The sequence below is a fragment of the Stegodyphus dumicola genome, chromosome 3 (genome assembly GCF_044657685.1).
Source record: "Stegodyphus dumicola isolate Sdum_Otavi_A_Nest chromosome 3, ASM4465768v1".
In the NCBI taxonomy this organism is placed as follows: domain Eukaryota; kingdom Metazoa; phylum Arthropoda; class Arachnida; order Araneae; family Eresidae; genus Stegodyphus; species Stegodyphus dumicola.
The window spans coordinates 227802097-227874185 of NC_140770.1; the positions used below are offsets into that span (position 1 = coordinate 227802097).

General features: G+C 31.8%; 1 protein-coding gene across 1 annotated transcript; it reads right to left on the reverse strand.

The window, feature by feature from the left end:
- Window positions 1–2158: 2158 nt before the first annotated feature.
- LOC118195972 (uncharacterized) lies at window positions 2159–29106 on the reverse strand. The gene is made up of 7 exons (XM_035367321.2): window positions 28987–29106; window positions 23046–23177; window positions 21359–21559; window positions 17112–17132; window positions 14256–14471; window positions 13217–13264; window positions 2159–2414 (listed from the first exon to the last, which is right to left on the reverse strand). The coding sequence occupies exons 1-7, from the start codon at window positions 29033–29035 to the stop codon at window positions 2263–2265; spliced, it is 819 nt and encodes a 272-aa protein (XP_035223212.1). The 5' UTR covers window positions 29036–29106; the 3' UTR covers window positions 2159–2262.
- Window positions 29107–72089: the final 42983 nt, after the last annotated feature.

Here is a 72089-nt window from a genome sequence, read left to right on the forward strand (position 1 = left end):
TGGGTTTTATGTATCTCAGCAACAAAAGTTTTCATGTCAGGAGAGCGAGAAAAGTGCCTCATATTTTAAGATTTGATACAGCAGAACTTCAATAATAAGTCACTGAACAAAGTATGATTATTAATGTTTTCCAATTTGCTTAGCCAATTCGCTGTTCCAGTATTTCTAGATTTGATTTATAAGAATACGGAAAGACTGTTATCATGGTAAGGTTTAAAATTTGACAGCTTGACTGATTGAACATTACATTCTGTTTTTGAACTCATTATGCGCAGAATAAAATGTTCAGGCCAGAAAAATGGTCATCATACCAAGGCTTTTAATTATTGTTTTCAAGTTCTTGATGTAAAGAATTAAATTTTTTGAATTATTTGTTAATGAAATAATTGAAAGCTATCTTTAATTTCAAAGCAGTTCCTTCCTTACCAATTTTTTTCAGAATTTTAAAGCTATTCATATTTGCAATATGGCATAAATTTCCCCATTACAGACTTCTGAAACTAATTTCTTTCCTTAGTATATGTCAGTTTAAATCTGGTAGAGTTCAGCTGCGAGGCTTTAGAGTAGAAAATTTTATGTTGATCACCTTACAAATTATTCTTTCAACCATACTTGCTTGTTTACATGTACTTACATTACTACATTTACTTTATTACATATATTTGATAGTAATGAAGTTTGAAATAATTTGCTAACTGAGCCACTTTTAGAAAATATTTAAATATTTTCACATCTGTAGGCCAGACTTGTTAGTTTTTTTAACCGATGTTAGTTTAATTTTTCAGCATCTTACCCATAAGTAACCAAAACCACAAAACTTCTGTGTAATTCAGGTGCGTAGGTCACCTGAATTTTATTTCAGATCACTTCATAATGTGCAGGCATTTCAGACAGGACGGAGTTTAAATTCTAGATAATTCAGCAATTTTACAGGAAACTTATTTTATGAAAAATTTAATGGAATAATAAAAATATATGGTTAAGAAAGGAAAGAAGTGAAAGAATGATTTTATATTTAATTTCCTTTAGGACAATGTGCGAGGCGTATTTCTGCAGCGATGCCAATTTTACTTCGCTACAGAAATGCCCAAGTTTCAAGGAAAAGATTTTTCGTTGTTATAGAAATTTATTTCACGCGAAGATATTTTTTTCGGTACTTCGTCATCGTAATCGTCAGATTAAATTGCTAATGAATTCCTCTTAAATTTAAGGAAAGGTTCCCGGAAAAACTAATTGCTATCGATAATCATTTAATGTGAACGATGCTGAAATTTGAAATTCGCGCAGTTCAGAAAAATTCTTTCCTATGAATAACGTATTCATTCGATAGTAAACATGTTTCGATACCTACGGATTAAAACCACCAGCTTTTAATACTGTACTTTTACGAAATAGTATCCTAGGACTTAACCCTCCTTCGTTTCTGGCTTTCTTATGCTCTTTATATATGTTAATTTAGGTTTTCACCTGTTTAGTTAAGGTTTAGTGGTATACTGCCGTTCAGCGTCGACGTGATATGATTTTAATGGTACAGATTATTTTAAACCTTTCCAATACTTATGTTATTTTATATACAATAAACTTTTCATAAAAAATGTAGACTTAAAGAGACCATTCTGTAGTTTGTTGTAATCAGCTTTGCTCACAACACATAACATGATAAACACAACTACACTAACCATGCGATGCTGTTAAAATCAGGTTTTCCTGCATTTTTGACATACTAAATTTACACATAGAAATTATGGATGGCATAAAATAAATTACTTTTTCAGACATAATTTAGTTAAAAAGTTAATGCAATTTAGCGCGGAAAAACTTAACAAATTGGGAATTTGTTACAATTTTTCATTTAGCCATTTAAACCTCCGTTCAAAACACTCAATACCAAATGTAATTTACATGTCTGGATTTCATGAATCAGTAACGTGGAAGTTGTTCAGCGGAAAACATCTGTAAAGTATCTCCACCGTTATTGAAAAACGCCACAGTCACAATGCCAAAAGTAAAAGGTTTTAGTGTCCCTTTCTAGAAATTTAGTTTGATGGAGTTGTAAAGGATGCAATCAAGTAAATACTAATTTCACTTATATATCAAGTTGAATGGTTTAGTTGTGCTTTTAAAAAAGTGAAAATGGTAAATCAGTGTACACAAATACTACAGTTTTGTGAAGCATTTATTGACAGAAGAAATATGCGAAATATCCAATAAACTTAATTTTGAACACAATGGGTATTAGTGTTTTAGATAATGAATTCTAAATTACTTTTGCATGTTTGGATGAGGTGCCATCCTCACACATGTGAAATCTGGAGGGACAGTACATAAACATTCAGTCTCCCGATTCCGATCTTCACTTAGGTAAGTTATAGCTCCACGCTCGTAGTATACTCCTCGATAGAGGCAAAGATCTTCTGTAACAAAAAGGCCAAAATAATTTTAGTCTATGCTTAGACTTGGCAATAAATTTTATTAAAATTATTGTTGAAAGGAAAATAAAAACTTAAGGTTGTCTCAAAGGAAAATTACATAAAATTTGGAATTGCTTATGATTGTGAAGTCAGGTGAAATTTTTCACAAAAGAAAGGTAACCATCGTCATTTTGTTTTTCGCTAATAAAGCTACGAACTTCTAAATGTTAAAGGAATCTAACTCATAGCTTAAAATAGTTGAATTATAACATTACGATACAAAGGTTTCGTGAAATGGTTACAGCAGTTTTATTTCCTCAAGTATTAACCCTATCCAGTTGTTTGCCTCAAAATGAAGCAACTTAAAATAATTCGAAACTATAGAGGCAGATTTTTTAGAAGCTCTTTTGAGAGGAGAAACTTCAGATCAGCAAAATCTTCGCTGTGGATTAAGTTCAACATGGTCCATACTTTTCATGCGAAAAACTCGGATGTGTAATGTGCTCAAGCGGCAGTTACTACTTTAATATGACATCTGCTTAACTCAGTAATGTAAACCATTTATTAAATTCATTTAATTCAGAAACGAAATTTTTATCGTAATAGGCACTGAAGAACCATCCGAGCGTCATATATCCGCGAATTTTGGTTCTTCTACGAAAGTTTTGTATTTTACTTTCGTATTTAAACTGAGCGTAAAAGATTGAAATGTTCCACATGATTCACTACATTGAGATTAATTGGAAGCACATACCTAGAATTATTATTTTAAGGAAATAAAACTTCTTGCAATTAATAACGAAAAGCCAATGCAATAATTACAGTTTATTTAAATCTTTAGATATTTCACAGGAAATGCGAGAGCTAAGGATGAAAAGTGATGAATACTAATTGAAAGCTGTGCTTTAGTTTGCTTAGCTAAGCTTTAACGTAACTGTTACTGGCGACTTCAGATTCTGTTATTTGAATGTAACTTTACCTAGAACTATTTCGCCTATTTATCATTAGAAAATTCTCCAAATTAAAAATCTTTCAAAAATTCTCATTAGAATTCATTGTGAAGTAAATTATATTGAACTAACTGTCTGTATTCCTAGAATAATCCTAACAGCGAAAATACAAGAGCATGCAATTGCGTAATAAAATTAGTGCTCACTGTCTGAAAGCAAGCATGAAACCGAAATCAGGTCGAATCCGAGTATTTAGTTAAGGCTCAGCAGGACTAAAAGGACTAAAGAGTGATGCCTGAAGGAAGGACAAGTTAAGCTGGGTGATATTTACGGTAAGCAGCAAAATTAAGAGTATACAGATCCTGCTGTTTCAATGGCCAATATGATTATGGGCTCGCTATAATGCAGATAGCGCATGATGCCTCGAATGAAAGGAGTCCATGTGTAACCCATCCCGAAGTCTAAATACAAATTATAAGTGCTACAGGAATGAGCATTCCTGTAGCACTTGGGAAAAAACCACGAAAACTCCCATGCAGCTAATGCGTTCCATTTTTGCTAACACTTCCCTTTTTGCAAAAACAGTGGAAAACATCTGTCAATTAACATTGCATTGGATTCACTTGATATTCAAAGATTCGAACACTCTAGAAAATGGAGAGGGAGTTAAACCATGAAAGGTTGTACGATTTTATTAGGAGATGGTAATCTTAACGCAGTAGCTTAACAGAACTAGATAGAATCACGAAGGTAATACTGAACAGAGGTTCTCTCCCCATCTGGAGAAATTTCATAGTTTCAAGGAGAGTGATGGAACCACCCAGACTCGACCAAGGTCATCTTGAGGGGATAATGATAAAATTGAAGATTTGGCATGTAGAGGATATGTCTCAAAAAGTTTCTACCATTCAAATCTTTACGATATCTTCGAATAAAGAAGTTGTTGCAGTGTTTCCTGTCTATAATCCCGAGCCAAACGGTTTAAAAATTCAGTCTTTACAGGCGTTGAATTTTTCCATGATTGGGGCTTCAAGGTTGTTTCCATAATTTTCGATAACTATGTTAATTGTAAAATGCTATGCAATGGTCATATGGTGTCTGCCATTGAAAATGAATTTTATTTGGGGAAAGGATTTTTTTACTATTTGATTCAGTCCATTTACTGAAATGTGCAAGGAATAATTGGTTGAACCAAACTGAAACCAATCAAACCTTTAATATTCCATCTTTAAATGATACAGCTGCATTATGCAAGTCCATTGTATTTGAAAAATTCTATACCATAGAATAGCACCATTCTAGAGAAACAGCTCCAGCACTTTCGAAAAAAGTATTATATTCAACCTCATTAGAACGGCAGAATTTCATTGCCGTTAAATATTTTGATGATAATCGTTTGATGATAATGATCGCTTTAAAAAACAAACAAAACCCCAGAAAAGGAAAAAACAATCTTTATTAGTAATGCATTAATAAGATTAAAATGTATTCTTATAGTTACAACGTTTTTTCATAGCGTGTTACAATAAAAATATTAATTATGTTAGACAAATTATTATTCCTTTACATTAATTTCCGTATGCCTTTATATTAACTCATGTTAAATGCAATTTCTGAAATTTATGAAACAAATGTTTGGTTATGAAAATGAGTATTTCTTAATTACTGCAAATTTTACATTGACCATCTTTCTATGCATGTCTATCAATAACAAATTCATAAAGAATCAATGTCAAAAATCTGTGTGTAAATCAAATAATGAAGAATTGAAATGCATTGCTACGTTCTCAGATTAATTTAAAAGTAACATTTTTATCTTGAAATTATCCGATATAAACAATTAAATATAAATAATGATAAATCTTATCTAAGATGCATAAACTTCTCTTGAATGTCAATCCCTTTGACTAAACGTGAAATAATATCTGCAGTTTTCGAACTTCTGGGTAAGACTTTTTTTTTAATACGAGAAAGCAAAAACAGTTTCTCCTGTTGCTTGGGGATAAGTGAAAATATAGAGTTTTGATTTCATATTGAATGCACTGTAGTTAAAAATTTGATACAATATTCATTTTAATTAGTTTAAAACTATTTGATTTTTCAATGTTTAATGGTATTAAACTACATATAATGGTATGCAACCAAAGATCTAGTATTATAAAGAATGTGATTGATTAGCAAGCAAAAACTAATATTTGAGAAACTCCCCTCAGATACAATCTCGTCATTATTTAATTCGTCAGTTTTTTTAAAAATATTGATTTTAGGAAAAGAAAAATATATTTGTTTCTCATATACTACCAGGAAAAAGAAAGCACGCAGACTCAAGATCATTTTGGCGGTGCTGTCATCAAACGTTAGCTTCGGCCTTCTCTCATCAAGATGGCCTTGACTCGACCGGATTCCTGATGCAGTACAATTTAAGTAAATAGAGAAGAATTTGATTTGCTACCAAAATGGCGACATATTTCGAAACAAATATGTCGCCAAGGCACACATTCAAGTAGAAAGCAAGTTTCCACAAATTCCCACATGCTCATTTTATCCCGTAATGTCCTGCGCATCGATTCTTTTTCATTTTACTTATAATTGTAGACAATGAGTTTTGTTCGCTGACACATTTACCATGCAAGCTTCACATTTTTCGCTAGAACAAAATTAGTGTTAAAGAACATATGATTCATATCAATGATTTTACGTCCGTTACAGTCAATGGAGAAGACCAGTATGTGCTATTCCTAGCGAGCTTTAGTGAAACAATTCCTTGAAAGCAACGAAGCTAAAGCAATATTTGCGAAACAAGGACAAAATGTTTTTGAACGGGATGGAAATGGTCCTAAAATGATAAAATAGATTCAGCAAAGGCATTCCTATAAAATTCACAAAGCTACTGAAGCTTTCTATGTGGTAGCATTAGATAGGTAAGCAGAGAAAGCCGCATATAATTGGGTGAACTTTGCGCTCTCAGAGAATGGTGGAAATTGTGTTTGGAAATGAAATGGAGGGAAAAACTTGCAATTTACAAACAGAAATGTTCAAAGGAGAATCAATGATATGGTAGTTGATCAAAGATTAATAGTTTGTCGCATTTGGCTCATTTTTAGTTCCATTCGATGAATCGCCCGATATGGTATGGTGTTCTCAGTTGCTGTGTTGGCAAGATATACAAACTTAAGTTCATTTAAAGAGGAGTTACTTTTGCGGTCTTCTAGAAACAACCACCACAGCCTCATACTTTGAAAAAGATTTCAGTTCATTCAGTCAAAATCTTTCGCGGGATAATGCATGTGGGTGTTTCACGGATGGAGCACCAGCTATGTTGGGGTCAAAAATGGTTAAATGAAAACTCCATTTCTGGAAGTACACTCTCTGTAAGATCCATAATCGAGCACTGGCATCAGAAATACTCAGCCCCCCCTAGAGATGCGAGCTGTGTTAGTTGTCGCCAATTGCGAGGCGTAACTGGAGTGCAAGCTGAGCTCGTTGATGACTATCAAAAGATTAAAGGGAAAGTGGAAATTTTTTTTCTTGGAGTGAAGATGAGGAACAGGTCTTGCGTCTTGCTTATATGGTGGATAATTTTTTTAGCAGATGAATAAAGTGAATATTCGAATGCATAGAAGAAATACATAAAATTCATCGATTCTTTGAAAGCTTCTATGAGCAAGCTAGAAAACTGAAATAAAACTGACAATTTCTTAAACATTGCAACATTTTTCGTGTTATCTCCAGAATTTTTAACAGGCGAGATTTCTTGGCATTTGACAAAACAAGAAAGCAAATTTAAGGGAAATTTTCCTAAATATTCTAAAGAGGAGTTGGACTTTGGGAGAAATGAATTAAAATTGTTGGTTGAAAATTTTTCACAGCTTTCAAGATTCTGAAGACCTATTCGAGAGCAAAAGACATTTGAAGAGAAGCCAATCAAAATTTGGCTGTTTATGAGCGGGTCTTACCAGAGAACGGTAAAGAGAAGTAACCGTGCATTGCTTCCGATTGGTGCGCTTTTGAGAGTTTCGTTTTTCAAATCTATTGTAAATGAAAACGGCAACGAACTAGATTGGTGGGTAAAGTGGTCCACGTTGTGCCCTTTTAAACACTTATCCGGGTATTCAAAAACTAGTGATAAAGAAACAATCACATGTTTCTAAATAAACGAAAACTAAATTACGACATACAGACATGCTATTAAAACTTACTTTAATTAATAAAGGTTCATTTTATTTATCTGTTAATTATTTAAATTTAGTTTATGAACATAAAAACTACTTTTATATTCAAATTTTGGTATTTATCAACATTTTATAAATTTTTAAAAAGGTATTTTTAAAATTAAAAGACAATCTAAATAAATGTAAGTATTTTTTGAGTTAAGGAGAGAGGGGAGTGATTTTCTAGTATTGAAATAGTGAAAGGGGTGTATGGGGCGAAATGTGGCATAACAATTACAAGAGCCATTTGCAAAAAGGAAAGTGTCTGAAAGCGACCATTGACCCCTCAGACATGGCATAGCCTTTTCAATATTTAAAGGGACAAAGTTTTTCAATTCCCTTTCATAATCTTGAAAATCTATTCCAAAGCAATTTTAATTGAATGCTGTACACTTGCTTTCTTTAGTAAAAACGCATTGCTGTTCAAAATTCTCGGATCTTTTATGAACTATTTTACAAACTGCATTTCATCTAGTTTGAAGACTTACTTGTTATAGTACCCCGGAATGCAGCAGATATTAAAGTTCCTAAAGGTTTCAGTTTGAACATGAGTTACACGAAAGCAAGGTAAATTCTTTATCTGAAGAGGACGATTCTTTGGAGGGCGTTCGAAGAAAAACTGACACATAGTTGCATTACATAGTAGATATGCATTGGTTTATTTGATCTTGGCAGAGTACTTGAGAGGATTATCAGCCTAAGAGAAAAAGTTCCTTCATGGAGGATTTCTTAGACAAACTAGCTCATATCTGCGTTACATAGCGGGAAAACTACGAAAACGCCCATGAAGCCAACCCTTTTTCATGGAACCGAACACTGATTAAACTACCAGCATCCAGCAACTTTCCCATTCAGAGGCTCATTACATATTGGGAAACAACAACAAAAAAAAAAAAAAAAAAAAAAAAAAGCAACTACGCAGTGATCTCACTCATCGAAATTCGAACATAGATTGAACTACTAATATTTATGTGTTGTTTTGCCTGTTGGTGCGCATGAATAAATTCGTCGGCTGCTATTTCAACGGCTGGCGTTGGAAAATTTGAAGGCAAAGTGAACTGCTTACAATATCTGAAGATAATCTAAGGTCTAATTTAAATGTCAATCTTGTAATAAAAGTCACGTATTTAGACTATGGAAAGGCTGCAAAGTACTTTTTTAAGCTAGTCGGTAACTCTAAAAGAAACCTATGAAAAATTTTAAAATTGGTGACGCATATAATCACGAAAGCTTAGTAGCAAATTCTTGAACAATTCCTTCATTTACGCATAGTCTAACGGATTCACGTAGTCAATGAAAGCGATCGATGACTTCCAGTATCGCTTCCTGTGCAATTTTGGGCTTTTTAAATAGAAAGCAGACGCCTTTCAGTTTAACAAAATGACTTTAGTTTGTATTAAATTTTTATTTTCCATAGTTACATTTTTCAAACGCATTCAACTTAAATCGAGTATAACGTAGTACTCTCAAAATAAACCTTGGATCGTGAGACTAAGCAGTTGCAACTAGCGGAAACTTTCGCCGAAAGTCGAAGTTGTAACAAAGCATCAATAACGGCTAACCTATGCTGTTACACGCTGTCTGAAAATGAATAATTCACACTCTGGATCAAACTGATGAAAATAAAGCATAAGCTATAATAAAGCCAAACTAGTAAGGCGACTTAAAACTTACTAAAATATGAGATACAGAAACATTAATTTATATTAGATACAGGGGCGTAGCTAGAGGGGGGCAAGGAGGGGCATCTGTCCCCGGGCGCAGAATCGAAGGGGCGTCAAACTGATGTTACGACATTTTAGAATTAAATGTTTTCCATCCTTGGCAAGCCATGGAGGTAGGAAGTAAGATGGAGTCGCCCTAAACAAGTTTCTCCCGTACCCTGCTCTGAAGCACCGGCGATCCCTACGTGGTGACCAAAACATTGGGTCATTTACCATTGAGTTCTATGGGATTTGACGCGTTCCGGTGTAAATATTTTGTAATTACGTCACAAATATACATATAAATGTATATATTTTCTTTTTCTACAACACTTCAGAGTCCTAAGTATGTGAAAACAACATATTTTTAAACAACATTTCATTCTGAACGGAATTAAATGCTATACTTTTCACAGAACAGTTTTCTCAGAATGGTCTAATTTGAATGAAATATTTTCACAAGTTTTCGTTAATTACATTAGAAAAAAAATTTAAGGTAATTCGATTTGATTCGGTTAAGGTACAAAAATTAAGATCAAAGTTTATTGTATTATTAATATTAAAATTATGCATTATTTCTTTTCTATTTATAGAGCTTCTACCTAAAATACTTTCTTAAATATGATATGATTTTTTGGCTTCTGAGGCATCTTTTAAATCGAAAAATGTAAGTCAATTTTTAATTAACGCTCTATTCGGTTCATTTTAAATTAGAGAATTATTAGGAATTAGCGAAATACTTTAAATAGTACTTGACTTTCTCTGAAGATTTCTGAAAGTTAATAAAATAAGTTTTTTTTTAAAGTATAACTTAAAACTTGTAACTGAGTTATTATAAAATGTAAGGGGAATAATTCTTTTAATTATACTTACCAGATTTTTTTTACCCTTCATTTCAACAATACATATTCCAAAACTCTATTACGTTCTTAAATGCAATGAATATTTAAGTATTTTGTCAAAGGCAGATACATGCTTTTTGCAAGCACATGCATAAATACCCATACATATTTCCTATTTATCATTTCCGGCATGTGCAAATCTTTAATTTCTGTGCATTCACTATATTTTTCGTGTAAAGTAATTTACACTAATTTAGCATACACCCGAAAGTTTTACATAAAAAAATATATATGAATATAATTTGAATGAAAATTATAAGTATTATTTTTAATACCCACCCAAAGGTCAGTTTTTCTTCAAAATTCCTCCACGATGGCATCTCTCTTTTTAGGCAGATAGCCCTTGCATGCGTTACTCTATTTAATAAAAACTTAATCTGACCTATGTGCCTAATTACAAATATTTTAACATACATAATTTTATATTTACTCGTACATTTAGCCATCAAGTTTCAAACTTTTCAAATCTTCAAGAAAATAAATTTTGGCAGATCTCTTTTAGCAATTTTCTTAAAATCTATATTTTTGTAGTGCAACAGCTTAGAATTTTATAAAACAAATTCATAATCAAAATTGCTGTTGTTAGTTATCGAAAAATAACGAAGATGTGATTTTTTGCGTAAATGTCAGTAAACTATACAAATTGCTATTATCTATCACACTATGAATGTTTCTTTCATGCGAGAGTGTCCCTTTTTCGATTTCTATGGAACTGTCGTGTGTCGAAATACTATCAGAATCTTGTCAAGCGAGCTTCTGAATGTAAACAAAGAACACCCCATCTGGTGACCCAAGCTTCAAAGCAGTGCTTCACTTCTAGCGCGGGAGGTAGGAAAGGGAAGAGGGGCCATTCCGCGCTAGAAGTGAGGCACTGCTTTGAAGCTTGGGTCACCAGACGGGGTGTTCTTTGTTTACATTCAGAAGCTCGCTTGACAAGATTCTAGTATTTCGACACACGACAGTTCCATAGAAATCGAAAAAGGGACACTCTCGTATGAAAGAAACATTCATAGTGTGATGGATAATAGCAATTTGTATAGTTTACTGACATTTACGCAAAAATCACATCTTGGTTATTTTTCGATAACTAACAACAGCGATTTTGATTATGAATTTGTTTTATAAAATTCTAAGCTGTTGCACTACAAAAATATAGATTTTAAGAAAATTGCTAAAAGAGATCTGCCAAAATTTATTTTCTAGAAGATTTGAAAAGTTTGAAACTTGATGGCTAAATGTAAATATAAAATTATGTATGTTAAAATATTTGTAATTAGGCACATAGGTCAGATTAAGTTTTTATTAAATAGAGTAACGCATGCAAGGGCTATCTGCCTAAAGAGAGAGATGCTATCGTGGAGGAATTTTGAAGAAAAACTGTCCTTTGGGTGGGTATTAAAAATAATACTTATAATTTTCATTCAAATTATATTCATATATATTTTTTATGTAAAACTTTCGGGTGTATGCTAAATTAGTGTAAATTACTTTACACGAAAAATATAGTGAATGCACAGAAATTAAAGATTTGCACATGCGGGAAATGATAATAGGAAATATGTATGGGTATTTATGCATGTGCTTGCAAAAAGCATGTATCTGCCTTTGACAAAATACTTAAATATTCATTAAATTATTTATAAATGTATTTGAAATGAAGAATTTATTCATTTATAAACAACTGTGAAAGTACTGTGAAGAAATCTAATGATTAAATGTATCTAATTTATAATGATTATAAATGTTATCTAAAAATATAATAACCTTAATATTGAATTGTAAACATAAATTGAAATCCTGTTGACAAATATGTTATAAAACTATTTAAGCAAGAATTGTTCGGATTGGAAAGCAATCTGTTAAAAGGTATTGTAAAGCAAATGCTATGAGATGCGCACTTAAGAACGTAATAAAGAGTTTTGGAATATGTATTGTTGAAATGAAGGGTAAAAAAAAATCTGATAAGTATAATTAAAAGAATTATTCCCTTTACATTTTATAATAACTCAGTTACAAGTTTTAAATAATACTTAAAAAAAAAAAAAAAAAAAAAAAAAAAAAAAACTTATTTCATTCCCTTTCAGAAATGTTCAGAGAAAGTCAAATACTATTTAATACCTATTTAATTATTAGGAATTAGCGAAATACTTATTTAAAGTATTTCGCTAATTCCTAATAATTCTCTAATTTAAAATGAACCGAATAGAGCATTAATTATAAATTGACTTACATTTTTCGATTTAAAAGAAGCCAAAAAATCATGTCATATTTAAGAAAGTATTTTAGGAAGAAGCTCTATAAATAGAAAAGAAATAATGCATAATTTTAATATTAATAATACAATAAACTTTGATCTTAATTTTTGTACCTTAACCGAATCAAATCGAATTACCTTAATTTTTTTTTTCTAATGTAATTAACGAAAACTTGTGAAAATATTTCATTCAAATTAAACCATTCTGAGAAAACTGTCCTGTGAAAAGTATAGCATTTAATTCCGTTCAGAATGAAATGTTGTTTTCACATACTTAGGACTGAAGTGTTGCAGAAAAAGAAAATATATACATTTATATGTATATTTGCGACGTAATTACAAAATATTTACACCCGAACGCGTCAAATCCCATAGAACTCAATGGTAAATGACCCAATGTTTTGGTCACCACGTAGGGATCGCCGGTGCTTCAGAGCAGGATACGGAGAAACTTGTTTAGGGTGACTATCTTACTTCCTACCTCCATGGTGGCAAGCAGTAGGGGGCGCGAAATCTTCAGTTGTCCCTGGGCTCTGAAAACCCTAGCTACGACTCTGATTAGATACACCTATTACTGCTTTACCAAGTTAAATGTCTTAATGATTCTTAGGAAAAGCGGCGAAGTATCAGGAAATGCTAAAATGTTTCTTAATAGTACATGATTTAAAATATATAGAATAAATTGAGAGGGCGTTTCCCTAAATATTTTATTGCTATCTTAAATTAATATTTATCCCTAGTTCAGGTTTGACAGCATATATAATCATGATGCAAAGCAAAATTACCTATATTTGACTTGATGAGGACATCAGGGTCTCTAGTGTAGATTTCACCTGCAAAACGAAATTTAATGAATTATACTTCAGGCATTTATTTAAATCATCTACTGCAATAAATAAATATTTAAGATAAGGATCTTCCGTGAAGATAAATTTTACCATTAACAGAGAGAATGTTCAGAAATTTAAAGTAAAATATTTAAGTAATGGAAAATTACAGCTTTCCACAGAAATCAAACAGGACAAAACCTACAATAGGTAATTAATCGAAGCTCAAAATTTTTACAGACTTGCTAAAGTGACCATGACGATTACACGACTCGATGTTTCTGAATTTAATAACAGTAACTTTATTTAGTATTTCCTAAAATAACGCGAGTGCTATTTAAGTAGCTGTGCCTTTCAGATCAGTGTTTGAAAATTTATCTTATCTGTCCTCCTACCGAATAACTGGCTGAAAATAATTTGCGAAGTAGAATAGCATCCTGCATACAAATTTGAAAAATTTCAAATGTGTATTTCATAACTATACGTTTTGCCTTTGCTAACTGTCCTTATAAATCAGCCCTAGCAGTTTGAAAGTTACCTGAACATTAGTAATTTGACTTAAGTTTGAATTCTAGAGAACGGTCTGACTTCATCGGTATTTTAGAGTTTTTGGCCATGCGTGACACAAAATGAAATAATTTCTCAAAGTATGTCTCAAGACTGTATTTCTTCTCCTCAGGCGGATAATAGTGTGCTTTTCCTTATTCAACTAAGAAAATGACTTTCTACGTATTACAAAATGCTTAAATTTCATTGCAGAGAAATTGGAAAAGAATTCCTTAGTGCATATTGTTTGGATTTAAAGCGATAGAATGCCAAGAAGTTTATTCTGCAAAAATTTAAATGCCTGATCAATTTGTAGAAATTTACTACCAGACAAGTCAAATAATCCTTCCTTTCCTTCAATGTCAGTTTGAATAATTAGTCCCTAGACAGCTTCCCCTTTTATATTTATCAAGATTTTTGCAATGCAGAAATGAATCTAAAAAATTCCTACCACAATACATTTCTCTGAAGCAACATTGAGTCTCTTGAAATATAGGTAAGCATCCATTCCTTATATGATAGCCAAACATGGGCTCGAAGCAGTTGCGATCCCGGCATCCCTCTTCTCCATCGAATTCGGCTGAGCAGACGCAGATTTTGCATGGATCTCTAGTCTTCATAACATCTCCAACTTTATAAATTCTATCGAGATGTGTACAGTATTTGACTGAAATGAAATATGTAATGAGGATTTAAAAAATAGAATCAAATATTCAGAATTTTATAATTATTGATATTTTGATTTATTCAGGACCCATCTTAAAATTACATATTGTATAAATAACTTGCCGATAAAATTATGTATAGTAAAATTTATATATATATATATATACACACACACACATATATATATATATATATATATATAGAGAGAGAGAGAGAGAGAGAGAATAACTCATGCCTCTTATAACCAAAATCTCAACATGCAGAATAGTCGACATCCTTCTAGAATTAAGAAAATTTTAAATATTATTTTACTCATCCACTTTACATTTGGTCTGGTAGCTTATGTAACAAGTCAATGCTTCGCTTCTTGTATTACATAGGTAACATTTCTTCTATGTGATCTAGCTATTGTCAGTGTTAATTACTATATTACTCTTAACATTTGATCTACACTAATCGAGCATATCGACCACATATCTTAATGAAGCCCTTCAGTTATTTTAAATAATTAATGTGAATGTTTGACGATTTAAGCAAATTGAAAAACTTAAATACAGTGAAACCTCAGTCCACGAGTTTGATCAGTTCCTGAAAGCTGTTCATTCATCATATTTATTAGCAAGTCGAAATTCTCCCACACAAATGAATGCTAAAATCATTAATCAGATCCTTGACAATAGACTTGTGTAATTTGTGCAGATTTATTAAGCGAAACCAATGGGAATAATCAAGTCTAAGGCAAAGAATATACACAATATTAAACTGATAAAATAGATTGAAGCTTAATCACTACTCTTGTGTTAGCAAGAGTAAATGGCATACGTGAAAAATGACAAGGAAGAAAAGAAAAAGTCCTTTTTGATGCAGAGTTTTAGGATATTTGCAGTCGCTTTCATAAAAACGAGAATTAATTCTCATTAACCGAGGTATCAGTTTGTGTATCATCTTCACTTGATTCATTTACCGAGCTCCTGCGTCACTCAAAATTAGTCGATTGCCTTTTATCTACGTTTCAGAATGCTTCCAAAGTGAAACATGGTATTGCTTAAAATGCTCCTCTCGTAACATACTACTGCTTGCTGACCGTTACATGAAACGTTTCAGCTTACACCCTTTTACTCAAATTTTATAGACAAAAGAACGAAGTATCTCATTTTCTCTTTAGAAACAGTTCTTTCACAATATATTGCTGCTTTTTGATTTGTTACAATAACGCTGAAGTCTTCACTGCTTTCTAAACAATCTGGTATTAATTTCTTCGAGGCTGAATTTACGGTCCACCAAGTCACCTGCTACCAGGCTTTATTAAAGAATTAAGCAATGGAAAGTATCAAAGCCATGTTTTTAGAAGTCCCTAAGAGTTAAATAAGTGTTAGAGATTACCTCAAAACGCCTTTGAAAAATTATGCTGTTGACTTGAATGTTCAGAATTCGAGACAACTTTTTCCATCCGACGCAGTTTTTGCGTCACGCAATTTGTTCATGAGCCATAATGATGAAAGATGTTTCATGATACGAGGCTCGGTAGTCTTTCGTAATCCACGAATTGAAACACAGCGAAAATACCCTGACGACGTAATTTTTGGCAAGATATAAAATATACAACTGCTCATCTCTATCGCTATTCTGTTCGTTTTCGAACAGTGTTGCATACTTCGCAAGCGCGAAGTTAAAATCAAGTATTAACTTGGTCTATTTCACATGTTTTTCGTAATAAACGCCGTGCTCTATTCTTTAGTGCAATTCATGCATTGTTGCATCTGATCTCAATATTGTCATCTGAATAATTTGAATTTTTGTAATTTGCGGCCTTTTCGAAATTTTACATTCAACAAAAATTTAACTCTTCGCATATTACATGCATCTATTTAAAACTGGTAGTCTTAATACTTAATTTTAAGTACTACATTAACCTATTGTTAATTTCCAATCTGCATTGAATTAATTTCTGCATAATGTAAAATTTATATAAATCGGAGAGTAATTTAATTATTTATATTCCAACTGATAGAATTTTTAACAACTCTCTCATTCAAGTAATACTCTTAAAACTTAATTTCGTACCTTTTCTTATCACGTATTTTTATATTCAGCGTCTGTTTTTAGTTCAGTCACATTTCTAAGAGTAGGAAAAAACTCCAAAAAACGAAATATCAAGAATTCTACTGAGTAGTATATAGTATAATAAGACAAAGAGCAAGAAAGATAAATTGCACTTGCTCTTACGTTACAAGATGATCTACGAGCTTCTACAAAGAAAAGAGAACTTATAATCCTTTTACCCTTTTAAGCGTCATGTATCTGGTTTACAAAATATCCAAGTTAAGGTTGAAAACTCGAAATTATGGTTTCAAAAGACAAGGCATTGAAAAACTTGTGCAACGTATTTTCAAGTTACTGAAATAGGATTTCACGTTACTGAAGAAAGAACCGATTTACTTCATGACTTTACTCGTAGATATCTATTTTTCACAGCTATATGTCAAGATTCTTTTGAAATTCGCGAGACGGAAAACAAACATTTCTTATATTATTTAAATTAAAATGAACACAATTAGAAAATTAAATGACAAATTTAATATCTGATAAGAACTGAAGTGTAGTCAGAAATTTACATAAAAAATTAAAATAAGTTACTTACTTGTGTCTAAATCATAATGAACTGAAAAAGAGGAAAAAGATCAAATATTAGGTCAACAACAAACGCATGCAATGAATAAGTTAAATATTTGAATGGTTATGTAACTAACAGCTTGTAATTTGCTGGCTCTAGTGTAGAATTGGGTGCCCCTTCGATCAGACACAATGCTTTAAAAATTTTGGCGATGAAAACTCACTTCTGGTTACCATAATAGATTTAACTTTGTTTTAGCTTCCCGATTTTATTTAAATGAAAACGGATCGATGTGTACATGGACACAGAGTTTGTGCAATTCTTTGACTTCTCATTTTGGTTTTATGTAGCGGCCATCGTGAAATTGTGCCTTTCTGGCGCCGATCTTGGAGTCAAAAAAGAATTGCCAGAAAACAAGGGACACCCAATTGTAAACTTTTACCAATTTGCTTAATAAAATGAAGTTGATTTTCATGAAAACGAAGGTACATAGTACATTTTGGATCATCCATTACGATCCGTACCTTTTCATTATGGCATATCAGATTTATGATTCATATCTCAATCCACATCACAGTCTTAGAATCATTATGACCTATCTTTTCATGATAATGCAAAGTGTAGGGCCAGTATACATCGTCTTTGCATTTGAACTAGTGTACGAGTGCATTGACATAAATTTCATGTTATTTTAACTCACGACGGTTAGATTGGATTGGATTATTCAATTATGGAAAAGCACACGAGGGCTATCTGCCTAAAGGGAGGGATGTCTTCGTGGAGGACTTTCTAAGCACGACAGTTAGAATTCGTCGAGATTAAACCAAACGTAATCTTAAGATCAAATATAATTAAAATACGAATCGTTTATCATGAACACGAGCTTTTAAGATCTGTTTAAGAATACAAACTCAAAATTCATTTTCTTCATCACATCCATCAGACAGACTGATGTAATATCTTCGCGTTCCTTTAATTATTTAACATCAATTTATCATCATATTTTCCTTAATAAAAATAAAGAACATAATAAACATTTGGATAGTCAAAATCTGTGCAGAACATCTTTCTCCAGATAGCGATTGGCGGAATTAGCTTGCATTCTTGAGGTTTGGGGCGAAATACGAGTGTGTGTTCTTTCCCTGTTTTTAGGCACAGCCCTAGCTGCTTAACCATATTCAAATAAATCAAGCCTCTTTCCCTTTTGCTTACGCACTTAGATTTACTTTCCAAGGCGAGTCTTGGAGTAACAGTGTCGTTGATGAGACGAAATGATTACTGTACTTCTGCTCGGTTATTAAAATGAAGAAAGAAATTTCAATAGATGAGAGATTAATACAGAGTGACAGACACTGATCCCAAGGAAAAGAAGACACAGCCAATTTCTTGATAATATTTGAAAATTTAAAATGAAACTGGTATAAAAAGTTTAGCTATGTGTACTAAAAATTAAACTTTAGCTACAATTTTTTTTTTGCCATATTAACCATGACATATTTTGAATTAAATTTGTTAAGTTTAAGAATAAATTAAACGAGATTTACAAGGGCTTTCTATATTGTCACTTCTATTTTTCCTTACTATTCTCTTAATCTCCCAAAAGAGTTCTGCCGGTTACCTAGTCTACAATATATGAGTAAGAAGATGACAAAAGGGTTTGCTCAGGTTATTTAGCTACAGTGTAATTTACAAAAGGATTTCCGTACGTATATTTTAGTCTTAAATGGCGGAACTAAAGAAAATTGCCTTCGAGAATACGAAAACTACTCCAGTTATACGAAATTCATTTAAATGTTTAATGCAGGATTACACGCAAATAATTTAAATTTATTCTGTTTAGAAATCCGACATCTGAAATTATGGAGATACAAATAAAGAAGGAAATCTTTCTCTTTAAAAATTATTTGCCATTCTAGGACAGCTAAGTGACTTTTTAAAAAGGTCTCCCGAAATTTAGTTACGTTAAAACTCATGATCTGCCCCTAATTATTAAAAAATTTAAATATAGTACCGACATTACAAATATGCGAAGGACGAAAAATGCCAAGAAAATCGGCTTCGTAGCAAAGGCGAAAATTGTCAACATTTGACCGAAATAAAGCAGCCAACAGGGACTAAGCTAATTCTCACAGTGTAATAATGCAGAGTTAAAATAAGCCTAACCAAAATATATACTACCATGCTTAATAAGAAAACTTAATATAGCTTATTGTTAAGTAGCTTGTTTTATGGATGAAACCTGCCAGAATATTTTAGTGGATGTCCTGCTATCTTTTTATACAGCACACGAAAATACCTCTAGGATACAATTTTTATGTTGGTTAGTTTAGTTGCTTCAAATTAAATTTTCGGCATCATTGACTTCTAGATGGATCTAACTTCATATGTACGCTTTTTTTAAGTTGTTCTATTGACCTGATAGGGTACGCGAAATACGAACTGACGTGGCAGATTAGAAAATAGTTCACCTCCGCCTATGGCATGACGGAGAAAATTGTTGGTAAAAACAAAGTGTATATACAGTTTGCTTTGACTATGAGTCTTAGTGCCATTCCGTTAGCATGCGATACCGTAAATTGCAATCGACAGAGTTGCAAAAATGCATTCCGAAGAAATGGTATTGGGACTAAATACAGAAATAAAAAAAAGTAAATACAAAGACTGAATGGATAATCCCGAGATTATACTTTTCTTTCCACTCTCACGATACAGGGCGATTCAAAATGAATATAGCGATAGCAAACCGTTATAACTATTTAATTGAAAAGAATGTATGGATAAGAATTACACAGAATGTAAAGAGAAGTTTAAAATATCGTTTATATACTTCAAAAATGTTCTGAGACTCTCTGGTAGCAATGACAAAATCAAAGCGCTAGCTCATTTCACGCTATGCATTCTGAAGCACATCTGAAACCACCAATGCAAGGGCATTAGAAATGCGCATTTTGAATTCTGGAATTTGTTTGGAAATGGAAGCACATACAGAAGGTCATTCAGAGACCTCCATAAAAAGAAACAGACCCCTTTTGCCGAAAAGTATTCTAGAACTCAAAATGCACTTTTCCAATGCACTTACGTTGATGACACCAGATATGCTTCAAAATGAATGACGTGTACATGTTACCAAGGAGAGTCACATAGAACATTTAAAAAGTATAAAAATTGAACTCGTACATTCTGTGCAATTCTTATCGACAAATTCTTTTCACTTAAATACTTATAGTCGTTTCTAAGCTTTATATTCATCTTTCTGTAAAAATGCCATGGCAATTCCCATAATATTAACCTCTTAACCTACGATTTAGATTCGAAGATGTTGGGCCGAAATTGTATACAAGCTCGCGCAGCGTTCGTGACATTTGCACGACTTGTGTAACACGCTAATCCGGGCAATCGTAAACATGACGAATTATGCAATTTTCGAAGAAAGTATAGGCGAATAATTATTGACGATGCATCCGATGACGATCTACTACCAGAGTCCTGGCTTTGGAGAGAAATAAGAAATAATCCAAAAATCTGGGACTATACGATGACTCCTGGCATAAGAGAGGAAGCCTTATGTCAATTAGGAGGAAGTAGAGGAGAATTTGATATATTTAATCTAATATTTGATGACATATTTTGGAACAATATTGTAACCGAAATGAATCAGTATGCAGATCAAGTAAGAGAAAATCCACATAGAACACGAGTGTAAAAAGTGTCAAGTTCCGTTACATGTACCAGAAATGCTTTGAAATATATCATACCGTTACAGATTACTAATTTTGTATTTTGTAGTTTTGTATAAATAAACATTTTGTAATGCTTTCGTCTACCACAATTATTGCAGACTGTAATTGCGTATCAAATATTCCGCGTAATAATCACTTCTGGCCCGATCACCGTACGCCGGCTATGCCCGTGAAAGTTAGGTTTAGCCCGACCATCGTACGCGGGAAATGCCAGTCATTGTAGATTAAGGGGTTAACTTAGTTTTTAAATTATGCCATGTTACTTAAATGAGCGATCTCAAAGCAATATGGCTTGTTTTTTTAAGAGTTTCCAATATTCCTGGTAACTGATAAACATTATCATCAATATATTATATTTGGCAGTTTTTGAATAATTCATCTCTGACAGAATAATTATTTGCGTGCAATCTAACAAGTATTTGAGTTATTTCGTCGATATGACCTGATAGCTTTGAAGGAAATTCATAATTTATTACTGAAAAGAGACGAATTACATAACAAAAAAAATCCAGTTTTTCCTTGGATAATACTTACGGCATATATTCTCAGGACAACAGCCTTGAGGTTTGTAACCCAAAGTGCAAGAATCATTTTCGACTTCTACCAAATGGCAGAAGTCCGGCCAGCATGTGGCAAAAGCCCCGTTTTCATCATCTTGGCATGGACAGCTAACACACGTCCCAACATTGTCGTAGGTTTCCCCAGGGTAGTAAAATTTGCCGTCATGAAAACACACTATAGAAATAAGTATAAATTAAGAACCAACAAATAAGCTTTTAAAGGCTAGCTAGGGTATGGTTAACCAAAAAAAAAAATGTTTGAGGGCTATTTGCACAAAGGATTAATTTTTCAGATGTCGTTAATATTAGACTCGTTATCATTTGCGTTACACATACGAAAAAATGAAAATTCCATTTTTTAATTTGACGATACGAGTATGGGAAGCGTTGCCGCCCTAACACGCAAAATTCTGAAAATTTACTTTGAGCTCGTATTACTTTGAATTTACCATTTATTAGTTACGCATCTTTGAAGAATTTGATAATTTGGTTCATAATCAAAAAATTCTTTTGAAAATAAAATATTGCGGTAATGAAAGTTTTAGCATGTAGTTAAAATTAAGCTGATATAAGTTTCAAACCAGAAGTTTCGTTGAATGTCCTTTCTCAATAAAATTTTATTGTAGCCTCCTACCAGTGAGAGAAGTTAATACAACCTAAAAAACTGAACATTTAAAACAGCAACAAATTAGAAATTTAATATGCTGTTAATTCATCGTTATCGAGTATTTTTAGGAGATAGAAACTTCTGCAAGCGATTCTTTAAGTTTAGATGGTATTTGTTTAGGTATGCAAAAGGTGCGGCATTAGACAAAATACTGTCTTCTGATCAAGTTGTGATTATTAAGATTTAAACTTATGGAATTTGAACCATTCGATATTTGAATTTATATTCAAAGCAACTCCTTTCAGAAATAGCTTCAAATATTTTAAAATAAAGCAATTTTTATTATTGGGAAAATTAAGCAGATTTTAAGTCGGCTCGTGTAAGAATTACTTTTCTGTAAAAATGCGTTGGTATTATGTCTAAAATAATGAACGGGTAGAGACTAATGGCTTAACAATCTCTACTTGTAGAGCTACCAAGAAAAGCAAATTTGATAATTCACGACAATTACCGAAGTATGAAGAAACTTTTAAAGCGCGTATAAAAGTCTAGGTCTATTTAACCAAGAGTGCTTGTTTTGGAAGTAATGAAAAAGAATCCTCAAGTTTGGTCCGTGAAAGAATTTCAGAATGTAATGTTTTTGTCAGTTGCTTGAAAGTAAAATAACTAGTAATTTTTCTGTACTGAAAAACACAGGAGCTTCAATACACATGACATTTATACTGAAGGGAATGATATCTATCCATAAAAATATCAAGATTAAGGAAGTATTTATTCCGTTGACTTGCGGTTATAGAATTTTGATTCGCTGAAATATTCTAGATATTATTCAATGCACTAGTTCATCCATAATTAAATGCATAAAATAAAATTTTGTACACATATTTTTTATATTCATCTAGCGTTAGAACGCAGAACAAACTGAAAATGAAATAAATATAGAATCATAACTTAAATTATGAAGTTAATGCTATAGAAATGTTACGTAATTTTTTTTCAAATAGAGCTGTGAAAGATATATATATTCTCGAGTTGTAAAACGCCGTTTACATACAATACCAAAATTGCTCGTCTACCGGGCCACACCGGAATTTTTCAGGACACCCATTTGCTCCTAATACAGCTGTGCAATTTTTTTCCTTGTAGTAGTTGTAATAGTTCCAGTTGCAATCGTTTGCAAATATACCTGTGAAACCAAAAATACTTGCATTAATTAAATTAAATCTTGACTTGAAATTTATCAACATTACTCCTTTTATTTGAACGGCTCAATGTTATGCAAATTCAAGTTTTTTTAAGCAGGCTATTGTGAAACTTAAAATGAGACAAACGAAGTAACATCTTTGGCTTAGATTCAGAAGAAAAAAATAATTAAAAATAGTTAATTTCTGAAGAGAGTTCCGATTGTCTTAAAAAACTACGAGAAATTAATGTGGCCTTTTTTGCCGGTTTTTAAAATAGTATTTCTTCTGCTTGCCCAGCAGGCACTTCACACCTGCAATATAAAGAACATATGAAATTCACTATTCTTGAACTTGAAAGACACCAATTATGAGACAATATTTTCAAGGGTATTCTATCAGAGAGTAAATTTTCTCTAATCTACTGCAGGAAGATTGAGCATGTGCTTTACAATTGTTAAATGGCTTTCATTTACCTCAATGCAACCTCTCATCTAACAGACGGTTGATTTGGTTTTGTTCCTTTAATTCAAAACAAGCATTCTAAGACTATCTGCCTAAGAGGAGGGATGCCTTCGTGGAACATTTTCTAAGGGAACGGGATGGTATAACGTTACACATGGAGAAACCCACGAAAGCGCCCATGCAGCTAGCCTTTCGCCGGGATTCGAACCCGGTTCAAACAACCAGTGTTCAGCGATTTTACCCCTCAGCCGCGGGTTGGCTCTGTAACATCTGTTGAGCTGTAACATCCTAGAAAGCCACCTGTTGAGCAGAAGATTGTCAGTTCGCCATTTGGTATATCATACAATGTAAACCGACAAGATATCTTCCGAACAAAGTCTACATCGAACAGAATTAAGCAATTGCAGTCATTCACTGGTTTCGTTCATAAAATAGGCGTTTAACTATTAATAATGAAAATGTTAATTTAAAAATTGGAGGAATTGATTTTTGTACTCATTAATGCAGCTATTTTCACAGTTTTGGGCAAGAGCATTTGGCACTGTTGGCTTTCGGAACAAGCAGCACAAATTTTACGTTGTATAATCTGACGAATTAAACGGGCAATGTGCTCTAGTTTCAATCGTGTCCTATTCTCTATCATACATAATACAATAAATTTTAGCCAAGGCTTACACGTTTCAAAAGAAAACATTTACGATAAGTAACTTAAAGCACTTCGTTCTAAGAAAATTTTGTTGGAAACTACGTATGCTTAGTTCAAGAGCAAACCATTAAACAAAACTGAATATTCTTAAAATAAAAATAGCGTAATCTTAGAAGTTAATAAGTATTATAAATTGTATCTTAAAAAGAAAATATAGCTAGGTAGTTGGATATCATCTACAGAACCCAGTTTTAAAAGAATCTGAATTTACAAAAAAAAAAAAAAAAAAAAAAAAAAAATCTTAATTTTATTTAGGATAAATAAGAAAATGCATTTCGAAGTATTACAAGTTAATCTTTAGTTACTAATTTTCATGTATATTTTTGTGCAATCCGAAATACAAAAGATAGTTGCGATAGAAAAAATAAAGCACACGAAAGCTAGAGCTTGAAAGAGGAATGCCTTTACAGAGGACTGAGGAAAGCATATGTATTCACGTTAAAATTTGGTAAAACTCGTAAATAAACGAGTAAAACCTATTCACATTTAAATATGGTCAAATTATCAGTGCTCAATGGCCTTATTCATGCTGCCATTTGTAGACAAAATGTCGAAGAATCTTCGGGCTTAAATGCTGCTCAAAATTAAACATAGAAAGCAGCAGAATTGGACGAATTCGGCGAATTCGTGTTGGAAGGTTTTAACAAAAAAGTTAACTTTTACGGCCTTACTATTTTACATTCCTGCTTATATAATCAACATTCGAACATTTTCACGAGAAATTTATAAAACATATGGTAGTTTTAATTGTTTTATGTTATTTCCTAGAAAGGTGTCAACGCTAATATTTCATTTACAGTTTTTATAGCAGACGTTTTTAAAAATGGCTGTAGGTTCGTGATTCTCTCGCAAGTATTCACCCCAAAGAAGTACAGACGTATTTAACATTGCAAAATCTGAAGTGAATCAGGGAATTTGAAAATTTTTTATATAGTTTTAGAGGAGAAAACAATCTAAAGCAAGACATGAAAGAAACTAACCACGACGATCAACTGAAAGATATAGCGGCACCATGTAGTGGAAAAAATGCTAGGAATACTGATGGAAAAAGACCAATTTAAATTTCTTTTAAGGTGACTTATTCATCTTATTTTGCTTGACATCGCAAAGGATCTTGCTAGGTTTGCTTATTAAAGTTATGCATTGAATGATTATCTATTAAAGAACGAGGTTTATGTGGAAAATATTTCAAAGAATTGGTTCCTGTTTATATTAAACGCGTGCGTAATAGCATTGACTAAATTAATAAGCTTTTTTTGAAAGGCATACGCTTTAGTAAATTTCTAGCAAAAGACACATTATATGCTTAAAAGTGCAGAAATTTGAATACCTTTACGCAACAGTAAAATACTAAATTAAAACATGTTTATGAAAGAATGTTATTGCAAAATTTTGATAAATTCAGAATGCATGTACGAAAAGAAAAGGTACATTTAACTACCACTTCTCAAAGCTTAACAATAAATTTGTGGCTGTGTCATCGGCACAGCCTACTTGTTAAATTTTAATCTGATTTTAGAATTTATGAAACTTCGAAGAGGAGCTAATTCTGATGTGATAAAATTTGTTTTAAGTTTACTAAACAATGGTAAATTTAAAATTATACGACGAAGTTTCATATGCGTCCAGAATATAATTGGAGAGTACTCAGAGTGGTCCAAAATGAAATTTTAAGGAGGAAGAATGTTGAACGCAGTTGCATAAAGCAAAGTGCTGGTAAATAATAAAGCTGTACCCCGAAGTAAGTGCCTCTAAACGTGTGAAATCTCTGCAAACACCAGGAGACTTATTTGTGCCCAAACCGTACGAAATGTCATCGGAAACGTTGGTTGTGATGGTGGAGTAGGAAGAAACCTTTTCCAAGTTCGTAAAATTAAGAAGTTTAAAGGTTTTTTCTGGGATGAAATCAAATTTAATACTTCGAGAGTGATAGTCATCGCATTGTTTGGAGAATGCAAAACGCTACTCCTAGTCCTTTTCATGTCAGCTGGTAAAACATAGTTTGGAGTTGTATAGTCGCAAAGCGAAGTTGGAAAGCTTGTTTACATTGAACACATGATGTATTGAAATGACTCTGAAAAACATCTAAAGTAAAGTAGTATTAATTTCATATTTCAGGGAGATTAATGTTCCTAAACATGCGATTCATAATGTGAAAATAGTTGTATTTATCGATGTAAGTAGCCAATACATACTCGTCCTTAGTCTCCAGACATCAAAGTCATTAATCTGTGGACAGACGCTGTGCAGCAACATAAAACAAGCACAGATTTGAAGTGTGGTCGGCAAGAAGGGAAAAAGTATTTCGATACAACTAAAAACTTTGTCGAGTCTAGCACGAAGCAATAATAAAGTGTAAAGGACATGCAAATAAACTGACATTTCCAGAATTATTAAAAACACTTTTTTTACTATACTTAATTTGTGAAGCGAAAATGTAATTTTAAATGCTACATTTATTTCAGTATTAATCCCAGAAATAAAAGTATTCAATAAGTATATGAAATAAAAACATCTTTATAATTATTAGGAATTATTTGCTTAAAAAATTACATTATCAATAAAAAATTAAGTGTATTTTTCATTTTTGGAGTCGCTTTGCATGAACATACAAGCAACTCTTCCATTCTTAGGAATATAAAAAGTTAATCTATGACAAGTTGCGAATATTCCATAGCTTTAGGCACTATTTAAATAAAGTATTTTAATCGGTTATAATTTGAAGTAATGAAACTTACTCCAGCAACTACAAGGATGAAGCTGAAATTTCAAACAATTTAAACATTCCGAAATAAATCACTTATAGCTGTCTCAGGTTACGTATTTATTTTAGCGACTACTTAATTGAGGAGTAACTATGGAAAGCGTTGGATGTTCCATGGCTTTCTAGAATCCAGGAACACAAATCAGGTTTCCTTCGATTTTTAAGTATGCTTAGCGAATTATTCCTTAGTATACTTTTCAATCTTTTGTAAGTGATACTCAACTTATTTCGCGCTGATTTCACATTCTTTGTAGAGTTTTAAAATGATTATATTGCAGATTCAATAATTAGGGAGAAAATTTAAATTACATTTGATAGTTTCTGGAAATCGGGATTTTGTTACCAGAGGGTTCAGGCAGTTATTAGTTTCTAAAAGATAATGCAGATATTAAGAACAAATTCCCTTTCCGCTTAGGTGTATTCATCGTTACGGGGATGTTCTTCTAAACATTTTATCTTTAAAACATAATGTAACCTGCCAGAAATTTTTTACTCGCTAGAAAATTAACGGATCTGGAGCTTTTTGCTTTAATATGTAATCCATATTTTACGATATTAACAATTCAAAACATGGCTGAATGATCACCAAGATCGGTAACATAAAACAAACAAAAGATCGATTATTGGTTCACGAGATTAAATGCGAGAATATTCCTCGACAGAGCTATTATTAAACTATTTCTAAGAAAAAACAGTGCATCTTTATGAAAGCATATTGTTTGTGCAAATTTCGAGTGCTTCTAACTTTATATTTCACATTTAAACAAGTATATATTTGGCGATAAAAGTTTTATTTTCTAACTATACTATTTCAGTTAAAGCAGCGATACCACACATTGAAAGCCAAATTATTTCATTGAAATATTCTTATCAGATTTCAAAATGTTTGAAGGCATTTCAGGTAAAAGTGTTCAGAGGGTAATATTTTAATAAACTCTGATTTCGATTAGTATTTTACGGATTACTGATATGTAACCAGTTTTGAACACTATCGAAATGCGTATATGTATTAATTACTTCAGAAACTTCAGCGCATTACGAAAATTAGTATATTCCTTTATTAAAATGGCCACTGAGACTGATAATAGATATTAGAAAATTTAATTACTGAAGGCCAATATGGTTGTTTCTTTCAATTTTAGAACTTTACCTATTACAGGTGGAAAGTGGAAAAACAAAGTCATTTTAAAAACAAAATTAAATTTTACGTTCTTAATACGTTTCGGAAAAAATCTAGCTTAAGCATTCGCTTTAGGAAAAGTCTTTGAGAAAAAGGAATTCATATTGATAGTGGAGACTCTTGAAAGAAAATTACAACGTTGAAACCCAGACTAATTCAACGGCTACAAAAAAGTAAGAAGCCATTTTCTACATTAAAATTGCTTCTCTGTAAAAATGTGTTAAAGTACAACATCTCAAGAACTAGGTAAGGATAATTTTTCTTCTTACAAGATTTGTTTGATTTTCAACAGAAATAATTCTCTCAAATCAAAAGATTAACGTCTAAAACATGGACTAACTTAAAACGTTATTTTATTTTTTAAAAAATTTTTAAGGGTTATATGAAGTCTAGTAGCAATTTTCAAACTGAATGCCTCTTCATTATTTTTAATTATTTAACATTGTCAGCAATATCGAAGAATAGTCATTAATATACTTCGTTAATTAATTAAATTCTGTACGGTAGATACAACATCTTTAAATGACGTTTGTTAACCAGATATATATAATTAAGTCTGCAAGTTCCTGAAATTACTTCTTACACCACAAAGGCAAGCACGCGTAATCTATTTTAATGATCATTAAAAGGTAGAAAAGTATTCGTATTATTATTAAACTATTCATTATATATAAACATCAGAAAATGAAAACTGCTTACATGCAACCAGGAGAAAAGTGAATATCCAGAGACAGCAATACCTATCCATAACTATCTCACATAAAAATGCTTCAACGTAAACTACACTTGTAACTGCTACATTTATATATAGTTCAGAGAAAAATTAAAAACATTACGTCATAGACTACCCTTTTAGGTTTTAAATCCTTGAAAGAAAAATCAAAGAAATGTTTTAAACTCAAAAGATAAAATTCAATTCAAAGTTGCTTAATACAATGAATACTAATGCTCTTATATGTTAGGGTATTATTATTTAAACAGTTGTTACACGTTCTGTGTTTGAGTTTTAATTATTAATTTGAAAAAAGGTTAATTAGGAGAAAATAAGATATACTAGCAAATGCGTATCTACTGCAAGCAAATCTAAATTAAAATTTTTTTTTTAATTTAGATTGCCGGAGACAAAGCTACTTGGATTAAAATGAGGGGGAAAATTAAGTGATACAATAATTTTTTCACAGCGGTTATTCCCATAATTACGAGTCAAATATGGAGGCGGAAAATAGCCTTAAAGTTTCTACTTTAAAGTAACAAACTATAATAGATGTCACTTTTGTCTCTGATGCATTCTTTTGGTTTCTCCTGCACATTGGCTGCAATACTGATATTCTCAATCTCCCGCAGAGTGCACTGTAACAGCCCTAAACTGAATGTAAAAGAAATTTCATTTAGGGAGAATTAAAACAGAAGCAGTGGCAAAAGGTGTGCTATGTATCATAGTTGTATAAAGTGTATTAAAGAGTATATAGGTTAAATAAGGATTTATTATTCCTAAGTGTATTTCGCACATACTAATATCAGAAAAATTATGTACATATTCTCCTATCTCTACATTTTCTTTGTGGATACATGTAAAATAATATTATCGCGTTGAATCTACCTGAATATTATTTCATTAGTCGTTCTCGCCTTTAAATTAAATCTGACTCCATTCCATAACTCTTGAAAAGAAATATTTTAAATAAATAATTACATTTTCTTACTTAAGAAAGCCAAAACTTTATTTGCTTACACACTTAAGGAAATCAAAACATTGTTCTAATCTTTCTTACTGTTGCCAAACTACAAAAACAAAACTAAAAAACCAGTAAAAGGAAAAACACAGCTGCGTTAACAAATATAAATCATGGAGCTCACAACAAATATGTAAACCTAAGCTTGCAATTTTTTAAGCATAAAATTCCGTTTACGTTTCCGGAGTATGTAAGGTTAAAATAGTATTTATAGTAAAACACTCTGCTAATCTCAAGATTAAATTTATGCATAACATAAAATTTATACTGCTGGAATATATACTCAGAGATATATTTTACTTTTCATCACCAGTACTTTACAGCTTGCAAATGTGTTGCACACGAATACATGGATATTTATATGCTGCTTTTCTGTTTAAATGTCTTACTTTACATCGGAGCAGAAGACGTGAAAAATATGCAATGCCCTTGATGGGATTCGAACTTCCGTCCTTTTGATGCTAGCCGGATTTGCTTTCCAGTAATATGGTGGAAGCACGCTGTAAGGACGAAGGAAATATTTCACACTCTAATTCACTTTAAAGGGCAACTGGAAAAGAAGGGACCCAATCGCTAAATCCTGATGGTGACGAATTATCTTCTACCAGATTTTTTAGTTCGGGCGCCAGTTGTAGGGTCTTTAGTTTTTTTTAAGCCAAGAAACCGAAGAAATCAAGTATTGATAAATTTTGAATGCCTCTGTCTAATTAATTTTAAAATACTAAATTTTTAGAATTTTCAAGCGTTCTTTAAAATATGACCAAAATTCAAAATTATTTTTCAAGTGTTTTGACTCTTAAATTTTTAAGATGCCTCAACTTTATTGTAATAAAAATACATCTAAACCAAGAATAAAATACTTTGTTTTCAATCAGTGAATAACAGCGTATATAATTAGATTTAAAAACTGATTGCAAAACTTGTGTTACTTAGAAATAATTACACCACTTGACGTAAGAATTGTTATTTCATTTTCTACTAAAAGCCATCTGTGATAAGGTGAGTGGAAAAAGATTGCGTTGTCACTTTTTTTTAATCTAGAAACCACAAATAAGTATTCAATATACCAAATGAATGGGAGATATCTAAATTGAGTGCCTGATAACTCGCTTACAGTGCTATTATCTTAAAAATTGCCTTGACCTGATGTTATGCTTTGATAAATTAATCGAAGATAAAATTAATTTTATCGAAGATTTATGTCTTATGAAATGGGGTGTTTCATAATTGCTCAATTTATTGAGGTCACTTATTCGGCACGCGAAGGCTAATCTTAAAAAAAATACACACATTTATTTTATTTAAACTGCACACGTGTCACAAATAGACAGAAATTTCTGTAGTCTTACATACATATTTTTCATTCATACATACATATTCATTCATACACATTCAGCGTACATACATGTACATATGTATTCATACATAATCTCAGATTTAAATAACTGAACATAAAAAGAAAAAGATTTAAGTAAATTTACAAGAATTTATAAGAATTAAAAGACAACTTGCAAACGGGTGATTTCTAACTTATTCACTATTTAATCATTAATGGAAGTCTAAATAGGTACAGGTTGCAGCAAGGCTGGAAACTATGCATTCCGAAAGGTATATTAAGTATCGACGAGCCTTGCTAACTGTCAGTTCATCGCCGCTTCTTGACGCACGACTCTTTAAGCTGATTTTCTCTGCCCTTCTGATAAATATTAATTTTTGCTTTTTTCCCTCTTATGGCCAGCAGCTTTCCACCTGATAGGGTTAAGATTCCGTGGCATGCATCGGTTAACGAATTTATAGATATTCAGCCTCCGAATATTCTCCTAAATAGGACATCTCTCAGACTAGTCAAATGAGCGAACAGAATGTTATAATTAGGGCATTTGAATGACGAAAAATAGAAATCAGGCCTATAAACGAACAATTCCTGTGAAAAAACCCTGTTCAATAACAAAACAAAACTAAAAAGCTTAAAGCTTCTCCAACGTCTGTCTCTAAAAATGTAATAGACCGGCACAAAACTATTTTCCTTAATCTTACGGAAGGTTTCTCTTCAGCGAATGAAGCCAGATAACATATCAGTAAACCACAAGAGTCTGCCTCATTTTTAGAAGCAATTCGTTCAGAGAACTGGGTCACCTCCTCGCACACCTACAAACCAGTAGTAACAATTAATAAGAATACTGCAATATCTCAAAACAAGAGATGTGAAATACTTGCACAGCAAAGTAAAGAAAATCTAGAAGAGATGGACACCGAACTCGGAAAATATCCCGCCTATTTTTATGACAGAAGCTAAACCGGACTCATATCTGAGGATAATATGCTTCAAGAGACATGCAAAACAGAATTTTAGACCGAAATGAAAAATAGAGCTATTTATTTACGCACCAACACCGTAGATGACTGCAAAAATACTATGACAAATCTGCAAAAAGCCGATATTAGTTTTTATACATCTTAAACTCAGTTCTGAAGTCATATTTAGAAACATCCTCAGTACAGTCATCGAAGACGAAATCTTCCAAGTTCTAGAGAGACGACTCTTCCTCATCACAAAAGTAAAGTAACTCTCTAAAATACTTAATGATAATAACATATGACTGCCTATTTACTTGTTAGAACTCAAAAGAAATACGAAGAGAGAAGGAATTTACAGACTCAACAAATTTTTCAAATTTCACATCCTTACTGAAAAATATACACCTAAAAAGGGTCCAATTCAATGTTTTAATTGTCAAGAATAAGGACATTTTCAACAAAATTTCTTCAAACAAGTAAGATGCCGTAAATGTACAAAACCTCATCGTAGCAACACATGCAAATTATGTCCTGAAAAAAACCTAAATGTCTCTTTTGCTCAAAAATCACGTAAGCTCTTTCAGAGGTTGCAAGAAAGATTCTAAAATTCAACTAAAACTGCCAACAAACCAGACTCACCTTAAATGGAAGATTTTCCAGTTTTTATTTTAAACAACTCTTCAGACAAACCCAGCCATTCAGGACAAAAATACAGCGATATCCTAAAGAAAAAGCTGTCATCAGCAGAAGATATTACAGATATTCAAAGATCCGAAAGTTTTCAAGTTAATGAATGAAATGACTACTTAAGCTCAAAAAATCATAAACACAAAATCCATAAATAAAAAAAAAATTAATACCTGTCAAGACTGTTAAAATCATGATAAAATTTGCAGAATAAGATTTCCCTCTACATTTACTATGCAGCCGAGTGGGTTTAATTCAACTTCTTTAGACCTCATCATCGTCCGACACACGATTCCTTTTTTTCGTCCTTTGGCTACGAGAATAATCCTCATACACACATTAGCTTTCTCCACTTTTTTATGAGCTAGGGCGCCTGTGTGAATGGATCGTGGAGAAGATCTAATTTAGAGCTATACAAGATCTATAGACAACCTGATGTAGTAAAATATTTCAAATTACAAAGATTTAAATGAGCTGGTCGTCTGGCCAGAATGCATGGAGATCACTGTTGTAAGAAAATCTTTCCGGCGAAGCCCATGGGTAGATTCTTGGTGAGATGGATCAATGGTGTTGAAAATGACCGTAACATTCTAAAGGGCAAAAACTGGAAAACAGTTGCAAAAAACAGAGATGTCTAGAGAAGGCGAACATTTCTATCAAAAAATACATCTCATGGCTCAGTCATTCAATCACTACAAAACCACATCCACGCATTAGAGTCCTGGCTAACAGCCTGGAAGATAAAATAAATATTGAAAAACCTGACGGCATATTATTCACCAAGAAGAGGAAGATGGATTCTTCATTATTTGTCTACAGGTATGGCATCCCTATCCCGTGGGCCAAGAAGGCCCGTTAATTCGGAGTTATTTTAGATTACTAGCTCACATAGTCCCCACACATTACACAGCTCTTAGCCAAGTTCCGAGCGCGTAAACGTACACTAGCCCCTTTTATCGCTCGGAACAGCGATTGAAACTATTGAAATAAAATAATCATTTAAAATTCCCTTTTGCGTCTCATACTCACCTGTGCCTGCCCTGTTTGGGGTTATGCTAGTAGTACCAATAAAAATTGCAAGTTATACAAAATGATGTGTTCAGAGAGTTGGTGAATTGCCGTTGGTTCATTAGGAACTCGGCAATTCACCGTGAACTTAAAATTCCTGAAATTCAAATTTATATTGCCACACTTATCCAAAAATTTTTTATGAAAATCCTTGACGTCCAAAACAGCAGGATTCTTGTATTAAGCTATGATTATGAAAGTAATAACAATCGCAGAAGACCATTTGCGGTTCTTCGCCACCTAAATCAACTATGTTATGACAAATCTCATTGTAACTGTTATGTAAATATTTCTGTCTATGATCTTGTTATCTTTTTGATTTGTATCTGTACTACGTTTGTATTACATAATGTACTATTACTTACACACACTTTCCATCAGAAACTGGTTTTTGCAAATACTGGCAATTCTTTTTATTCTGTCAATAACAGCTATAAAATTGCGCACTTCCTCTTCAACTTCTCCAGCTGAAGTTGTTAGTCTCTTTCATACTCTTTAAGTGTTTCAACGTGATACTAGTATGCTACAAGTGCTGCTTATTTTTAGCAAGAACTGTGCTTTTGTGATCATCCATCTACTAAATATAAGGAACTCACAAAGTGATCGAAAATCGGCTTTGTTATTATCCGGGTTAGCGATTACACGCGGGCACCCACTAGCGAACCATTTAGTTTGCCTGAGCTGGAGAAGGCGAACCCACTCTGGGCTGTCAAGTCAAAGAAGAAGAATCAGTTTGCAGAAGAAGAAGCCATTAACTTTATAAATTGATTAGGGGTGCCCCATGCTTTCATTATTTGTGATATAAAAATCGCCCATGAATTCTGTAAAAAGAATTATTTAATCTCTTGTTCCTATTAAATCGTACATAAAATATTTTTCTCCTTTTAGTCCATATATTATTTTATGAGTTTTAAACAAAAGTTTACTTTATTAAAACTTTTCTTTATTTTATTCTTGAGAATGAAAATATGATATTTTCAGCCAAACGTGTATTTTTTCTTTTTTTAAAACTTAGTTAATTTGCCGTCGAAAAGGAAGAGTGCTGAAGCGCACTGTAAAGGAATCAAGAAAGAGGAATGAAAAATAATTTCTTTGCTTAACATTATTCAAGAAATTATGTTTTATAATTCCTTTTACCAAAATACGAATATATTTAACCTGTCTTTATTGAAGTCAAATATGATAAACTAATCAAAAAAAATTTCCTCAACTGAATTTTAGTTAAAATATATTTGTCTGAATGAAATAATAAAAAAAAAAAAAAAAAAAAAGCATAAGGCAATATCCGATAGCTGTTTCTTTCTTGATATTAAAAATGAGATATCTTATCTTTATATTGTTTATGAGCAGATGAAAAATAAGTTACTCAAAATAACACAGTGTGATGTTAACTAAATCAGCTCGATTAAGAAAATCAGTATAAAAAATACGATTGTAATAAAAGGAAAGAACTCTTCCATTATAAACATTGATTTTTATAGCTACAGTTAAGTAAAAGACGCAATATTTAGAAATACAACGATTTTCTCTTCAAGCGAGAATTGTCATTGAAAAGGGTTGCTATTCGGTGACTTTAATTCAGCAGCAGATGAAAGGAAGTGATATCGTTTAAGTCAAGGCTAATAGAAGTACGCGTCACTTGAAGTCTTTCCCAATGACCTTGCTATATGTATTTCATGCGCACGACTATGACGACTTTTCTTTCGATGATAACAGTTATTATATACAAGCAGCGATTGTATTATAATTAATATAGGTTTGAACTATGTTAATTTTCTAGTTTCCATAAAAAATATATATAATATAAATAATATATAAATATAAAAAATATAAAATTATAAAATGGCCAAGGAGGACTGAATTCTCTAATGTTTTGGACTGCTTTGGTTTGGTTTACTTGATTATGGGAAAGAACTCCAGGGCTACCTGCCTAAGTAAAGGCCTTCTTGGAGGACTTTCTAAATTAATACTGCTAGAAGACTGCGGAAAATCAGACTAAATAAACTAAAATATTCACGGCATATATGGTGAATGTAACTATTTCTATAACTAAAAAATTAATAAACTCCTATTGTTTTCAATACTGGTTGTGCTTTCAATGTTTTCTTATATTTCTTTATGGTTTTCTTGTGATTCTGAACCGTATTCAGAAATGGATTATAATTATTCTCACAGTAAGGTACGGAAAACAATGTCTCATGAAACGCACACTATCGGGGAGCGGACTGTGTTGGCTATGCAAAATTTCACTATATGTGTACCTTTCCAAAACGATTAAATTATATCGAACGTTTGACTCGTTTATCAAAGCTTATAATAAAGAATCAGAAGCAGAAGTTGAAATATTTTGATTACTAGGGCTTGTAGATATTTTGTACACTCGAAAATACATATCCTTTCTTACATATGTATTTACGATAATGGAAGAGAGTTTTTTTTCATTTATTAGACTGTATTTTAAGAAAGATTATGCATTTAATAAAGTACTTTCATTTTTATAAATGCGGGACGCAATTTTTCAGGAAGATGAAAATTATTCTTTATTTATCTGCAGTAAAATGCTAACTGAAAGTAACGTATTGTACTTAAGCTATGTTTCAAATTAAATTCCTTAACATGGAAAGGGAATTGAATATGATCATGTTTGTTATGTCTGTTTTAAGGAAGAACTCGAATTTAAGACATTCTTGATGCAATGATTCAAAAAATGCCAACAAAAAAGTGAGAAAAGACTAACGAAAATAAGGATAAACACCGAGATGTGGTATGATAGGAATCGATGTCAATGCAAAATATCTGTTAAAATATATCAGAAATAAAATGAGCTCGATTTTAATAATATAATTTTGCGCGATGTATGTCATAATGCCCGGAAGACTTTCAGCATTACTGTTTAAGAATGAAATGTAAGAGTCCCCCCCCCCAGAAGAAGGACGAAAAACGTATGTAAGTTTCAATTATTTTAAACAATGCAAATTCGGAAAAGTTAATTTTTTACCTTGTCTGTGCGTCAATTAAGCATTTTTTGGGCTATATTCGGATTATTCGGCATACCTGTGACGTAAATAGCAGCAATCAGTGGTATTGAGTTATAAGGTATTTCTCGTACATTCTTGGTGTAGTGGTTCTGTACTCTAGGCCAGTATTCCAGAGGTCCGTGGTTTGATTCCCGTCGAAGGTGTTGCTAATTTTTCACCTTTCCTGCTTTCAAAAATACCTAATATCTCTACAGTGGCGCCCGAACTAAAAGGATGTTGGATGAGGATTTTCCACACCCAGGAATTAGCGATTGGGTCCCCTAAAAACCACAGTCGCCCTTTAAATGGCGGAGTATATGAGGTATTTCGCCCACCCTCCTAGCGTGCCTTCGTGGTTCTGCACGCTGAGACTGTATTCCAGAGGTCCGTGGTTCGATTCCCGGCGAGGGTGGTTGCTAATTTTTCATCTGACCTGCTTCCAAAATACCTAATGGCTCTACAGAGTGTATTTATCATAACGGAAAAAAGTTTTCATGTACCTGTCATTCTTGAAGTACTACTTGCATTATTTTATACATATGATAGCAAGGGTACATAGAGTTTAATAGGAATGATATGCTTTACATTTATTAACCTCTTGAAATTAATGAAGATTTTCTCCTGCTGTTAAACAGCATTCATTGCGAGAGGAAACATTTGAAAACACTCAAGCAGATAATTACAAGCTCCAGATTCTTGTTATCGCTTACGTCATAACATGACGCAAACATTCTAAGAGAAATATTGAATATTGTAAGAGATAGTATTCGGTAAATATAACCTTCACTATCATTTAACCTTGATAGCTTATGTATGGACTTTGTCTGACAGAGTACTAAGCACATTTCTGAAACGGAAAGAATCTAAAAAGTGATGCCAATGTGCAAAACAACGACTCAGAAGCTTTTCAGGATAAGAATTAAAACAAAACATAACAACAACAACGGGGGAAAAACAACAACAACAACAACAACGAAGCACAAACGCCACAGTGATAAGATATTAAGGGACCAAATTCTAATTATAAAATATACTCTGTTTAATTTATCAGCTTTACTTTGTTACTACTTCAAATTACCAAACACATTTATATTTATAGTTGGTGAATTAAACGATTATTTAAATTAAATTCAAACCTAAACTTCTAAGTTAAACAAATAGAGGTATAAATAAGTTATTAGATTATATTTGGACTTACCAATAAATAGTACGTATTAAAATACTATTAATTAGTAGGCAATTACATACTAGCAAGCTAATTATTTACTCTTATAAGTGTCATACTTTATTAAGGAAAAAAGTCTATCCAAAAGCATTCAGTTGGAACTTGTAAACCAAGCTTAAAAATACCAACTATAAAGCGAAAGCTATTTCCAAACCAAAATGACCAAATTGAAAGTGATGTATCTTATATTCCTGAGAGAAATTTTGTAACAGGAAGAGATAAGGAATGTAACCACGGCGGCAGACGATATTAATTACTTATGCACTTTTTAAAAGAGTACTAGAATAAAGTATTATAACGATGTTGGTTGTGAATTTCTGTTATGTTAAATAATAACGCAAAATCAAAAAGATACGCATAGTGGATGTAAGAGAAAAATCTTGACGCCATCCATTTACCATAAAGGCAATTTCTTGAAGTAGGGCACGGTCAACGGTTTACTTCAAGTTAACTACTAGATCAGTACAGCAATAGATTTCAGCAGTGTATATTTTCACGCATTTCGTTACTCTTTTTCTTTCTCTCGGACCTTTCATCGGCAGAACATTTCCTTCTTTACGATGCTACAGATCATGAATTAACGTTAAGCTTTTAATTTCATTGTGAGCCTTAGAAAATGACATCGCCGTTTTCAATGTTAATAACTGGAATTCTGTTTGGAATGAGCTATCTACTTAGAGGAAATAAACTGATGGGGGGGGAGGGAAGCACGAAAGGATTTCTAACTGTCTGAAAAATAAAAAATCTTTATAGTTCTCCATTTTTACAATTTATGACTTAGGTTATTTGAATATGGCATAGCACACAAGGTTTAACTGACTAAAGAAAGGAATACCTTCGTGGAGGACTTTCTAAGGGAAAATTGCTCGTATTCATAGGTTTAAACCATGAAAATAAACCATACATATCAAGCCCGTTCGTCGGTGTTCGAACTCGGATCAAACTACCACTATTCAGGAGTCTTAACTACTTGGCCAATGGTGGGCCAATTTAGGGCTTAGAAATTTAAGAATATGTTTTTAGCGATTTGACAAACAAGTAGTTTTCCATATAAATCTGATTAAGAGATACTTTATCTAATAACTGGTCAAAATATAGATTTTTGTATTACTTAAATGTTTAATTAATCTAAGAAAATTTGAAAGTTGTACCATCAGTAAATCTAAAAGTTAATCTAAAATTAATTAATTAATTAAAAAATTAATCTAAAAGTTATTAAGTTTTGTATCTTCGATGGCAGAAGTTTAAAAAAAGACAGACTCTTTAAATGGCTGCCGCTTGCTAGCGTCATAACCTAACGGAATATAAAATTATATTATTTCCTTTTTGAAGTGATGGTTAATTTGATGTAAATTTTAGAAATGTTTTCTATTAAATCAGTAAATCTTACACTTGAAACTGAAACTGATTTTACTCGATATTAATTTTTTTCTGATATTCATGCTTAAAAAATATTAAGGCTCCCTTTTTTTGTAATCAAGGTAGTTTAAAAAAATTTTTTTATGCGAGATTGTTATTACATTAAAACTAATGTGCATAGCATTAACATTTGTATCAATTTTCAAAGAAATTCTTTAACGAAGAAACATAGTTTCCTCGTTTGTTCACTACATATAACGGTAATATTTCTTTTCTAAATCTAGCAACAAAAGCATACAAAATTCCATTCAGTTTTGTACAGACCTCTTGAATACGCGAAAGCATGCCAAGACGCATTACACCACGAAAGCATGCCAAGAAGGCGGGAGAAATACCTTATGTACTCCTCCTTTTAAAATGCGACCCAATCGCCAAACCCTGGTGGCGGAGAATCATCATCCACCACCTATTTTTTAGTTGGGCACCACTGTAGAGTCATTAGATATTTTTGAAAGCAGAGGAAATGAAAAATGAGCAGTACCTTCGACAGGACTCGAACGACGGACCTCTCGAATACGAGCCGAGCGTGCTGACAATTACACCACGAAGTCATGCTAAGAAGGCGGGAGAAGTACCTTACAATATCAGTACTCAAAGATGCAGTAAAAAATTTTAAAATAAATGAAATTTCAAATTTTATTTAAAAAAGCTACTTAATACTTTTTTAAAAAATTTTGTTCGTATTTTTTAGTTAAAAATGAATTTAATACAACGAGAAATTTTATACTATAAATTTAAGTGTAAACAAAACGGCACTTTCTGCTATTAGAACAGCACTTACAGTCTAAAAAATTGCTAAAATAATTCATGTTCTGAAACTGATAAAATCAAAATTTAAGCAGATTTGGAAAGATAAAATGTCAGGCTATACATATAACAAAAATGGCAAAATGATATTTTGATAGAAAACCGCATTTTAAAGGTATACGTATACCTTAGATTTTATAATATTAAAAAAATATGTGATATTAAGTTATTAATCTATAAATTATTAATATATTTAATAACAATAAATATAAATAAGATTACATGCTTCTATATTTATCCATTGGTCTTGTATTATGTTAAACATTTTCAGCTATTTTGGATCACATGACTTTTGCTTTAGTTGCTCATTGCTAAGAGCTTTTTATTGCAATTACTTTCACTTCATTTCAAATTAATATAGAGTGCCTTTTATTAAAGATAAATGTATAATATTTTTTTTCATTTAATTAAAATCCTTGACAATTTGAAAACTTTTAGTATAAAATATATGTTATTTTTACCACTAGATGGCAGCACTAATCGCAACTTAAAATTTCCAGATGCTGCTATGAAAACTAATCGGATCAACGTTTTTATTCTTCATTCTAAATTATTTAATTAATCTAAAATTAGTTTTGTTATTTCAGATTACGAGAATACGTTATATATCCAGATCAACCACTAATAGCTGATCTAGATATTTAGAGCACATAAAAAAGTACGTTTTCCCACGTTTTAAAATTTACGGTAAGGTATCCTTGAACAAACGTTTCAACTTAAAGGGAGCCTTGTCATTACTTGCCCTATTCCTATCGAATGCGGCATCAATTTTCGAGCATTACGAACATGGAATTAGGATGTTATATCTTGAAACGAGAAGTAAAAAGCAATATAGGCATTTCCATAGATGGATTTGTATGGTAGAAGTAGAGTAGACGATGTAGTGAGGTGCAGAATGTCTGGCATTGGGGTGGGGGAGGCTTCCAAGAACATCGATTCTGCAATAAATCAAAGATGAGCAGGCGTTTCCCCCCCTTTCTCTCTCACTTTCCCCAATTTATCATATTTTATTAACAGTATTACTGTTGCTAAAGTTGTTTTCTTTCTTTTCCATTCTTTTTTTGAAAAATTATTATGTAAAACATTTATTTCTGTTTAACTAAAATTAAATTATTAACTTTTATTGATTGAAGTAAAATAAGACGTAAAAGAAAATATACAAATTCTTAAATTTACATAGTTTTCTTACTAATAATTTGAATTTAACATTCTCTATTCGCAAAAAGCAAATTTAAAGTTAATTAAATTTTAAATAAAATTGAAATACAAATAAATGATTAATTATTGCTGCGAACTAATCTACAATATCATTTAAATTCTGAGAGCATATGTAAATCAAGTGCAAGTATCAAAATCTATGAATATATAATAAATGTATAATATATAATTCCAATAAATTTTTTAATCCTAAAAATTTATGAAAATGCATAAGTGAATAATTGTTGAGCAGGCAGGAGACAGACTTATCAAGGGAAAGTTGCCTCCAAACCTAACTCTTTTATTCAATTCGTGTTTCGTCATCCATGTAGGCAAGTGTAAAAGGAAAATTCAAAACCAAAAGTAAAACCAAATGTTGTGAATTACTAAAAAGAAATTAAAACAAGTGGAATTTTGAGAAATTAGCAAGCAGAGACTAGAATAATTAAAGTCAATTAAGAATAGAAAACCAAATTTTCTGTCAAAACTCTGTCAGGTGTTTTCAGAGTGAACTTGTGTCCTTAATACAATTTGAGTTTGAGAACACTGGTCTAGGAAATAACCCTAAATTTGAATAAAATGGCAGACTATGTCAGTAGAGATGTTGAACAAGATGTTGAATTTCAGGAACAGTCCTGTAAATCAGGACCTCGGAAAAGAATACAGAAATTTTATTTACTGCTTTCAAAGAACAGGGTGAAAAAGGTAACCGAAATGAGGATTTCGAGTCCTGTAGAAGGCATTGCTTGTTTCATGTTTTCGGCTTCGGAATACATCTAGTGACTCTAATTTAGCTTCCGAACTTGTAAACGATTATTCGTCACAACTGGATTGGTGACTCTAATTTAGCTTTCGAACTTGTAAACGATTATTCGTCACAACTGGATTGGTGACTGGGTTCTATCCTTCTAAGTCACCATTTAAGTGGGAGAGAATGTAAGGAATTATTCTTTACTTAAGGTGTGCCCTCGTGTAAAGAAGCAATTAGTAATATCAATTACCTTCATGTATCAATTATCTTCATGTAACTTCCTACAAAGTAGCAAAATTATTGCATTGCAGTAGCGTTTTATTTTAACGTTAGTATTTACTTCAAACAGAAACCGCAACCATGTTAAAAGAAGTCTTTAAATTTTAGAATGCGAAAAATTTCGATTATCACATTTCAACGAAAATAGCCCTTTTGACCATTCCCGAATTCATTTATGACCTTTTTTTTTGGCTTAACGTCTGCATGTACAGACACAATAAACGACCCTTTATTCCAAAACGGATTGTAAAATAGATACGAAACAAATTTGATCGCGAGGTCTGTACGTATATACGGTATAACTCGAAAACAATATCTCGAATAAAAATAAAAATAATAATTAAAAAAAAAAAAAAAAAAAAAAAAAAAACTGAAAGGTTTTTCGATTTTAAATTACGTCTAAAGGGGCGTTTTTTTAACATTTTGTGTAAAACACCTTTATTTATTAAATATCATGTTCTTCGCACTTAAAATATAAATTTCAGTTCAATATAGCAATGTCGCAAAATAATTTCAAAAGGATCCTATTTTAGAATTTCCGATACACAGTTCCGCGCGCTGGAGATAAAGGTTCCCTTCCCCCCGTAGATTGTTGCTATTGCTCGCTTTCAAATCGTTGAGTTTGTTACTCAAAAATTTGTTGAAGTTTTACAAAATATGAAATCGATCATAAAACAAATTCCAAATTTCAAATTTGGGCTTCCACATGCCCATATTCACAGTAGGATTACGTCATCCAAAATTCGATGGTACCGTTGTTTTATAACAATGCGAGAAATATGCATACATTTATGCAGATTTATCATTATATAATTTCTTCAAATATAATGCAGGACTCTAACATTTGGTGGCAACAATTTGAAAAATGAAACGAACATTGAAACAGACAACACAACGCAAAATCGCAAAAAGAAAACAATAGTTCTTCAGGGACAAAGCCACTTTGAACTAAATAGATTAGCTGTAGAAGGTTGCATTGTAACCCAACTGCGCGAATCAAAGCCCCCTTTCTGCTTACACCCCAACTGAGCGAATAAAGCTTTTAGATAAATTTAAATCATACAAATTATTTTTCTCTTAAATTACATCTGTTAATGCTATTATTCATTTAATATCTTTCTTTGAAAAAAATAGTCATGGTTTCTAAACTATTTTAATATAGTTAACTGGCGTTCGAAGGATTATTTGGTACTAAAGCACAGTTTCGGAATAAATATATTAAAAGGATAGTACTTTCTGTTTACTTTCCGGAAAATTCCAGAATAAACGTGTTACGCAAATTAGATGGAGAAATAATCCAGACTGCAAGCAGGCAATCTGTGTATATGTACTTCAAGGGCTCTGTAACCGTTCCCATGTAATATAGTGTGTATAGCGTATATGAATTAAATAAATGCATCTGTTGAGTTAGCATTAAATTCCGTATGGATAAACACATATTTATCTGTGGCAGAAGCCAACTCAACAGTTTAAACTATATGCACATATAATAAATATTTTTTTGCAAGCAAACATTAAGACATCGTTTTCTTGCTTTTCCTGTAAAAAAATCGCCATACTGCGCCAACGTGTTTGCTCTGAAAATATGTAAGTACCAAATTGCATACATTTTATCACAGCTCTTGAGTTATTTCTTTATTTTTTACATCAAGTCATTTGTTTTGTATAGATGATTCATATATAAAATCGCTGTTTTTAAATACAAGGGCTTTTTTCTGAATATAAATATTTAAATATAAATAGAATCGATTTTTCAAATAGATGTGCTTTATAACGTAATAACAGACGTGTGTTTTATTTTATGTATTACTAAGCTCGTTCTTTTGTAAGTATAATAGAAGTGCAGTAACCGTAACTACAATAAGCAGCAAAAAAGGGGAATATGGGATTTATTATTATTATTTTCAAACTCATTTTTTGTTTTCTTTGGACATTCAAAATAACAAATATAAATTTTTGTTACATTTTTGTAAAACTGATGTTGATTGTTTTCAAAATGGAGGGAAGGGGAGATATTATCAGAAAATGTTTAATCGTGACTGAAAATTGGCTATTTATATTTTTCCATCGTTTAACAGCTAAATTTATTTATACAAAATTAATTTTATAGTTAAAATTAATTTTTTATTATTATTATCAAATTTATAGAATGCAATAATACCCCCCTCCCAGCGTAGCTATATACATGTGCTTTTTAATCCTCGAATTTCTTTTAGCTCCTCAGAAATGTAATACTCCGCTTAGTTTCCTCTCGGATTTCAAGAGGTAATACTAGCAATATTAGGAAGTAAAATAAGAGAATGCGAGATCTTTATACTAAAGCTTTTAATGGCAAATTAACAACTAGCCTAAGACAGTTTTTGTTATTTGAGGTTTATGTGATTGCAAAGCAATACTTGAAAAAATTTACTTTGCGAAATGTAATTAATCTGTCATTCCAATAGCTACATAAACAGAAATACAAGTGAATCGAGCGCTAACTGCAATGAGTTAATAGGTTTTTCTTCTTTTCTCAGACGAATTAATTTATTTATTTATGCTATATGTTAAAGGTATATTTCAGTATTTGTACAGTATTTGCAAATAAATTTTCGATCCTGCCAGAGATAGTTTTAAAAAGGCTCTTTAAACATTCCTTACCCTAATTTGTTATCCCATGACTTTACTGACTTTACTTTCTTTTACTGACGAAATTTTTTCAGTATAATATTTTTAAGCCAGATGTCTTGCTGCATTATAATTATTATTGTTTCCATTCCTGCATTAAAATTTCTTAATGCATTATTACTAGGAGAATTAATTATGCAAAGAAAACGAAAAGTCACTACTGTTTCTAATAATAAGAAACAAAGAGATGTAAACTCTTAATATTCCGAAACACTAATTGATATTTTTAATTAATTCGCAAAATTACATTAAATACCTTGACATTAGCAAAGTTTCAAATAAGTTCGTTAGATGGCAGCACTAGTATTTACACGAACTTGTCTCCTTTCTTCCCTAACGATTATAAGATGTTTGTCATTAATATAATGATTCTGTGACTTATTTATCTGCGTGAAGCAAAATCATATTAATAGTTACACATAACTTACACTGTTTAGTAAAATAAGTTAGTCATGATTAAAAATGACCAACTTCATGTATTAATAATGAAAATTACACAGGGGATATAGGAAAACCAGAACCGTGCTAGTAGCTCCTAGAAAAATCTAAGTACTCTTTTTCAGCATGTTGAAAATAATATTTCATTGTTTATTTGCGCTTTTATTTATAATCCGATACAAATGATTCATATTCAGTGTCTGGTAAATACTAGATTTACCCACAATAAATTAAGTACATTAGTGTTAGTATATATAAAACAGCAATAAAGTTAAGCTCACAAATAGACATTTCATGAAAATTATTACCTCATCAACTTTCGGCAAGTGACGGAAATCAGTACCTGCCAAGCAAGATATATTCATGTGGATATTTTTAGGTCGGGTAAGTATGTGATTCGGATTACTAATTAGCAGCGATTATATTATGTGATATAATAGCGATGATAGCAATGATGATATGGTGATCAGGACCGGCTAACTTTTTCTCACAAGCGACAGCTGTATGTTTAGAGGTATATTTCACTTTGAATTTTTAACATGTTTAATATGTAATTGTATATGTATGGCTTAAGGCGCCAAAAATGCTGTAGGTTACTGGAATATGGTAAATCTCAGCAGGAATATCTGCCTAAAGGGATGAACTTTTTCGAGTATGATCTTCTAAGGAAAACTGTCTTCCAGTCCGTTCGCCTGAGTTTAAACCTTGGTTGAACTACCATCTACACGGGCGTCTTTACCGCTGCTCAAACACCAGTGGATCCTGATATTACTGTTGGAGGAGGCTATTGATTTGATTTTGTTACAATATGATGAAGATTTGTTCTGTTGCTCACCAGCGGACGAGCGGTAAAGTCCCAGAACACTGGTAGTTCGGTCCGAGGTTCGAGTCCCGCGAACGGGCTGACCGAATGGGCGTTTTCATGGTTTCCCCATATGCAAAATGTTAATACGAGTCAGTTTCCCTTAGAAAGTCCTCCACGAAGGCAATCCTCTCTTCCGTGTATTGCCTTAGGGAAGAACACGTAAATAGTAATAATTTGTTCTCTTGCTGAAGCCACTGGGAAGAATCTGCAAGTCAGCTTCTGATTCACCGAGATTGTTCTCGGATAACTCAAAATTCCGGTTGACCAGAGGACATTTCAAAATACAAGGAAGAGGAATAATCCATTTTATAATTAACGGAAAAATGCTGTTAAGAATTCGTTTGCATTTTCGAATCGTTTAATTTGGAGAATAAATCCATTTGGTTGCGTAAATTAAGTCAATACTCAAAACAAAAAGAACACACTGTAAATAGCGAAAAAATAAACATAAATGGAAATGGTGTATTTAATTATGGCAAAGCGGGATTCGAACCTCGGACCGAACTACCAGTGTTCAGCGACTTTACCGCTCGGCCGCTGGTGGGCTAAATGGAAATGAAGAAACTAAGTTGTAAATGGCATTACAGAATAAAATTCGCAAAAGTATTTCAACAATTTAATTGAGTCCGAACTCGTATCAAAAACACCGGTTAGAGTTGACTGTTTTTTTATAATACAATGTTTATATATTCAGGATTATGCGCATTTAAAAAAAATTAAGTGCTGTTGCCACTAAATTACGTACTTTTATACAACAGTACGTAATTTAAGTATAAATGACACTTAAATTACTTACTTTTGCGACAAAAAATAACCTCCAAACACTATGACATCATCTGCTATCACTGCTATTTTCTCGCTGTTGGTGTTTGCTTTGGTTTTATTTACACACGGCAGAGCAGTGAGTAAATAAAACCAGAGCAAACACCAAACGACAAGGCTATCTGGCTAAGGAGAGTGATGCCTTTGTGAAAGCCTTTTTAAAGGAAACTGCCTCACAAATACGTTACACAGGGAAAAACCACAGATAGCCCGCACACCGGGATGTGAATTTCGGAATGAACGACTTTACCGCTCCACCGTTAATAGGCCTACTTTCCAAAGGACTGTGCTTTTTTCTTTTGGATTTCTTATGGATTGATTTGTTTTACCTTGCTGCTCTGAGATAGTTTTTTTTTTTTTTTTTTTTTTTTAAATCTTTCTATAATAAACGAACTTAACTGTTTTTTCTTAGACAGCACACAGTTAATCTGCTTCCAGGTAATCGAGAGCTGGCTGTAGTTCTTGAATTATTAATTTGGTTATTTAATTAAAAATATCATTATGGAGACCTTTAGAGGCGCTTGTATAAATGAAGACGTCTTAAGTATAAAGAGTCATTCATCCGGTAACCTAGGTAATTTTCGCATTCAAAATCTGCAGTCTGGTGAATACTGCACAGTTATTACTATCATGTGCTTTTTCGAAGTGTTTATTGAATTTATTAAAAATGTCATCATCTTTAAATGCACCATCCATGATATGTAAGATCTGGACAAACCATTTCTAAGGAAATCATCGACTGAAACTATGACGAAAGACATTTTAAAAACAAAAGTGAACTGCACTTAAATCTAAATCAGTTAACTTAATTTCTGCTTAAAAGAACCTCTCCGAAATTACATTAAATCTCACTTATCGAATTATCACCAACTCAAATCGAGATTTCCAAAGGAGTTCTATTCGTAAATAATTTTAACTTCATACAGCCACAACTAAGCAATATATCTGAGAACTTAAGCAATACGCCTATATTATACATTCCATTTTCTGTGTCTATTACAATATTTTACTTATTGCATCATATCAGGAAATATCAAGGCAATAACAGACTTAAGCAAATTACCGTTGCTGAGCGATGCTATCGTTTGACACGGCATAAAATCTTTTAGTTTGTAATGTCCCTCGTTATTTTGTCTATGATAAAATGTCAAAGAACCTAGTGAACTAAGCAGCGACTTATCGCTGAGTTCAAGTTCTTACAACATAGACTCGAGAAAGATTAAAATACCCTTTTATTCACTCAAAAGAAATAGTAACGGTTGGCCCCTTTTCGGACTTGCACGAAAGCCTCCACACGGACTTTTAAATCGGGATAAGAAAATAAGAAACTAATCTAATACTAAACTAAAACAGACTTAGACGAATCTAGACTTTGAATAACGTACGTTTCCAATCGAATATGGGCATCTGGAAGTCCAAATTTGGATTTGTTTCATTATCTATTTAATATTTTGTAAAACTTTAACGAATTTTTGATTAACAAACTCAACGATTTCAAACCGAGCAATGGCAAAACTGTTCGGGGGAAAAAGAAAAGGAAAAAAAAAAAAAAAAAGAAAAAAAAAAAAGAAAAAAGAAAAAGAGAGAGAGAGGGGGACACTTCTGTATTTCCCGTTCTACTGGGCCGATTGACAAAATTCAAATTGCGTTTTTCATGTCTCGAAAGCGCGACTTTGGATATATTAGATTCATATATAGCATTCTTCTAACATAGGTATTTTGACACAAAATCGGACTTTTTCTGAAATAATATACCAATTTTTTTCCATATTTGGATTCTACAACTCAAACTATGCCTAGATAGTAAATTCTGTAAAATTTGGTGCGAAATTTAAGAAGAAATTCAAAAATTTACCCTGGCGCAAATAATTCAGTTTGCGCCAAGAATAATTCACTTGGTGAACTTTTAAATATACAACAACCTATTTTCCTTTCCCTTCTATTATGCGGGAGCGGGAAAAATGCACCTCTTTCATACCTTTTTACATTGTGCATGAGCGGACAAAAATGCCATATCGTTTTTGCTTTCAAAAAGTTTCAAAAGTGCCTAAACCCCATTTGATGTTTAATCGCTTTCAACAAATATGCCAAATTTCAAAACGCGCCAATATATAAATTCACGTACATCTTCGGAAAATTTAAATAAAAAACTGTAATTTTTTGCAGGTATGCTTAGAAATACGTCTATTTTATGATGATGCCAAAAATTTTATAGATTATAATTCAAATTGTTTTTGAAAAATTTGTAAAAATTATTTTAAAATACAAATTCTAAAAATAAATCGTAAAAAATGGGCGAATTATTTTTGGAATGAACCTGAATTTCGAAATATGAAAGGAAGAATCAAATGAGTTTAATAAAAAAAAGAGATATTAATAAATAGATACCAAACTTAAATAACATTGAGGAGCTAACGTTTTGAGAGCTAATTTTTTAAAAACTACTCGTGTGATTTTTACAAAACTTGGTAGTTTGGTATAATTTGAGTCGTAGAATCGAAATATGGAAAAAAAAAAAAAAAAAAAATTGGCATGTCATTTCATTAAAAAGTTCGATTTTGTGTCAAAATAACTATATTAGAACAATGCTGTATATAACTCTAATACATATTGTAAGTCGCGTTTTCGAGACATGAAAAACGCAAGTTGAATTTCGTCAATCGGCACAACAGAACGGTTGATACAGAAATGTACCCCCTTTTTTTTTCCCTCAGTGTACGTGGGACTAACGATTATCGATGTATCGTTTTTAAATGTTTATGTAAGTTTACTGTGTTCGTTTTAAATTTTACGTTGATAATACTAAACTTCACTCGAACTGATTGGGTAACAGTCTCACGCTGACACTTTTAAGTTTTTAAAGTTAACTGTTACATCATTTAATTTAAAATTGTATTTTGTTTTATTGCTAACAAAGATAAGCATTTTAGATATTAATGATTGCATACATTTTTGCTTATCCAGATATTCCATGTAGGTAAACTTCTATCCATTTTTGCAACGAGTTTATTCACTACCATAACTGATCATAAAGTTATAAATTCTTAATCATGTGCATCATTTTATAGTCTGAGTTAATTCTTTGATGATTTATTTCAAAACGTTTCTGAGTGAAAAGCCACTCTTTTACTATAATGCTTTTATCAGATTTTAAACTTTGAAGTATTTATAATAATTTAAAGAATTATATTTTGTTGCTCTTGCATGTTGGCTCTATACGTAGTTTTGTGGATCTTGATGTAGTGGTTTAGCAGACACCAGTTGTTCTTAGAGACCAGTTGTTCTTTAGTGGAGACCAATTGTTCTTAGATTAGTAGAGAATAGTTGTTCTGAGCAGATAACCTTGCGAGGTTTTACACCAGAAATACACTATAGCTAACCAACCTTAAAATTTTCCAAAATTTAGGAAAAACAGAAAAGCAAAAAGTTACGCTTTCGCAGTTGCAAATAACGTGTTCTGCAAAACGTACTAATTACTAAATTTGTTGCTAGTATAAAAAATTAATTGAGAAAAACGTTCGCATATTTCGGGTGCAAGGATAAAAAGTGTCTTGTATTCAACCCAGAGGAGCATAATGGATATTTTATTGCTTGCATTTTTTATTATATTATTTTATAGAGGTAATCATGTGGATCGTCGAGCACATAAATGACAGTATGATTCTAAATTGTCGTATGGAATTAAATCGAGAAAAAAAAGTTTTTACTCTAGATGAAATATTCAGAGAAATCACCCTAAGATTGCAACACTACATACCCTTGTTGTAACGTTTTTGTTCCTACGAAACGTTTAAATTAAAATTACGAATATCAACCGATTTTATGATTGCAGTGACTATTTCAATCACATAAGTACTTATGATTACTCAAACCCCAGTTCGAAAACTATTCCCGTAGAACTTTCGTTTTCACTTTGAAAAGCTTTGTAGTTAGCAGTACTAATTTTAAAATTATTCAAGACAGAAAGAATCTAGAATATTTCAAGTATATTAAGCCTGTAACCAAATTTTCTAAACAATGCTGGCTTAATCAAGTCTACCCAAGTTTAACCAATCTGAAACAAAAATAGACTGTGCTTTGAAAATTCACACTCGAAATGGAAGAAATATTTTCACAACTGTATTTCGCAGAGAACCAAAAATATGACTGATCGCTTATGCATGAAAGAAAGCAAGAAATAGAAAAAAAGAACTAAAATTTAACACCAGAACTACGACATTAGCCTCGAAACTAGATGTGGCTACTGATACTCTGCCAAGAATAAAAAATGGCGGAAATATCAAACTGCCCGAAAGCATCGCAGTCCTTGTCATAAACTGATATTGGCAAGATGTCAGAAAACAACCAGGAACACACACAAAAAAAGGCCATAACGACGTAAATTTTGCAGTCATTACTGAAAGGGCGAAGAAAGAAAGGCTAATTTGTTGGCAGTTAGACGTGACATCAAACCTGATAGCCATCGACGAAAAGAGAGTTCGCCAGATCGAGCATTCAAATCAGGTATCTGGACTGCGTCCCTAAGCTTCATTTATTGTTCTTTTTGATGTTCTTGAATGACTAGAAGGTGGAATTTCTCTCATTTTTTGAGAGTATTTGTTGTTTGCAGTTTTGGCAGGGAAATATGTTTGGACTTGTATGATATTTCGCAGATAATTTTGCCATTAGAAATTTGACCATTGATAGAGCTCGTTTTATATTTCTCATGAAGAATATAAATAGTTTAGTGATATGAAATCCAACTCTCCTCGAGCATAAAAGTACGTGATCACATGGAACGCAAATGTATGGACCATTTGATATAAAATCAGATGTTCAGAGAACGGAAAACAGTGAATGGATTAAATCCATGAATGATTCTGAAATGCATTCTGTTTTCATGCAAAATTACATCACTGCACAGAAATTCTGCTGGTATTATTCTAAAGTATATATGTACACCGTTTTCTTGTGGATAATACAAATGGGAGCAGCGAACTATTAGATGGATCTTTCACAACTCTGTTGTTAAGGATACTAATACTGTTCGACTAAGCAATGGAGATACAATTAAAAAAAAGTTGAATTATTACAACAGAAGTAATTTTATTTGCATGCTCAGAATAAAAATTAGAAAAGGGTTTTTCTAGTTACCTCTGCAAAATTTAATACACAATTATTTTATACTGAGATAAATTCGTTCAATAAAGGGGGATAAAAGGTGCTGGATTATCAGAACAGAAGTAATTCTGCTTGGACTCTTGGAATAAATGTTGAGCCTAAGTCTTTAGAAGAATATTATTAATAAACATTCTGTAATCTTAAGTCCTAAATTAAGGTAATTTTCCTTTTATTCCTATAAAAGTAATATATTCGACTAACGGCAGGATAAATAAGCCAATGGCGTAGTCAGACGGGGGTTATGGGGCACTCCGTCCTGGGCGGTACATCTTTGGGAGCGGCATTTTTCATCTGAAATATTATTTTATAGGGAGTAATCATGCGGATCGTCGAGCACATAAATAACAGTATGATTCTGAATTGTCGTATGGAATTAAATCGGGAGAAATTTTTTTTTTTTACTCTAGATGAAATATTTAGAGAAATTACCATAAGATTTCAACTCTACATATCCTTGTTGTAACTTTTTTGTTCTGACGAAACGTTTGAATTAAAATTACGAATATCAACTGAATTATGATTACAGTGACTTAAATGAAAGATAATTCCTCGTTAAAAGAGAACTATTTGAGAGTTTTATTTTTGTTATTTCTAGGGAAAACGAAATAGGAAAGTAAAAGGCCGGTCCTTTCGAATTTTTGCAATTTGTTTCTAAAATACAATCCATACAATTTGCAAAACAAATTTCCAAATAGTGTGATACTAGTGTGAACTTTCCTCATTCCTGTAAATGCTGATAATTGTGACATTCTAAATAAAAACAATTTAAGGAGTATTTAATAGCTATAGAAGTTTATTTTACATTTAAGAAATCTTTCTACACTATTTACATTACTACAACTGGAGCCATCAAATAGACCTCTACAATGTCATCGATGGTGTTTCGAACAAAAAAATAAGCAAAATATATTGAAATGTTGGAACTATAAAATTTTAACTATAAAATACTATAAATTACTATAAATATTATAATATACTATTATATAGTATATTATAGTATTATTATATAGCATTTTATACTATATAGTACATTGTAGTATTACTATATAGTATATTATAGTATTACTTATGTAGTATATTATAGTAATATTATAATATACTATATAAAATTCTATAAAATAATATTATTAAACTATAAAATACTATAAATACGAGAACTATAAAAAACTATGAAATCTATAAATTTAATTGCATTGTCAAATGTACAAACCATTATCTTTTAAAATTTTTTATTAATTTATTTGTACTGTAAATGCATAAGCAAGTACCTTTTTAAACTTATTATGGGCGCCCCACGCTTTTATTATTCACGATATAAAATTGTAGATGAATTGCATAAATTGAATCATTTAATCGATTATTCTCATTAAAGCAGATAATAAATTATTTTTCTCCTTTTAGTGCATTAATTACCATATACATTTTAAACAAAAGTTGACTGTATAAAAATCGTTTTATAATTGGAATTTTTATCAATAAATTTATTTTCCTAACCAATAAACCATTTTAGTTTTCTTTTTTTTTTATGCCCTGCGAACCTCGCTTTGTTTTGCACGTGTTCACTCATGAAAAACATTAAGGATTAATTCATGTTCACTCATGAAAAACATTAATGATTAAATAAAAGGAACAAAGAAGAGTCACTAGTACGATGTGACTGGATTAAATTTTTTCGAGCTATCCCTTTGCTGTTTGAACTTGTAGAGAGACTGCTAAACTCAACTGCTGCAAGAAATTACACTGGTGTGCAAAACTTAAGCAACAGGTGTTCTTTTTTGCATAACTCCACGAGAAATCAATTGGGAGACATGAAATTCAGAATTAAGAGACAGCATTTTGTATTTAAACAATGACGAAAGCATAATTGCTCTAAAAATGCATACAGTATGAAATCAAACAAAAATAGGCTTTATTGAACTCATAGTATCATTATACATGATTGTCTGTACAAGAGGAAGAACAACAAGCAGATGTTCCATACTATGTCCTCCCCTTACTGCAATGGTTGCTTCGAACGGTCTCTCCATACTCAGCACCAGATTGTCCAACAGATCTTGAGGTAAGAGTACCCATTCCTCAATCAGCATCTATTTCAGTTGTTCGGTGTTTCCCGGAGGATGTAATCGTGTCACAAGCGTCTTCCCAAAGCATCCCACACATGTTCTATGGGGTTTAAATCAAGGGAGCACGCTGGCCAATCCATTCGAGTGATATCTTCACTTTTCATTAGCTTCTGCACAGCAAGAGTCCAGTGGGGCCATACATTGTCATCCATAAAAACGATGTCTGCTCCAATGGAAACTCGGAACAGACGCACATGGGGAAGGATCACCTCCTGACGATAGCGATCTCTGGTTACAGAACTTCTGTCGGAAACGTGGAGCTCCGTCCGCCCGTTCAGCATAATGCCTCTCCAGACAAGATCTTCAGGACACCGTAATGGTCTCTTTCAGTAATTTTACTGAGATTAAACCGTGTCCCGAACTTTCTCCAAATCAATTTGTGTTGAGAATCGCTTGTGGCACTAAAACGATTCTCATCCGTAAGGAAGATACGAATCCATTGATGAGATGCCCAGTTTTTGCGCTCCTTGCACCACTGTAAACGGCGATGCCGATGGCCACTTTTCAAAGGGATGCAGCGTTCAGAACGGCAGGCGCATAGGCCACCTTTGTGAAGGTGTTTAAACACAGTAAATCGCGACATTTGTCGCCCCGTTGCTGTACACAGTTGTTGAACTATGGAGTTTGGTGACTGGTTTCGGGCTCTTTTCGCCTGCAGGACAATATATTGGTCATCCACTGCAGTTGTTTTCCTTGGGCGGCCACCAATAACCTTTCTAACAGCCGTACCTATGGTTTGTAAGGCTTTCCAAGTGCACGAAACGACACTTTTGTTGATTCCGAACTCTTCAGCTATGCTGGTCACACATCGCCCCTACTTCAGACTTTTTAACATTCTTCCACGTGTGAAGTCATCCAGATCATTTCTTCTAGCCAAATATTTCACGAAAGCACTTCCTGTACTTGCAGAGAATGTCTTTAATTGCGCCTCCATCCTTCCTTTTATGGTAGTCTCGAGTTGAGCGCGCCGACCGTACGCGTTTTGCGTACGCTCACGTAGCCTGTGACGTTTTTTTCTTGACATGTGCATACGCATGACCTTTCTGCTGAATTGCGTTGTCATTGTACTGAACGCAAGAACCCCTTTTCTACAATTTAATGGCTATCTGATTAAAATTTACATTGTTGCTTATGTTTTGCACACCAGTGTAATAACGTCTAAAAAAGCGAATTGGTCAAGAATAATTACATTATGTTACAACTAATTTTGCTAGAAATTCTGAGATAGTCAACCAAATAGCTATTATTTCTTCTAGTGCTGATTTAGTTAATTTGTTTCAAAATTGTGCAGCTTTTGTATGACTACAATCTGCAGCGATTTCTCTTTTAAAGCTAGTTTACAAGCGCAAATGAGTTTAAAATTAATTTAAGATGTTTTTGTTTTACAAATCTGTATGATCATTTAAACACTTTGGTGCTTGAAGTTATAGTTCGTTGAAGATAGCAAAAAGGTCAGTGAGGTCAGAAGTGAAAGTAGGGAAGCTATTTAACATTTCACAATGGATTGAGTAGGCAGAGTTAATCTTTTTCAATCTCTTTTGACTTCTTTTGCATATATAATTGCGTATATATTACTGTGTTAGAGAAGCATGTCAAACTCATTTAGTTGCGGCATGCGTATTACAGAATGGAAACAAAGTACTTTTCTGAAATTCACAGCACATGAGCACACAAGAGAATTTAAATTTTTTAGCTAATGAATAAATAGGAAATAGAAAAGTTTAGAAAATATACTAAAACCTATAAAATTTGGTAAGATTTAGTTGTGTCAGATTGTAATTTCGTTTAATTAAATTTATCTATATATCTTTCATTGAAGTAATACTGTTACAAATTTTGTACATACAGGTCGCCGAAAGTCGCCAAAGTGGGCAAACATTTGGCGACATTTTTGCCCGATCCCTGTATCACCGTAATAGGTATTGCAGTTGAATAAATGTAATCGATCTCTATATTAGCTGTAACCGTAATTCGACGTCATATCGCCTTCCAGTAATTTTGAGAAGAAGAAAGTACTAGAAATATCTCGGCGGCCGTGTGAAAACTATAGAAGACCGGATAGGGCATCTGCTGTCGGCTGCTGTTAGCTGTTAGTTCAGCCTGTAGTCAGAGTACTGAGATACCACTGGGTTAGCTTCGCTCTTTAGATGCGGTTTGGCTTGCCTTCTGTTTAATGTACTTAGTAGTGTAACTATTGATTGTACTCTGTGGTGCTGTGAAGAGTTGTACGACTACTTTTGTGGAAAGTTCCAGAACTGTGAAGTATTACTTTTGGTAAAATGCCTTTTATCTAACTATTTTCAATTCTGGGGGCATTCAATTTATGTACGCACGCTACAATATTAATTTCTCAAAGCACTCGAGAAAGTATAATAAAAAGCGTTATGTTGATACAATTTAATACTTAAATTACTTGTACGGTTTTTATGTTTAGAATGTTTAGTATATCTAACACAGTTTTACTCAGTATCATCATGATTTGACGTTTGCATCAGTAAGCCTGCCGTGCAAAACTGGTAAATGTTTATAACAAAATTTTCAAATCTAAATTTTTTGAGCAATATTTCACTAATTAGCTTAATTCCATTGCCATTATTACGGCCCTATTACTATGATCCATTTACTGTAAGCATTTGAAAGAAATTTCGGGATTAAAAATAATAGCCCTGGGTTTAAACTCAACACAGAAGTGCCATAGGATTGGACTGAATTATGGAAAGTCCGTTACGGCTATTTGTCTAAAAAAAGTTATATCTTTGTGGAAGATTTACTAAGGAAAATTGACGCGTATTCACGCTAAATTAAACGAAATCATGAAAACGCCCATGGTGGATGCTCGTTTGAAAATATTTGTTACTCGGTTCGAAATATCAGTTTTAGCAATCTTATTTACTCAACCACTGGTGGGCAGGAAGTATCGTAGACCTTTAAAAATTATTGTAGTTTATTATTATAAGTGTAATTATTATCATAAATTTGTACTAATTGCCAAAAGTATAAGATCGCTGTTTACTCGAGGTATAACCCGGAATCGAATGCTGGTGAGCGGGTTGGCTGCATGGTGAGCTCGTGGTTTTCCGCATGGGTAAATGTAATATGAAACAGTTAGGAGATCCTCTATGAAGGCACCACGGCGTCCTCTTGGGTAGTCTTGGAGTTGCTTTGCTTAGTCAATAAACCAATCAGTTACTAGCATTATTACACTGAAATTATTTCTTATTATCATTATTTCTTATTACACTGAAATGATTTCATTCACCATTATTTCTTATTACATTGAAAGAAATTTTAATTCTATTACTACTACTTGAAATCAGACGTATTTCAAGAGTAATAAGCAGTCTTTCAGTTTTGGGAACATAAAACAGTTCCTTAATTCTACGAAAGAACAGATTTTCATTCTCATCATTTACATGTTTACAAACTTGCATTTTTTTGTGTGTTTCAAAGTATCTACTTAATGGTAGAGATAGGGTTCATTTGCATCGCTCTCTGTAGTTCATAGGCCCACCAGCGGCTGAGCGGTAAAATCGCTAATAACTGGTAGTTCGATCCGAGGTATGAATCCCGAAAACGGGCTGGCTTGGCGTTTTCGTGGTTTTACCCATGTGTAACGTGTATATAAGCCAGTTCCTTTATCAAGTCCTCCACGAAGACATCCCTCCCCTTAGCCAGATAACACTCGAGGCTTTGTCATAAACACATAAACCAAAAATAAACTGTATTTCATACCTATCTTTTTCTTATAAAGAAAGATCATTCGTTTCTAAAGAAAAATGAACACTTTCAAGTTAATGCTGAAGAATAAAATTGATCTTTATAAATTAATATTGTGAAAGTATTAAGTAAAACTTTTGTATGTATTACGGTATGCACATTTTTGCAATAAAATATTGTTTTATTATCTGCAATATTTAGTATGATCAGAAAAATATTCTTAGTTTTGTAAAATTTATAATGTTAAAATATTTTTTCTGATAAAAGTATCTTCATTATATGAAAAATGTATTGTAATATTATTATTTTGTTTTGTAATTAAAGTTAAATAATATCTGAGGATCCAAACTTATGTTTTCAGTTATTGAAGTTGTTTAATTTATTAAATTAATCTCAGTTAAAAAGTGTGAAAATTAAACACAAAATTAACATTATCTGCATTATGTCAATTTTAACTAAATCATGTTTAGAAAGTAAATGAAAACTGTAATTGTTGATAACGACTTTTCTTTCAAATATTCAGAATAAATTAAGAACAGAATGCTTTGTAATTCTCGATGTTATAATTCTTTAAATAATTGCTAATCTATGTATTCTTAATCGTTAAGAATTAAGAATACGTGTCTTTTAAATAATAACACACTGAAAGAAATTTTAAGGTTCATTACATCAGTCGATTAATTTTGTTAAATATTGGCGCTCAGTAAGGTAAAGTTGCAAAAATAAACAAATGAATTCAGTTTAATTAATAAAATAAACATAAAAATGGAAGGAAATACATCAAATGCTACTTAGCTAAATAAAGTATTTACATAAGCTAGTTTAAATTGTTCAAAGAGAATCTACATTGAAGAAAAAGATGAAACGATCACTTATGGAAATACAAGGAAAAGCACCTTTCCTTTTTTTTTTTTTTTTTTGAAATGTGTCTGTGTAAGCTTCACAATGGGTAGCATTTTTGATCAAACAAAATTAAACTGAAGACTTTTGTTGAAATATCTCAATGCCTTTAAACACTGCTGCCTTAATTTCAAAAATTTATTCAAAAGTCTTGCAAAATATTATTGAATAGAGAAAGAATACGAAAATGTGATTAACATAATTTATCAGAAGAATCAGCTGAGATTAAGGCGTGAAGTGTTTGGAACTCGCATACAGTGTCTGAAACCTATTAAAACTGTAAGTAATAAAAATGAAAGATGACCAAAACAGAACCTCGAAATGTAGAATGCCTCGGTATGATAAAATGAATCTCACGTAGTTAAATTTGCATGCTTTACATTGCATATATTACCTTACATAATCTAGGTTCATGTTGTGATACTAAGTACAATTTGTTCAACTAATTATTCTAAATTTAATTTAGTAGAGGATATTTGTAATTTTCTTCTCTTTCTATCGTAATTCTTATTATAATTAGGATGGAAAGATACATGACTTTATTTGATTTTATTCTGTTTGAATTTATTCTTCTATTGCAAAACTGTCCACAAGATTTTAATAATCAGCTAAACATTATTTGAGTTTGGCCATGAATGTACTTAGTTTAAGTAAATTTATTAATCCTTTTGCGATAGAAATAAATTTGTGTTATTCGAATTATTAGTTCAATTGTCATATATTCAGGAGCAGGAATTTTGATGGCGTAGAAGTGTTGATTCATAATGACTAGGAAATTGGAGGCGAAGGCAGATTAAATCTTCAGTTTTATTTTCAGCAACATGTTGAGGCTACACACAAGTCGGCACATTAAATGCGCCTGTTACAAAGCGTTTACATTTTTGATAGGTTTGCAGCAAAAAAGAAGAAGCAGACAGACTACAGTCGATCTAAGGCAAAGCGTAGAAATGGCAGTGCAAATAGTTGTTGCTTTTTTTAGAATAGAGAAGGGAAATTAATTTACGCTGCTAATTTAATCTTTTACATATTGTTTATTTTTCTTACGTATGTATATATATATATAGTATATTTTATTTGCTTTATATATATATTCTCTAGACGTAAATTTTCAGAATAACCCTTTGGAAAACTGCTGATCTAAGAAGGTCGAATTAGCAAATTTTAATACAAAACCCTTTTTCCAAACTTTAAGTCAGAAGCTTTTCGCCCCTTTTTTAGACGGTTTTTCTTTTGCTGTAAAGAAATCTTCTGCTTGGTATTTTAACTGCAACTATATTTCTGAAAATCTTCTCTGTTTCTGAATCTCTTCTTTCGTTATTACATGATGCCAGGACACAATTATTGCCTCAATTAGTTCCCTTTTATTTGATGGGCGCCTCATTCGGACAAGACTTTTCAAACGGTGCCATAAATTGTCGATAGGATTGAGGTCAGGACTGTTTCCTGGGTATGACAACAATTTAATGCTCTTTGTACGAAACCACTCTTTCGATATTTTGACCGTGTGGCAAGGAGCAGAATCCTGCTGAAAAATAAACGAAGCATTGTTGGGAAAGAGATCTCTGATGGAAAGTAGAAGTTTTGGTTCTAGAATAATGTCAATGTATTTTCTGGCATTCAGTGTCCCATCGATGACATGAAAGCGACCAATACCATCTGCTGACATAGATGACCAAATCATAACACTAACTGGTTTCTTCACAGTTGCTTGAATGCAGTCAGGATGTAGCTCTTCTCGGAATTCTACCTCTCAGTCCAACATCTGTTAATCTTCTCCTGATTGTTCTTGAACTGACAGAAACACCAGCATCATTCAGATCACTTCTGATGGCGGCTGATGACATTTTTCTATCTTGGAGACATAGTCGTTTTATTCTTCTGTCATCAATATATGTGGTGCACCTTTTTCGGCCTTTTCCTTCTTTGTTTTTTTATTGAATTTGTCTCCTGATATCGTAAACAAAACTTTCGGACTCCAGATGTAGTCACTGAACCACCCACCTGTCTTGCAATTTCAACATAGGAAAGACCACTTTCTCGTAACACAATAATATTACATCTCTTTCTAGGTGTCCAATCTACTCTATTATTTGATGTCATTGCTTCTTAACTAAATATTAAAAATTTTTACAAAAATTCCTACTTATAATTGCAATGTATAAGAAACAGGTCCTCCTTCTACAGAACAAAGAAAAATAATGAATTGTTTCAAGTGTAAACATGATGTCAGCTTCTACTGGCAGTTACTAACATTTGATTGGTTCTCAGAACAAGAACAGTGATTGGCCAGGAAAGCTAGACATTACAAACCACTTCATAACTGTGTTTTTTATTTATATTAAAGTACATATAACCTTTTTGGATTGCGAATAATTGAATTTTGTGTTTTGTATTGAATTCAGTAATAAATTCTCTTTAAAATGATATATACAAGCTTGCATTTTGCGAAACGTAACATAAGCATACAAAGTTCAAAAACATAAAATTTTTCAAAAGTGTCCACAATTTTGGCCAAAATCATTTGTATCTGGTAATTAAAAAACATTGCGAAAGCCTTGGTGTTTCGATATCTAAAGCCACCTTAGGTAATGTTATCAACAACAAAGGCAAAATATGTCAAAATGTAGCTTCAAGTAGAAAAATTGTTCCACATGCGTACGCAAGGAAAAAACGGAATGTTTCGAATGCTACAAAAGTAAGATCTTTAATGTTGAAAAAAAAAAAAAAAAAAAAAAAAAAATCCGCCAAGTCAAAGGAAGAGTTGCAAAATCATTAAGATGCTCAGCATCAACTAATTAAGTAATTAATTAAGACACAATAACACGCCGAATAAGTACAATATAAAAGCTATTATAATTTTTTTTGTACCCTTAACTAAAATTATGTAATTAAGATACAATAACACGACGGACAAATATTAATTTAGAAGTCAAGCAACAAAAATCAGCGTTAATTTTCAAAATTTTCACAGGACTAGTTTCGATGGTTTTACCGAACCACCATCCTCAGCTGCAAAACCGCAAACGAACAAGATAGGAAATAATGATTAGATAAGAAAGCCTGGACAAGAATAAGCAAGTGGCGCTATCTGTTGGTGAAACCAGAACTAAAACACAATTTCTTTAAAGGCCAAAGGCAAAGATGGATTGGAATTAAAATCGTTAACAAGAACAGAAAAATTGTTTTGAATGTGAAATGCCTCCTGAAAATCCAGTTCTACAATGGAAGACGTTTATTGAATAATTTTGGCAGCAGAAAAACTGAAAGTGTGATTTTCGGACCAACAATGTTGAGCAATAGAAGACTTCTGTGTTTCCTTTTTTCTAACAATTTCTTCTGTGTCAATTAACTTCTGTGTTTCCTTTTAACTTGTTCATTTGCGGTTTTGCAGCTGAGGATGGTGGTTCGGTAAAACCATCGAAACTAGTTCTGTGAAAATTTTGAAAATTAACGCTGATTTTTGTTGCTTGACTTCTGAAAGTGATTAATGCTGATTTGAATCTTAAAGAAGCGAAAATATGTAACATGCATCGTCTTTCTCTACGATAGATCGCCGAACGCAGAATTCTTTACGAGAAACATTTACCCGGACAAAAAAGGAAAAATGTTGTCACAGTAAACGAATCTTGGGTTTACTTAAATGACCGAAATAAAAAGAGATCCATTTATTATCAGCAAGGAGAAGAAAAAAGTCTTATAACATGGTTCAGGGGATCTAAAGAAAGTTTTTCTAAGGGAGTTATGTTGTTGTTGGCTTTTTATTTAACGTCAAATTAAAAGTAAAGAAAGTGGAGAAAAATGTTAAGATCAACTCCACATATTATCAGAAACATTTTATACCCAATTTTCAAATATGAAATACCTTATCTTTACACACAGTGGGATCAATCAATAAAATTGCACCAGCGATACGTGAAAATCTACTGTTAATTTCCTGCAAAAAATAGAACAAAAAACTGGTATCAACCTTGTAGGGTTTATATTTATTTTAACTAACATTTATTTTAAGCTATCTTTCCTGTCAAGCCTTTACTTTCCCCTAGAATTGCCAATGCCAGAGTATGTAAATTTTAGTAGAACGCGCAGAGTATTCAAATTTTAGCAGAATTAAGTTGAGTTTAAATAGAAGGGAAACGAGATTGTAAGTGTGTTTCTTGAATCGCGAGCGTGAAGGTTGCTAGGTAGAAATTTTAAGAACCGCGCGTTTCGGCCTGTGTGCCTATTTCGGCAGTTCGTTGAATCTTTCAACTTCTTAATCAGTAAGTTTGCTGAATCTCAGCTGTATCTTAGAACGCGGTTAAGTTAGTTACGATTATAAAGCCTCGTAGATAGTGATTTCGTTATTTATTCATCCTGTCATTTATTTTTAGTTGTACTTTTCTATTTTATTAAACCGACGGGTCGGCGTAGTTTGTGAGCGTCAAGTGAACGCAACTGTGATTTCTAAAGTGAAATAAAAAGGGATTTAAACCCTTCTTACGAGTTTGTGTAATTTACAGTTCATAGCAGTCACTACTACTGTTGCTGACAAGTTGGAGCCACGCAACATTATAACCTTTATTCATATCCTTACTTAATCTCCTGATCTATCATCAATGTATTTTTGCGCTTCTGGACTTTTAAAAAGTGGATTGTCCAAACGTCGACCTACAACCTCCTTAAATTTTAGAAATCTGTTTGCGAGCCATGGGATAAAATACCTCTTCCGATACTACACAAGTTTTATTGTCTTGTAAATTAGTGTATAAAGATAGTGAAAAATAAGGATTATCAAATAGAACATTTAAAATAGGTAAAATATTTCTGTAATTACAATGAAAATCGTCTAAAAAATGTGCCAGCAGCCTCTGTATATTATACTTAATATTTATACTCTAGACGTATTTTAATTTTATTTGCTTACTTTAGCATCTACTATTTCCTAAATGTTGTCTTTGTCAATACATTACGGGCTTGCATACTCCAAAAAGGGTTTGAATTCTTGATTCACTGAATTTAACGTTACTTCATTATTTCTCGTTTTCATTCTGAAGTGTGTAATATTTTTTTCCACATCTGCATTAAGCCACATTATCATTTCTTTGCGTAGCACCTGATTTATATTTCAGTTACTACCCAGGAAAATTTCAGCATTTTATGGTAAGGCGTACATCCGTGCTGCGATAAACTTAGCAATATGTTAATATAATTTCAAGAGCTTTATAAATTGCTTAACTACGTCAGTGTTATGTTTGCATTACTGAGGATAAAGTAGTTTTCAATGTTTTGATTATTTAGCAATTTACATAATATTTACGCTACACGTTTCTGATAATTTCAAGCATACTTTCCTTGTATGTATTTAACTGTTGCATCTTAACATATTTCATTGATAATAATAATAAGAATAACATCTTTCTTTTATTTGTAACAATAATAATTTTATTCGAAGATCGGTCAGTGTGAAATTTTTCTTTGCAAAACTCAAATTAAATTAAAATATCAACCTTTCGATTATTAAAGATTGAACTCCGCAACTTTGAATCAAACTCAGTATTTTTAGTTTATTTTTGGAGTGAAAAGGCAGGTTTTAGCCATTATTTTTATCATTAATTTATTTGCATTATAATATTTAACATGCGTTTTTATATTACTACAGATTTCTTATTTAACGTTGAATAAAAAATTAATAATTTCGAATTTCATATAGCTGGCTAGCATCGAAAATTAGCATCAAAAGAAATGAAATGGGATTTTTACTGCTATCAAAAACTATTGCTTTTATTTTGCAACCAGATTGCCATTTTCATGCGACATTAAAACGATTATCAAGGGCAATATTATTCTTAAATCAATAAAATATCGTAAACAGGAAAGAGATCGAGAAAAAACTGTGGGTAGATGATATAGGACAGAGAACAAGTGGTTTTCATTTGCTATCAAACGAGGCAGATTAATCTTAATAAACTTCGCTATAGAAGAAACAGAACAAATCGATCTATGCAAGATTTGATTTTTTATCGAACATCTCTCATAGCTTATTTCAGTGCCTTAAACTTAATTTGTTTCAGTCAAAGTTCCATTCTATTGTTAAATGATAAAATATGTAAATTTCCTCGTGCGAAGTTGAATAAGTTTTCATGGATCTCGAAACTCCCCGTTTTGCTATCATTTTATAATTTCAAAATTTATTCTAAGCATAAAAGTCCAAAATACTATACATTCAATAAATCCCAAATATCCTGCGAAAAGAATCGTTGCTATCAAACCTTTTTGTATTTTTACGAAAACTAAATAGCACTCTGTTATTATAATATTTTATTATATTTTTTTCCTATAATTTACAATTATGCAAACTTATTGAAATATTTGTTTCTTATCACAACAAACGCATTTGCGTAAGCTGTATATGTGCTATACGTGCCAGTGTTTAAAACAAGGAAGAACTAATGGATCATAAATCTCTTACAGTAATCACCGAGCGAAGTATTTAATACTAGTAGGAGTCGCATGACTCTACTGCTATTGAATACTTCGCTCGGTGTTGAACTGAACAGATTGACTGACTCCAGGCTTTGTTTACAGCTTCTTATTTTCAAGGATAAGGGTAAGCATTTTTGGAACGTTCCAGATAATTTACTTCTATGGCTTTGGAAATGTATGTTCCAGAATCTTCTAGACTGACAACGGGCTGGAAAAAAAATCGCGAAATTCTGCCAACCTTGAGACAAAATAATCGACAGCATAGGAGAGTTTAAGTTCATATTTATGATTCTATATGAACTCTTTTTAGAATTCTAAAGTCAATCAATTTAAAATTTAGAGTTCTACAAAATAATACACAAAATAAATACATACAAAATAAATAGCCACAATTCAATGTTAAATAAACTTAAACTCAGCATATAAAATGCACTAAATAAATAAATCAGCAAATAAAAATAATATACAGCACTACAAAAATACACAAAACTAAATTATAAACAAATGAATACTGTTTACGAAGATCTATTACAATATAGTTTTATTGGTAATTATCTGTCTCATTCGGCCCTAATTTCTAAATGGAAAAGCTGTAGATTTGTGTAGCGAGACTATCATTTACCTCTCTCAATTTTTTTGGGTAACAAACTTCTTATGGTAATATGTAATGTTTCAAAATAAATGGAAAAAAAAAAAAAAAAAAAAAAAAAAAAACTTGTTTAGTCTTCTTACATACACAAAAAGAAAGGAAGTCTCCGGGAACTTTCGACGCCATCTTTAAAGAACTTTAACCATCATAATAACTTACTAAGTACTCAATTTAATTAGCACTTTTAAATACCTATATGTATGACAATGAACAACATTAAACGGAAATAATCGTATTTTAATAATATCAATAATATTCTTTACGTTATGGGGGTTATGTTAATAATATTCTTTATGTTTTTTTTTATGTTGAGATACTGTTAAAGCATTAAAATCCTTCGTAATACAAACTAACAAGAAAATAAGTATCGCAATATTCCATTTAACTTAGATATTTTAAACTTCTTGCCCAATTTTGATATTATTGAATATTCAATCTCTAAAACATATGTTTCAATGACATATGTTTCTATATACATAGCAATGTTTACGTATGTCTTCAAAATGCTAAATTATTATGTCTGATAGTATTGCATTATATCACAGGTATGTACACTGCTCAAAAAAAAAAAAAAAAAAAAAAAGTACAGTCCTATATCTTCCGATCTACTGGGCCGATTGACAAAATTTAAATTGCGTTCTTCATGTCTCGAAAGCGCGACATAGGATATATATTAGATTTATATATAGCACTATTCTAACATAGGTATTTTGACATAAAATCGGACGTTTTCTGAAATAACATGCCAATTTTTTTACATATTTGGATTCTACGACTCAAATTACGCCTAAATATGAAATTTTGTAAATTTTGGAGCGAAATTTACGGAGAAATTCACAAATTTATGTTGGCACATTTTGTCAGTTTGCGTTAAGAATAGTTCACTTAACGAACTTCTTAATATATGGCAACCTAGTTTCCTTTCCCGTGAGAGGGAAAAAACTCACCATCGTTCTTTTTTTCCAAATAATATTCTTTATATTATATTTTTAATTAAAACTTATTATTTTAAGTAATTTTTTCTTTTTCGAATTTCATTTTAATTGTTTAAGTTGCATGGTTTTTTTCGAATAACTGTTTTAAAATTTTCTATTTACCTATTCGAACTGCTTAAATAAAGGTGCAGCGTTTATTTTTTTTCAAATACTTTTCTTTATATATATTTTATTTATATATTATTCTTTATATATATATTTAAACACTTCTTTAATCTTCCGAGAACGTTCCTTCTTTACCTCATATTCCAAGAATATTAAGTGAATACAATTATTGCAAAAGAAATTGAATATTCATTTGCACTACGGCTTGGTAGTTTACTAACGAGTTAACAAAACTTAAATTCTGCTTTTTGTGTCTAAGTATACAACAATATTTTAAATATTTACAAATAAAATATTAAATTGGAGATTTAATTGGAGCCTCACCAGTTGCCTAGCATTTGAAGATTGTTAAATACTAATTGTTTGTTGCGAAGTCTAACCCAGGCTGCATGGTTGGTTTTCGTAGTTTTCTAGGTTCTCTTTACAAAGGTTCTCTATGAAAGCATCTTAACCAAATAGCTCCCATGTTCTTTATATGTTCAAATAACCAACTAACTTAGTTTAAGCGCGATTTCCAAATGAAGATACTAACAAAACCCGAATACTCATTAAAAATCATGTAGCTTGCCAATCGGGAGTAACATGAAAGATACGGCGCCAATAATTGAATTGCTGTTACGGTACGCTGTTTCTAAATTTAGATGGTCATTCCTTAATTAAATAGTCCACCAGCGGCTGAGCGGTAAAGACGCTGAGCACTGGTAGTTCGGTTGGAATTTCGAATCCCGCGAACGGGCTGGCTGCATGGGTGTTTTAGTGGTTTCCCCATGTGTAACGTGTATACGAGCCAGTTTACCTTAGAAAGTCCTTCACGAAGGCATCCCTCCCTTTAGGCAGATAGCCCTCGTGTGCTTTGCCATAATTAAATAATCCAATCCAATCCTTAATTAATATAATTAATTTGTAACTTCTACTAGAGCTGACGGTAAAAATTGAAGTGCAAATAAATAATATCGTGTGCAATCTTGATTAATATAAAATAAAAAATTTTGCATAGAAAAATATTTGCATTCAGACAGAAAGTTTTTTGAAATATTTGCAATTACTTTATAAGAAGGATTTATTAATAACCGTAATAATTACTTATTATATTACTGATGATTAGGATTCAGTTCTTGACAATTACATTCTAAATTAGAATTTTAAGGATATAATGAAAATACGCTACGCACAAATATACATTTTAGGATAAAAAATGAGTTGAATTTTAATGTGTTAAAACTTCTTAAATTCATTTAATAAACATCGTATCCTCGTTGTTAATTGAATCCAGAATGTTGTGTGTCAGTAGATAGAAAATGGGGGTTCTGCGACAGGTGGATCAGTGGATCAGGGGGCGTGGTCAATGACATCACAGAGGGCGGGGCCAAAGGCAACGTCATCACACTAGGAGGCGTGGTTTCGAGTGGAGTTGAGGTGTTGGTAGATTGCTGATTGAGTTGTAGACCTCCTGCTTTTCATTTAAAGTTAGTTTTTTTATATTGGCAACGGGAAATATTTTCTGCATCTTAATTTTGATGATATAGCGATGCTGCCCTCTCTTGACTAAAAAGTGAATTATATGTTTTAGAAATATATTTTTTAAGTCTGGTGTTAAAATTATTCAATGCGCGACTCTGAAAACAATGTAAAAGAAACAAATATAAAAAAGACTTTCCTTTAATGATAGTTCATCATGTCATGAAAATGAAATTACAAGATAATTTGTTTTTATTACTCAATTTTATTCTGATACTTTTATCCTTTCTAGTTTTAAATGAAACTTTAACTTATTTCTTAGGTTTTCTGTTCATAATAACATATTCATTTACTGTCATATTTTTTTAATACTTAACACGTTTCTAATTTGTAATATTTATTTAATTTCCACATACTATTTCTTTTTTCATACCTTTCATAAATTTCAGCATACCCTGATTTTTAACTTATATGTTATATTTCACAAACGTTCCAGCACATGCTGTTTATTTGTTACATTACTTAATTTTAGATGCAATTTAACACTTTTTTTAACGTTATAATGTTCAATATATTCTGAATTTTAACTTCATTTACTTTTTTTAAACCACTCTAGTATTCTATACACACTTTAACTTAGTGGTTTGAAATTCTATTTGAAAAGAAACGTTTATTTTTCGTGATCTTAGTTCTTTTGCTAAATTTCCTACAGAATTTCTAATTTCTTTGACATGTTCAACAATATTTTCCTTATATTACCGAATATTTTTTTAAAAACTTAAGTCTATAACTCTTAATTGCTTTTTTTACGTTCACGATTTCCCTTCTGTGCTTATATTTCTTAATTCTAGTTTAACTTATTTATTATAATGTTTTTATTTCCGTCTCATCACTCGTAATTCCAACATTTTATCCCTTTTTATTCATTTTGACGATATAAATTGTTTTCATTTACTCCATATTCAAATATTTCCTTACAATTTTTATAATACTTGTTTTATTCCTCGATCATAATAGATCATCTACAGGTTTTACTCAGAAATTTCCATTCACAACTTTACAGTTTAATACCATTTATATCTAAATGCATTTCTTTCTCATATATTTTTATGGTCTTCAAAGTTTCTAACATCATGTTTAGTTTTAAATCCCGATTACCTTTAAGTGTGTTGATAATTTTCATTTCTAATTTTACAACCACGTTCAGTGTTTCATCCACACATACCAAAATATTTCTTACATTTTCTGATATTTAGTCTATGTCATATTTCAGTACTTCAAATGAATTTACACTGCTCACACTATTATTTTTTCATGTTTTAGAGACACTAATTATACTAATTTTACTATTTTTCCTGCACTAATTGCATCTATGTCAGCACTCATGATAAACTAGCAACTGTTTTGCATCACATGCATAAAGAAATTCTTAAAACCAACTTTTTCAATATCGTACTCAAATTAGTGTTTTCCAGATGGGAATTACCAGTATTCTTTGGTTTTACTCTGTTACATCTTTTTAAATTTTAACATCTTACTTTTAATTCTAACATACATCTTTTAAACAGTTTTTTCTTTTAATGATAGCCTTACCTTATTTGTTCAAATTAATTCTTTCATTCACCTTCTTTACTACCTTTCAGTACCTTCATAATTCACTATGCAAACGCAATGTCTTTCACTGACATTCTGTTTAATAATACCACAAGTTTCCTTAATTAACAAAAAGCGAATTATTTCTCATTTCAAAATAGAACTACTATATTTTTGCACAAACATTACCTTTATCTATTCAAGCCACCCCTTAACCTGTAACTGACGTAGCGATAGGAAAGGAGATTCTTATCATATGCTCTTTCGACATTTGAGGTTTCTAGAACTTCTTTGACAAGTATATCAATACCATCAGAAAATATACTTAACACTTTTACCCAGTTTAAAGGCAACATACTGTTATAAGAATGGTTTTAGTTAAATTTATAACACAAATAAACGCATTTTGTGCTAAATAGGCATAAACATTTAGATTCAGAATATTTCTTTTTAATCCGATGTAAGACTTGAATTTCATTCATGATACGGGTTGTCTCTTGATTTTCTTTTTGTTTACCTTACACTAATAGAAAATTTTTATTTTACAAGTTCAGCTTTTAATGAAATAGAAATAAAAACTACGATACACCTGCTGTTTTTAAGAAAAGGAACTTTGATATATTTCTATAAATGTAAATGCTTTTAGAGTTTTCTTTCAATAACGTTGATTTTCATTACTTTACTAACTTCAATAATTCTCTTATTAGCTAATATGAATGAAAGAAGATTGTCAAAAATGTGACACAGTATAATTCTTACGAACATATGTACCTTTACCAGCATACAGATATTACCGATTGAAATGAAGAAAGATACAGATATTTTACTCCAATCTACATTAAATTAAAAAAAAATATTTAAACTTTCATACATTCCAAAGAATAAACGAAAACTCAATAGATATTGTCATGTTTGTATATATGAGATAAAAGTTTTATGAATGGTATTTAAAGTAATGCTTAGAACTTCATAAAAGCGAACATTCACTATGTTAATACACATATCATCAGTTATTTACATTAATCAATGTAATATTAATCATTACATGTACTATATGCATATATATTTAAAGTTTAATTGTCTTACAATTGAATAATTAACTATTGAGAGAAAGAAGTTCATATCTTACACTATTTAATTCACATGGAACAAATTTTTCCATCAACCACATTGAACCAAGTTTATTAAATTCGCCAAAGCTCTTTTATTTCTGCATTTTCACACTCACGACACATTTTAAATGTAACTATTGATTACCATTTCAAACACCGATATCATAACTCAGTGTAAAACTACATCATAACTCATTTTTTCCCTACTAACTACAATTTTATATATTCAAGAAGTACATCTAAGACATGATCATT

Coding starts and splice junctions, on each gene's coding strand:
- LOC118195972 (XM_035367321.2), bottom strand. CDS start 29,035: ATGGATAGGTATTGCTGTCTCTGGATATTCACTTTTCTCCTGGTTGCA. Junction 23,178..28,986: donor CACTTTTCTCCTGGTTGCAT/GTAAGCAGTTTT, acceptor TTGGTTTCACAG/GTATATTTGCAAACGATTGC. Junction 21,560..23,045: donor AGACGAGCAATTTTGGTATT/GTATGTAAACGG, acceptor TTATTTCTATAG/TGTGTTTTCATGACGGCAAA.